At 39.4% G+C, this 72,089-nt stretch overlaps 1 protein-coding gene across 1 annotated transcript; it reads right to left on the bottom strand.

Moving 5' to 3' along the window:
- Positions 1 to 14,833: 14,833 nt before the first annotated feature.
- MMP2 (matrix metallopeptidase 2) lies at positions 14,834 to 47,571 on the bottom strand. Its single transcript, XM_064671183.1, has 13 exons — positions 47,254 to 47,571; positions 43,563 to 43,789; positions 42,048 to 42,196; positions 39,826 to 39,954; positions 38,048 to 38,221; positions 32,230 to 32,403; positions 30,234 to 30,407; positions 29,012 to 29,167; positions 27,114 to 27,267; positions 21,872 to 22,008; positions 19,944 to 20,103; positions 16,563 to 16,672; positions 14,834 to 15,847 (listed from the first exon to the last, which is right to left on the bottom strand). Exons 1-13 carry the CDS (start codon positions 47,395 to 47,397, stop codon positions 15,744 to 15,746), a joined length of 1,992 nt encoding a protein of 663 aa, XP_064527253.1. The 5' UTR covers positions 47,398 to 47,571; the 3' UTR covers positions 14,834 to 15,743.
- Positions 47,572 to 72,089: the final 24,518 nt, after the last annotated feature.

The following is a 72,089-nucleotide window of genomic DNA, read 5'->3' as shown; positions in this document are numbered from 1 at the left end:
GAATTTAGAAGTAATGTTAATCTCAGTGTTGCTACAAAAGTGAATATTAATATCTATATTTTAAATAAAATGTGATTTTGATTTTGGTTTGGGGGCTTAGAACTCCTAGGAATGGGTCTTGGAAAACTGTGCTGTAGCCATGTCAGTTAGAGTTTTTTGACGTATAAATGATAGAAATCTGGAAAGTTTTCTAAACTACATGTACTGTCTTGTTAAATCACAGTGCAGTGTTTCATCTGACCACTGAAGGCCTGTACTGTAAGCAGAGCTAACAGACATGTGCACAGGTGACTTTCTTATTAAAAAACAGACTATTCCTCATTTATTTCTGGTGTTTTTCTAAAGGATTTGTGCTTCCAGATGATTTTATGCCTTTACATTCATTTCTTATTTTGGAAAGGAAGATCTTTTAATAATGTTTAGCATCAACCTCTCCCACCCGTGCAATTTACTGCTGTGGTAAAAGTGCTGTTTCCCTGCAAAAGCTTATAACATGCTATATGAAATGTCAGGAATGATAAAGCAAAACAAAGAACCTCTGAAAATGTGCTGCCATGAATATCTGAAATCTACTGAGCCACTGCTTTATTATACTTAAATTCCAATAAACACTTTTCTTAAGAGCTTGTGTTTCAGTAGGCAGGGAGACATGTTTCCTGTGTAAATAACAGTGTTTGCCTTTTCTTTAAAAACTGTATTCCACCTCAGTGGTAAATCCTTCAAGCAAGCTAAAACACAGCTTAGGCCATGAGATATGTGACAAAATCTCTGAAACCTCTCTCTGTGCTTGTTGGATTGCTAGTTATGGTCTTAGAGCAAGAATGCCTCAGAGAACCACTTTTCACAATGTTTTTACATATGTTCAAGTTTCAAAAATAAGAGAGAAGGGAGGAAGCCAAAACCCACAAAAGGGTGCTAATAAGTTCATTTTGCCTCTTTCTTTTTTTATGTCTTGCCCCAGATTTTGTAGCTTCACTCTTAACAGAGATGGTATGGCACAGGATTTATTTCTGAGCGCTTATCACTCCTTAGTAGAAAGCATTTGTGTTTTTCCATAAGAATGCTTTCTATTCACATCTTCCTCGATAGCATTTTTATCCACTTTACCCTGAGGCATCACTTAGAGCAGTGCTCAGAGGTTGGCAAGGGTTAGTGTAACCACTAGTGCATTGAAGTTGGCTGCTGGAGGTGTTAATGCTTTGCTGGCACTTGTGTTTCAGAGCTGCTATCTCATGTCAAAGGACTTCCTTTCCTAAATGCAAGGCCAGTGCTGTCCTTGTCTGAAGTCTTCCTCAGTAACTCTACGAACTCTCCTAGTCAACATTTTTGATTTCCCAAGAAATGAAGCTCAGAGCCTAGAAAGTTTGAAGATGTATCTGTAACTGTTTTTGTAAATGTTTGTGAATCTAACTGATTTTCCTTGGTGGTTATTTCAACATGTTTCATTCTCATCTCTTGAGGGCCAATTTAGAACCGAGCAGGAAGCAAATAAAAAGTGTATATTGTAACAGGCCCAGTCTGTGACTCCATCCTTTGCAAAACTCTCTTGAATAATATTTTCAGAATGAAAGGCAGAGCCTCCACTTCAGTTTTATATTCTGCTTATGCTTTTGTACTGCTTTCTTCCACATGTCATCTGAGAGCTTTTGTGTAGTTTTGTAGTTGCGTAGTTTTTTAGGCAAGACAACTGTTATCTGCCATGCGGAGCTCTCGCTTTCTCTCCTCCTTCTTTCCAAAGAGGAACATTGTAAATAACATTGTACTGTTATTTACAATAACAGTAGTGCTGCCTGTATTACACTGAGTGATGTGGTGATTGTTTAGTTGTATGTTGACTAGAAAAAGGGTGGAGTTGCAGTGTTCTTGAATCTGCTCATGGCTTATTTGGTGAGGTTGAACTGAGTCTCAAGCTGGTTTAGGAGATCTGTTTCTTTGTGGTTAAAGTTGGCAGTTACAATGCTTATACATGGAGGCCAAGTTTCTTGCACAGGTCTAAGGCACATCTCCCTTGGACATAATGTCATAGAAAGAAGTATTTTAATGAAGGAGGAATGGAAACATTGGAGAATTCTTTGGGGTTTCTTTTGAAATTTTGTCTTCCTGTTCTCTATCTCAAAGGTAAACATTCTATCTTTGCATGAGTAAGCTGAATTGGATGTCAAGACCTCTGAACATGTTTGGATAGCTTAGAACCAACAGGCTATGTCATAGTATGGTTGAGCACAAAGTTTGTGGCTGAGTTTAAAAGCTTCTGAGGGGAGAATAAACATGTTTAAGGAACTTCAAGATAAAAGGCCAGGGATTTTAGCATGCACAGTTGTATAACAGTGCTGCAGCTTGTTGTGCTTCATTACAGAGAAAAAGCAGTGTACAGAATTACCAATGTCCTGTGATGTGACACAGTGGTCTAATCAAATGCCACTGAGCAGATCCTTGGTCCAGCATGGGCTGAAGTCTTACTGAACTAAAGAAAAAGCTAATTGCTGTTGTGGGCCACACTGTTGCACACTGGATTGATTGACTTATGCATTTGGGAATGTTTTTTGTAACATTGAAAACATACTGCCACATGTGCCGAAGTTCCCATCATATTTTCTGGGAAAATATGTAAATAATTGTGTAATTTCTATCAATAAGGCTGAATGCTGGGTACTCTGACCTGGTCTTTCTGAAAGGGAGGCTGTATTCTGTTGTTCCTACACATTCTGCAAAGGCAGTCATGACCCCAGCAAGATTCTTTAGAACTGCTGGATTTTGGGCTAGCACTAGTAGTCTACCACTAGCTGCCCGTAATTGCACCAAAATTAAGAAACTCCATAATTATGAGGAGTACAGTCATGCTTTCTTCTGCTCTGCCCTGCCTGTGGCTTCACTTCCAAGAGGGAAGGATTAGCAGATGCCTGTGGTTGCTCTGCCATCCTTCAGAGAAGGTGACATTCGGGATCTGGTGCCCCTTCCCATGCCAACTCTGACTCCCCAGCTCCACAACAACCTCCCCAGCTTCCACAAGTGCCCCATGGGTTTATTAGTTCATATTTATAACGTGCCTTGATCTAGAGAACGTGTTGTTGTTATTACTTAAAGATCTTGAACTACCTCTTGGTATAGAGATATGAGACTAATAGATTTTAATTACAAAAAGTGTGTATCCTGAGAATAACAATCCTATTGTCTGAGTTCCAGTGACTTTTTCTTTGTGGTTTCCTGTTGCCATCCAGTTGACTTTTAAGAACATATGATTTTTAAGTGTTTTTTAAAAATTTAGAATGGAAGTTGCCTGACATTAAAATATTTAGATTTATTCTGATTTTGTTTTTAATTGCACACGGTGCTGCTTTGATTGAAAATATTTAGGCTGAGGAAACCCGTGCCAGTAGGCTGTATTTGTATTTGTGCTCAGCTCTTCAGGAAATTCCTTGTCTGTCTCTGCTTGGCTATAATGCATTTAATGAAAACAGCTTTTTGTTGGTTTTTTTAGAGTAAATCTGGAAAGAAAATGGTGCTGACTTCCCAAATAATTATAAGAAAAAGAAAGGGGAAATCAATTTCTATGTAAGGTGTATTATTTCTCATTTGTTGTATTGCTTTTTGTCAGAAGCCTTGGATGGGTTAGAAGTAGGTTTTGCTGTGGGCAAATGATATAACTGGTAAAATGAACATGGATTGCTATGGAGTGATTGATAGCCTGTCTGGTTGAAAGTTATGCTTTACCCTGTCTGTCAGTCACATGCAATGCTGTAAGTTGATGAAAACAAGAGCTTCTTTTCCCTTCTTTCTCTAATGAGCAGCCATTTCCTTAACTCTGAGTCTCACTGAGCTTGACAAGTCCAGACCACATATGTGCCTTTGCATGAAAGGATGGGACACAGTAATGTTGTGGAAACACTTATTAAAAAATAAAATTAAATATTAATAGTTGCATTATTTAGTGTAATTTAACTTCTGAAAATGTGAATTTAACCTTCTCAAATGGTTTGTTTCTAGGAAGACCAAGTAGTTACAGCTTCTGCTTAGGGCACCAGGGTTAGCCTGAGTTAGTAAATATTATAAAACAAAGTTGCAATCAACGAATTAAAGTGAAGCATGCTTTAAGAAACACATCTGCAGTCAATAATCCTGAAGTGTAAAGAGTGTTATGGACAAATTTGTTGAAAGCATGTTCTCTATTGGATGTGAAATTCTTGTGCATATGTATAAAGAGTGTAATTCCTGGGCTCTGGAGGTCTGATACAGGGCTTTGGACAGACACTCAGCTACCAGGGTTTGTATGTTTGCACATAGTTCGTAAACAGCATGATTTGGAACCCAGTCATGTCCTGTGGTTTCCTCATATCCTTCATGTTGGATGAAAAATAAGCTGTCATTCATGGCATTGTGGAAACCGAACTACTTAAAAAGACAGTCACTGAATGTGGTAAATTTTCTGTTGTTTATAGCCCTTAAATCAAGGGTTGTTGCCTATCTAAAAGTGACTGTGATCGATGTGGTAATCAGTGGTTTGAAATTTGAGGGGACATTTAAGGAGATCAGGCTAAATTATCACAATGTTCCTTCAAGAGTAAAAGCTGCAAAAGCAATGCTGAGCATATGCACAGTCAGAATTTTATGTACCACATTTATGTTGAAATGAGTATCTACTGTTCTAAAGCACTGGGGGCAGGGGGAGCAGGAGGCCTTCACTTTAACCCTCCCTCTCCCAAACTCAGCATGAATACTGAGTTATTTTAAACTGCCATGCAAATAGGAAGGAAGAAAAGAACATTCCTCCTTTATCCATAATGCAATGTTGTGTTTAATTCCAGGTCGATGTTTTTTTGCCAATAATAATAATATAATCTTGCATTTTGATAAACTGAAAGTGTGTTTATGAATAGCCACCAGTGCTGTGACACAGATAAAACCTGTTCATGTTAATAGTACACACCCATCCCGTCAGGGAAACAGAGAAGTCTTGCCAGTATAGATTAGATTGTGATGGATATTAGACAGTAAACGAGAACAGATTAATCTATATAAACGTGAAGTATTTAGTAGTATTCTTCAGCTCCAGATAATAAAATGCCATCGAGGCACAGTTAAATTTCTGTTTATTGACAGACATCTGCTGCAGTAAAGAGCCTGCCAGGAGCATGGTCTATGTTTTGAATTGATTTTATATCTTGATAACTCTCCATAGTTGTGTGAAACATGCCCAAGTGCTGGAATGGAATTCAGTAGTTCTGTCTCTGGTAATAATTTATCTGTTATCTTGCTTCTGATTATTCTTTTTCTGATGATCCCTTCCGCCTTGAAAATAATAGCAAAAGGCAGACCTATGCTTTGCCCTTCTAATGACCAGGTAGTTTATTGCAGAGTTTTGAGCTGCTGAATATTTATTTTATACTGTCAATACTTTGTTAATGTTTCCATGATGCCTGAAGTTTTTATGTCTGCCTAACTACAGTAGCAGCTGTAACAGCTGTTTGGTCAAGAAGAATAATAATTTTTTGACTCAAAGTGTAACTTTGTGTTGCTGCCCCTCAGGTTTTGACAGTGAGTGGTGAGTGATGATCAGGTAGGATGGCAGGGGGAGATGGGGTCAGGGCTGGCTTCCCAAGGGTGAAACAGAGCCTTAATCTCTGAAGATGAACCACATGGTCACTTATCTCAGATATCCATTTACTCTACCACTTCCCTTGCTCTTTTTCTATGGCCATTCTCACTTGTGTTTTGGTTAATCCTGTGAAGTTACTGGCTGGTAGCTCTGTAGTATCACTATTAATGTGAGACTGGATTGCACTTCCTTTCCTCCTCAGTTGCTCTCTGTAGTTGTGTGTTAGGGGTGTGAGTGTACAGCATCATCACTCCTAATTAGCAAGATTTCTCACTCTATCTCCTGTGTTCTCAAGCACATAAAGATATTCCAGGCTGTATTTCCACTGTGATGCCAGTGTTGTGCCATACCTTTAATTTATAGAGTCAAGGCCTGCCTTGAATTTCCTGCCAGAGAATTTCCAATTCTCTGGGCTGAGAACTTGATGTGCCAAAACCTCTAAAAAAACTTACTTTGCTAAGGGAATTTTACAATTAAATAAAGAGTTTCATGTGTTGAATTGCAGTGAGAATTGCAGTGAGGTGACCTGTTCAAATTACATTCAGGTGGTATCAGTTTAAAGAACAAAGACTTTACCAATGTCTGGAAAAAACATAGATAATGGGTTGGAATATCCATGGTGCATGGCTGAGATAGTGCTGAGACCTGGCCAGAGCAGAGACTCACTGGCAGCACACTGTGCTGCTATAAAGATGGTATTTGCTCTTCAGACTGGCAGGAATTGCTGTGGGGGACTTACCTCCTACAACGAGGAAATGCCTTGAACTCGGCTCAATCCCTCCCCGCCCTGTCCTGGCTGAAGACTGTGCGGCTTTGGATGACTTTTCTCCTTTGGCTTGAGGGGATGGTCACTAAAATGCAGAGCCTGAGGGACATGGAGAGGAGGGAGGGACAGACATACTCAGGGAAAAATCTTCCCATAAGTGAGTACCGAGTATGTGTATATAGCACAGTGTATATGAGAGTTGTGTAACATGGTACAATAGTCCTCTCTCTCTGTAAAAAAATGCTTTTGTAAATGAATTTTCACACTCCCAACAAAATATGCTTTAAATATTTAAATATTTAAATATTTAAATACCCTTATCTTTTTGAATAGCTTGGTATTACCCCAAAATAACTGGCACTAAGAGAACAAAATCCTCCAAGCCTCCTGTTTGGCAGTCTCTTACTGTGCATCGAGGACTCGGAGAGATGCAGCTGTTTTCTGTGCTGCCCTTGGTGCACGGGCTCGTTCCGGGGCCGAGGTTTCGCGGGTGGGTTTGGGCACGGGAGGTCCGTGCAGGGAGTCCCCGCCGCCCGCAGGGGCCGCTGCCGGCCCGGCCACGGCTCCACGGTCCGGCTGTGGGGGAAACGCACCCAGGGGGAGGAATTCCAAAATAACTCCTCAGATGTTTGCCTGTCTGCTGACTTTGGAGCTAAAATCAAACTAGAAGCAATGCTGTGTCAACTGCAATAACTCTCCCTCGGTTTGCTTTAAACCCATCAATTATTGTAAAGCCACTTCTTGGCTCTGCAGAGGCTTTTCTCTCCTTGAACTTGAGGAACACTTCTAGTTTACACCCACATTTCATAAATGCCCTTCTGAATAAGCTGCCTACCTGGGGATTGTATGTAGGGGTTTAGCAAGGATGCAGCCTAGTTCTAAACTTAAGGAGAAAGTAGGACTGTGGAAGGCTGAACTTTCATTGTATTATTTCCACCACTATTTTTGCAGACTCCTTTGGCCTGTTCACAGTGTGCTGTGTGGTGTATCAGTTCATGACATAGTTATTCAGGTCATATTCCATTATTTAAGTATAATTCTTAAGAATTTTATCATTGGCAAGCAAGGAACCATATCTTATACGGAAATACAGGTGTTAAAAATATTAAAGCAGTTTCTAGGAACTTTCTCTGCAGCAGTTAATTTTACTCATGTGTCTCCTCAACAGGAAAATGGAATAGAAATTCTGAATAGTTTGCTAATCAAGACATTCCAGATATACCTGCAAACAACAGTGCATTTCCCATTGGTCCATTTTGGGTGATTTTTCACTTTTGAAAAACTTGAATGAATTTCCGCAAAGAGTGTGAAATCCAAGAGGGCCTATTTTCTCATAAAATTTTGATTAGGAAATGTGGGAAGGTGGGTTCTCCTATGGGGCTGTATTATGCTGTTGAAGGCATATGTAGCTGTGAGTCTGGATTCTTTTATGGTTTTGAGAGATCTTTGCACTTACATAGCAAAATATAGTTAGGATTCATGGTACACTTGCAGACAAAGTCATTATCTTTAATTTTTTAAGTAGAGAAACCAGGGCCAGTTCAACACATGAAAAAAGGTTGAAGCTAATTTCAAAAATGAGCAACTAAATGGATGTTGTAATGTGTGTTTTTAAGCCCTTCAGGTTCCATAGAGTGTAGCCTTTGCCAGCAGTGATTAAAATACTAAAGAGAAAGAATGAAATACTCTGAAGAGAGATGAAGAAGGTGAATTAGGCTTGATGTTTACCTATAAAGTTTAAAAATGTGAGAAAGGACGTGTTCCCTTGACTCCAGGCCACTTCAACTTCATTAAAGAAAAATTACCAATAAATTCAGGACTTTTTGTATGTAATAACTTCTGAATATACAGTTTTCTCACAAATACTTAAAGCTGCCAGTGTGCTGTAGAAGCAGAGTATATGTTAGCAATATTTATTATGATGTTATTTTATTTTTCAGAGACCACATTCAGTTTTGCATGGCCAGAATTTCTGGAGCAGGACTTGTCAAGGGCTAGAATTATTAAAAAAATATTTTCATTTTTCACACCCAGAGGCCTTGTGAGGTGTTAGAATCCACACAGCTTTCAATTGTAGCAACACTCTTTCCTGCGTTTTCAGGTACTTTTCACATTTGTGAATCTAGTTATGGCATTTTCCCCTGATTGAATCCAGGCTTAAATTGTGGAGTCACTTGTTCTGCCCATCAGTGTAAATAAGTTCTCTGAACTCACTTAGTGGGTGCAAATAGTTTTATTGAGTACTATCTGTAGCACTCTGTCTCCAGTGTATTTTGTCACACTTGGGTAAAGCATGCTGGGAAACTTATATTCTTAAGCTTTCCAAGAAGATCACAGGAGAAAAGCTCTCCATTGGGAAACAATTCTTTCAGTATCAGTCAGCAGTCTCACTCACTTGGTATTCCAGGTGCTTTTGGTCAAGCAACAGAATTGATTACACTTTTTTTTTTTTCCTTCAGGTTGCCCATTATGTGGTTCCCTCTTGTCACTGTAGCTCTGTCCATAGTACAGAATTTGCACGCAAAAATGATGAGCGTATACAGAAAAAATACTTGAAATGTTCTTGTTTCCTGGAGTAGTTTTGACCTGATCCTTTACAGGATGACTAACTCCTCTCTGCTGATTTCTTTTGTTTTGATCCAAGTGTCTAGTTCTTTATGTAAGAAACAAAGCTGAAAGAACAAGAGTAAGGAGGTGATAAAAGTGGAATGAAACCAAGACAAAATCTGTAAAGGGCACAAGTGCTTTGATATGTTCTGCACTTCCTCAAAGGACTTGCCTGAAGAAAAAGCCAAAGCAAAACCTGAAAGCAGGTGCCCTACCTTCTGGATTGGATACTTACTCCCTTTTAGCTTCAGGATGTTTGTAGATTGAAAAATACTGCATGAAAGTGAGAGGAAGTGGAATTTACCTGTTTGAGCATAGAATCAAGACAGATTGTATGCACATAACCAGTGATAAAAGACAAGAAATTGAGGACTGAGACAGTGCTGTGCAGTGCTACATGGGAAGGCATCTAAATGTAAGAATGGATGAAAGGCATTATTCACAAAGCCCTACAAATGAGGGTTCTTGAAGCCTTTTTGACAAGATCAGAAACAACAGAAAAAGGATTTCCAGTGTAGGTCCTCCCACTTCATACTTTTGAGCCGTTGAATGACAGAATTGTCAGTGGCCTTGAAAAGAACATTTTCTTAATGGAAAACCATGAAAATGCAAGAATTTAATGAGCCTTGCCAAGTATTCAACTAGTGAGAAATCGCTCCCCCTCCTTAGAGGGCTGGGTTCAGCAGTTAATACATTGACCAGAGAGAAAGCAGAGCACTTGTCTTCCTTTTGCATGCAAGACTTGCCTCTTGTTAAATTGCTTTGACTTGGTTTGCCTTATTCACCAGCCTGCTGCTGTCCTGGGGCAGTGAACTCTGCTGCCATGGGGCTCCCCTGAGTCAGAGCAAGGGAGTTGAAAGGGAGAGCAGTGGGGAGAGGCCATGGCCAGAATTGCCTGTGCAAGCAGAGAAGAAATAACGTCTCCAGGGCTTAACTAACGGAATGATGTGACACTAGATGGGAGACCTGTGGTTGGATTTCCTAATTCCTTGGCTGGTGGTGATTAGAAACTTTGTGCAGTGGAGGTGCTGGGTCTGCGTCATTGCCTGGCACCCAACTGCAGAGCGTGAAGCTGCTTTCTAGGTTCAGCCCTTTTGGCAGCTGTGTTATGCTGTAATAGGCATAGAGAAGGCAGAGTAAAGCTATGAAACAGTCCAAGGTTGAAGCAGTGGTAAAGGCCCACTTGGAGGACTTATAACTTAATATTGTGAATTCCTGTCTTTTAGAAAGGGGAGACCACCTCCAAATAATTCCAGGGACGGACTGCCAAGCTCCAGGGTAATCTAAATTAAAACAATTATCCTCTTACGATTTTAGTTTATTTTGGCAATGCTAGCAAATTCTTAACAGCAGAGCAAGTTATTCTGAGAAGCCCCAGAGGAAAGCACTGGGCAGTAACAGACAGCTGAAAGCTCAACAGATTCTGTTTTGTCACCCTCTGGCTCATTGTGCAGAGCATCTGCACCAGGGTTAGCAAGGGGAATGCAGACCTGTAGTGACATGAGACCTTTTATTCTTGTGTCTCTTTTTCAGCCTAGCTTGTTGCTTGTCTGGTAGAGTCTGAGCATCTGCATGGTGAATCCAGCTGAAGTTGAACTTTAGAAATGTCCTGGGAGTTTGGGGATTTGCAAAATGAGGTGAAAGAATGATCCAGTGATGGCATAGGCAGGCAGTGTGGATACAGCTCTCCCAGCCTTGGTCAGGCTGACCAACGTGGTAGTGGTGGCAGAAGCTGCTGTGACCTGTTGAATGGCCTCTTATTCAGCTATTACAGCTGTGGAGACATTGTTTGAGCAATAAACCAAATTATTGGCTGTTATCTCCAGTAGTGCTGCCAAGGAAGAACACCCCTACAGATTGAATACTTGTACTTTTATCTCCTTGTGTTGTCCTTTGCTCAGACTGTGGCATATTTTATGGAGAAGGGAAGAGCTGGTGTGATGTGTTGAGGTCAATTAGCATTCAGACAGATGGACTAGATGATTGTTGTAGGTCCCTTGAAACTCAAATATTCTATTCTAATATCTATATTAAATCCTTAATATTAGATATTGTAATATAGCCGTGAGCTATTTCTTTGTGTGCATATTTGCATGTACACTTGCAGGCATACATTAATACATAATTTAAAAAGCTATCATGTGTACTTAAAATTATAGAAATTAATTTCATAGCTGAAGGCAGGCCAAGACTAGAAGAAACCATTGGTCCACTTAATCCACTCCCTACTTGGTCCAGTCTAGGAAGTTTCTTTTCCAAATATGCTGTATTAACACCAGAAATAAAATGTCTGATGAAGGATATTTTACAAAAAGGTAGGGAGTTTTGGATGTGAAGACAGAAAAATGCCCTTCACTTCTTTTGGTAGCGTGATATACAGATTTATTGTTTATTGTGTGAATTTTTTCAGGTTCTGTTATCCTCTAGGCTACGGCTCTTGCCAAGTCTTTCTCCCTTAGATTAAGTTCTGAGATAATAACAGGGTTTCTTAATATTTGTCTTGATTAAGAAAAAAACTGATCAGAGATATTACTAAAAAACACTTTTAAACTATGAGAATGAATGTATGTTTTTGAATTGTCTTGTTCACACTGAACATCATATCCCTGGAAGAGCTGAGCCCATATTTTCTGCAGGTTAACACTTGCTGTTGCAGTTGGGATGGGGGAAGCCATGTTCCCACCTTCCTGGCTAGTTGTGTGTGGAATCATGGCTGTTTGTGTGCAAGTATAAATCTCAGAACTGGACAATTTACCTTAAGATGTGATTCTGTGTTAAAAGGCAATGCCAGAAGGAGTTGGATTTCAAACAGCAGGATGTGCCTCTGACAGGCTGGGTGTGCAGAAACCTTGCTGGCAGATTTTGAGATGCCTTCAGTTATGCCCTGACTGTGCTATTTCTCTGACAGAGTCTCAGAGTTGTTGGTTTTGTTGTTTTAGGGAGTTGTTCTGGGTTTGTTTTTGTTCTTACTGGAGTTCCCAATCTGGAAATACCTTAACACTTTTGAGTGTCTTACATAACCCGTCTATAAAAAGTCAGTTTCCCCTTGCACATACAAATGCCTGTGTTTGCAGTGATCCCACAGAGCCCAGTGCCTGCTCATTTGCTGGCTTCAGCTCTTTCAAAAGCAGAAGAATGTTCGTTCACCTAGTCTTTGCTGCTAAAAACATGCATGTCTGACTTCATAAATAGAAATAATTTCTCCAAAATGGGCCCAAAGGACCTACTTCCTCCTGATTTAAAAAACAGCACAGTTACAGTCAATTGCTTAAATTTATGGGTAACTGCTGCTTAGTAAAATCATGACAGAGTAGCAGGAAGAAAATGTATTTTTAACAAATACAGAGTGTTAGTGAGACACAAACTCTTAAGCATGATTCACAGTTCAGGCTGCTCTGTCTATTAAGTGTTTAAGCCATGGCATTTCATTATAGCCTTGGCTGCTTTCTATGTATTGTGACAGAGGGGTTACTAAACCACTGCCCTTTGGTCTATTGACTGCAGCTGCTCTGCTGGGTGCCTGCAGCCTGTCCTGCTCATAACTGGTAGAAAATTTCTTTCAGTTCAAGGAGAAAGTGTATCTGAGCCCTCTCCTTGTTGCAACAAGCCCCTGTGCAGACTCAGGCATGTGAGCGACTCTACCCTGACATCAAAAAGTCCTAAGTGAACCTGACTTCAGTTTAACAAAACTCTAGAAGTAGAACAAGTTACATAAAAATTTGATAGAGTTTTGTGCTGGGTTTTACATGACCTTGAGATAAATAGTTATGCTTCTGGCTTTTGTTTCTTCTTGTGTAAAGAAGGTAGGTAAAAACCTTGCCTCATTCTAAAAATGTCTTGGGACAAGCGTGTTGAGGGCAGGGAAGGCAAGGGCAGCGGCCTCAGTGGCAAGGGCACAGTCTCAAAGTGCCCAAGAGAGGTGAAAAGAGAGGCCTGGAGAGGGTAATCCAGTTTAACTATAAATCTAGAGATCAGAAAAGTCCACAGCATCGGGACAGATGCAAAGTTAAACAGGGAAGCAAGTCATGGGACATGGACAGGTACAGGCAGAGCTGCAGTGCTGCTCAGGAAAGGACTTTCCATCTCATGGTTAACTTATTACAAACAGGAAAGGGAGGGAGGTTTTACAAGTGGCTATCAGTAAGTGAAATTAGACCCAAAGTGTTTTTCAGGATGCATTTTGTGACTTAGTGTTTCACAGGTCAGATGTGAAAGGTTGATGAGAAGGGTCAGTATACTCCTACAGCTTGTCTGACGTGTGTAGGTGATAACCTGGCAAATGTTACAGCTGATGAACAGAAACAGATGTATTTAAAAATGGCCTGTGTTAATCTTTAAAAGTTGCCAGTCTGAAACTGAACTGTGCTTTGGTTTAAGGATAGAAAATTTATTTCTGGTTTTGTGCCAATGATTTAGTCATTGAAGAATGGGTTTACATAAGCCAGAACAAAAGGAGAAACTGAGCAGAATTCCTTAAACCCACCAGATGTGCAGAGTTTTGTAGGATTATGGTGTTATTATTGCAGAACGTAGGATGGTAGATTTGCCAATGTTGCAAAACATGCGTAAGTTGTAGAGGAAAAGGAAACTATTTCAGTCATCAGTAGAAATGTGATTTAGCAAGTTCAGAGCTCAAAGGCCCAGTGCAAATGTTCCTCTAGTATTTCTATGTTTCAAAACCTTTGCATATTAAATACAGATGCTAGAGCATGCACTTTGGGGCAATATTGACACAAGAACATAACAATCTTTAAGGGATGGTTACTGAGGGGTCTTAAGACAGAGCTTAAATTATTGCAACACTCAAAAAGAATGCCTGGCAGTCATTAAAGCTAGACAATATTTTCGACACTGGTACGGGAAGATGTTTATGGTCAGGACAGACCATACGTCCCTGAAATGTCTCAATAGATCCTGCAATCCTGAGAAGGCTGCCAGGTGTTTGTAAAAACTGCAACACTAACATTTTGCAATTACAGCTGCTTAGTTTTGTGCCTTATTTTGTTGACTCTGGTGCAGAACTAATTGGGAAGGCGATTAATGATTTCTGAAGAGAATGAGGATCCTGAGAAGGAGAGAAGCCATCTTTTCTTTTGGCACTAGTAAAAATAGTCCTGGTTCATCCAGGTGAGGATTGTCTGTAGTAACCAACAGCTTCCCAAAGGGGGAGTTACATCTGAATAGGATGCGATGGAAAGATTATTTGGCGAGTGCAGCCACATTAGAAATTGGATCTTTTCAGAGTATCATAGTAAAAAACCCTCTGCTTAGAACAAGAAAGCACTGAGTGTAAACATGAAGTTGTAGAGGACGCGAGAAGAAACAAATGGATCATTGGCTCAGATGTTGGTTCTAGGCAGTTCTGTGAATCATGGACTCAGTGTGAGAGATCTGTTGAGAAGGACCTGGGCTGACCACTTGCCTGATGCAGCCCATGGAGGCTCATGAAGTGTTTCATGTGCATGGAGCTGGATAAGATCCTTGGCCAGATGGTGTCTGCTCTCATGGGCAGGATTAAGGGTTTACATCTCTCTTTCTCAAGCTTACATCCCTATAGGATACACGTACTATCATGTCTGTGTTGTCTCTTCCTGCCTGGGTTGTGCTGAGGCAACCTGCTGATGAGGAGGATAACATGGATAACAGACAGGCATTTGAACTGTTCAGAGAAGGCAGTGGCTCTGTGGAGACAGGGGGCCATATCATCTCTTTTAGGACTAACAGAGAAAACAGCCTGGGTTTCTAAATAAACCCAGGAAGCAGTTTTATACCAAGGTAATGTTCTTTCCTTTGACAGGTATTTTGCTTTAACATGTTACTACATTTCTAATTTCAAATGATACAAGGAAGCCTGGCCATGAGAAGTGTTGACAGTGTAATTTGATTTTATTTGTATTGTTGGCACTTCATGTGTGGGACATTCTTTCCTGGTTTATTTTTTAAATGAGAAACATTCCATCAGATTGTGAAAAGAACATTTTCTGTTGCCCAATGCATAAGCAAAAAAATCTAATTGACCAAAACCCCAACATTATGAAGAACAGAAAAATAAAACAAGTTAAACAATAATACTTGACTTCTATGTATAACGCATTGTCTTCAAAAATCTGAGTCGTTTCCATCCATATAAACAAGTTATATAGTAGTAACAAAGTGCATGAAGCAAATTGCTAAATTTAACTAAGGTATTAAAATAAAAAGTACTTTAAAACAATACTTTAACACAGTTTCTTGCCATGATTCCATCATGCATCAACACAAAGCAGATCCTGAGGCAACCTGTGCCTTTGACAGTCTTTCTGTATTATTATGTAAATAAATGGAAGTAATGATCAAACTCGCAAGAGGGTGAAAAACATCAAGACAAACCATCTATTTATAACAGAGTTGTACTTAAAAAAAAATAAAAATCAAAGTGCACTGCTGGTACATCTCATTTGGGCCTATCTGGTGTGTGTATAACAGAGGGGTGTGATCCAGTCTCCAGAGGTTTCAACGCTTTGTTTAAGCACCAAGGGAATACAGAACGGTGGCTGTTCTGTTAGTAGCACTACTATGACTAGCATGACAAAAATTGTACCAGAATATATACGTAAACATCTTTTGTATACTGAGGAGGCAAACACTCTTAAATTATCTGATGTGTACAGTACTGGTACTTAATGTTTTGGTGCCAGTACCAGACTGGTCCAGTAATTAGCATTCAGATCTATTTCTAATTACAGATAAGGCATATAACAAAAAAGTAAATATTTGGTTATTAATATCTCATAGGGCTCAGCAACCCAACCAGTCAGAACTTATCTTGCCAATTTTAACAATCTTCAAACTCTTGTCTTCCATTTGTAGATAGTACTGATCTTTGAAAAAGTAGGTGTATCCTGTGAAGATAAATAAAAAGGCATGATCAGATTATGGATTCTTGATCAAAGCTTTTTTATCTGTGTGATTTCATGAATCTCAATGAACTGGAAGACTTATTTCTTAAAATATTTGCATGTAATTGTATTTGTATGATTAAAAAAAGATATATTTTTAATCTACATTAAAATTCCCCTCCTGTAGAAGAGGGGTCTTGTTAAATGGAGCCTTAGTCAAGTTACTACTTTGTGAGCCAGAATTTTCTTGGAGAAAATGTTTGTTGGCAAAATAAATGTTGAAAATGTGATTGAACAGAGACTCATGTGATACCAGTTGTGCTTTCAGACATTTATGCATATCTGTGCAAAATATAAGGCCCCTTAAAACCAGGGCCAGGCTCTCAGCTGCAGTTGATAGGAAGTTAAAAACATTACAAAATAAAACCCAGTCATGGCTGTGACCATGGAGATTATCATACTGAGTTCTGACTGTGCTAGAGCAGGGTGGTGCTCAGATGGTGCTGTGACAGTGTGCTGGTATGGAGCTATCAAGGAATTGGGAAATTTCCAAGCCATAGGGAATGGCTTGCTTGTGCTTTCTGGTGTTAGGACATCCTGTGCATCAGGCTCAATTTGGCTCCTACTCATGGACCACAAGAAATTAAGGTCTTCAATAAGTTTCACAGCAGACAAATAAGAGAGCTCGTTAGTGACTTAAATCCAAATCACAGCTTACCACTGTCAGCAAGACCCAGGACAGCATCGAGGTTATCTGGAACACCATTCCATGAGTCAGCAATGAACTTAGGGGATGCAAGCTCCATTTTCTTCTTTTCTTCATTGTACCTGAGGGAAATTATGTCTCTACGTTACAAATCTGTGTTTAATGTTAAAATGCAACATAATTTTTCAGGGAGTCCTCAGCAAATATGGCTCTATAAAACAATCAAACAGAAATATAACATCTGAGATGGCAACGTTGTTTCTATTTCTTTGTTATTATTCCTGGCTCCTTTTTAAAACCCTGTGAAATTTTACATCTTTCCTTTGAAAATGCAATTCTTGCTGAATTGAAAAGAAACTTTTTAAGGAATTTTTTTTTCAGAAATGTAATTTGAAAATTCCAAACATAATTCTAGGAAAGGTAACTTTTTTCAGACAGCATCAACATCTAAAGATAGCAGATTTTAATGGGAAATGACTGTTTTAAAAATTTTATTTGAAATACGCTTGTAGTCCATGCAGTTGATAGATTGGTATTAAATTACTAATTACTTTCCCTAACATTCCATTGAAATCCCCTGTTATTTTCACACAGTCTCTCTCTCAGTGATGATCAACACACAAACACAAAGTTAAAAATATATGCTTTTCTTGAGGGGGACACACACCCTCAAATCCACAATGGCTTTTGCAATGTATGTTTTAAAGGAAAAAACCCTCAGCTGATGTAAATCCTTGTCAGTCCACGGCAGTGAGATGTAACTTGCCATGTGAGGGAGTCTGTCTGTACCCACATCCACAGATGTTGTTTCCTGCAGTCCCTGTGCTTTCCACTGCAGAATGCACAGATAGCTTTGGGCAAAGCCAGTTTTACACTCCCCCTAAAAAGTAATCCAGGATTTTCCCTTTCATATGTAGGGAGTAAGTGTCCCAGGCATGCAAGACCGTTGACAGGGAAGGTGGAAGGAGCAGGGCTGTTGCCTGGTTTCCCCATGTTTCTGGTTCTTAGGTGGGTCAGTGCTAAGCAAGAGTGGAGTTGTCCTGAGGAGCTGTGATGTGGGATATAGTTTGGACCAAGCTTCCAGTGCATGTGAGGCCTCAGTCACCCCAGGAACACCTCTTCAGGAGAAGTGGACTTCAGACAGATCATCTTTGACTAGTACTGCAGGGAGGGAAGCGCTTATGTTCCCGATTTCTATTTATCCATGACTGTGGGTATCTCAAGTTACCTTTCCCTCGCTGCTGTATGGAACTACTTGGATTACATCCAAAGTTACACCAGTACAACTGAGCAGTAGATGGCCAAGATCAATTTAAGTTATTAATTTACATTCCTCACTATTTTATTCCTTGGATGTTTAAAGAAAATCTAGTACCTTGCTGGGTAGTTTTAAAACTTCATCTGTGGAATCTGAGCCAGCTCCTCTTCCCACCCCCCCCCCACCTCACAAAACTTTGCTATGCTTAGCAGTCTTGTTATAATAACACTAAAATAGCTTGTGGCTGGAATGAGGGAGAGAGAAGGTTTCCAAAAAATCCATTTAAAGTAAGTGTGATAATGGCACAGGAAGGGCTATAGTATGTAACTGTTTTGATTCCATGTGACAGAGTCCTTGTATAAAATGTAACAGCCACATACTTAAGGGTTAGAGTGTCTGTTAAACAGAGATGCATTTTTTTCCCCAAAGTATTTGTCAACTGCTTGCTTTCTTCTTTACACAGATAGAAATCACTTAAGCTTATTTTGATTCCTTAACAATAAATTACACATTCTGCAGGGACTGCAACGTATAAGGTACCAAGATAGAAATACTGCCTGTGATTAGAGTGATGAATTACTTGGAGGCCTTGCAGTACAGTTAATCAAAACAATAGCTTGCACAGAGGAGACCAGCAGCTTTGCTAACTCATAGTCTGTAGGTTTTAGCAGGAGCCTGAAGTGTTGCAAATGGCTGTATTAGTACTGCTTGTAAATGCTTAAATGATCTCTACAATACAACAATAAAAAATTAATAACATTCTTTAGCTTTTAAGTTCTTTTTTTTTTTTTCTTTAGCTAATGGAGAAGATTACTGTCCTCAAAGTAATTGAAAGTTATGATCAAGTGGCAATTGTGAAAGGATATTTTATTTACTTACAGGAATCCACAGCCATTAGGATATAATGAAGACAGTCATTCAGTTTGATCATAACATGAAATTATTGTTCACATAAAATGGACTCAATTATACTGAGACCTCCTCTGATATTTTAGATGGAGCATCTCTCAGAAGGAACTCTTATAGCTTGGGGAATCTTTTAGGTTTCTGGTGGTTGTTTCTGATGTTTAACTTGCTTCTCAATTGTCAGTTAATGAATGGGTCCACTTTCAGCTTGTTGTGTAATGTCTGCATTCCTGAAGTAAAGCCCTGTTCCTGGAACAGGCCTCTGACAGTGACCGCAGGGTTAGTGTCTCTCTTTTGTTCTCATGCCATTTTGATAGTCAGCATGGAGGTAACTCACAAAGTTCCTCAGAGCACCAAAGTGCCTCTGCTTTTTAAGGTGATCTTTTGTGCCAGATCTCTCTGCCAATTATGATAATGAGATTCTATTAAATACAATTATACAATTAGTAGACTCTCCAGGTGTAACTGTAGGATACTTTCCTACCACAGTAATAGCCTTGAGACATTTAAAGGACATTCTTTCTTAATCTAAGAAGATAAGAGTGTGGTAGCAGGTCACCTGAGTTTCACAGGAAACATGAAAAGGATTTAGAGACTGTCAAGATGAATTTAAGTTAAAATTTTTCTCAAAGTACTAACAGATACACTTGTGGTTTGTTCAGATTCCCCCTGTGCCAAATATATTAGTAGAGCAAAGGTGTGAGTGACTGGTGGATCAGCTGCTGAAAGGATTTACAGTCAACCCCAGCATGCTTTGCTAGTCACACTGCTGTTTCTTTTCAATACAGTGCCTCCAAGCCTGCTGGCTTACTGAAAGAATTTCAAAGGCAATCTGGTCAGTCTTTGGATTCAAGTGATTGGAGATCAGTGCATTTTTAAGAAATTCCTTTTGTGAGCTGACAGGAAGGACAGCTTGCCCCTCTTAAGAGCTTGAGACCAGCATGGAGCAATTGCTGGTACCTGGGGGCAGAGGGATGGGTTGGTAGTGGTGAGCAGCCTGACAGACAGTCCCAGATATCCACTTCCATTGCACACTGTCTTCTCAAACAGTTTGCTGCTGCTGTACTGAAACCCTTTCCTGCTGTCAACTCTGTTCTGGCAGCCCTCATTTTGTATTCTCAGAGGATGAACCTCTGTGTTTGGTCCCTGCCTCCTGACCCTCAGCGTGCATTCAGCCCTAGAGACAAAACTCTGCCAACAGCATCCTACCACCACTCACTGCATCTTACTTCCAGTATCTGTCTCCAGCAAAGATGTATGTCCTCTTGTTTCTCCCCCAGTTAAAAGCTGCATCGACTCGTTGCACATCAGGGGGCAGTCCCAGGCTGGTGAGTTTCTTTGGATAGCCCCTGTCCAAGTTGCTGGCTGAATAAACCCAGTACTCATTTCCTAAGCAGGGGAGAAAACAAAGCAAACAAACACTGTTTGTTAGTCAGTAACAGAGGTGTATTTCTTCTTTTTTTTTTACTTTGCTATGTGACTTTTTATTGCACTCACTGTATTACTAGTCTTTCTAGTACTTTACCATCTGTGAAGCATTAGGTCACAATGCAGGTGTACTATGATTACAACTGGTTCTGCTACTGAAGTGTTGCTTGCCTCAGAAAAGACATCACCTCAGTGTGCTCTTGCTTCCTCCCTTCTTAGCTGACTCATCTTTGAAGCAGACACTATCTTGGTACACTGGAGTTATGCTAAAATAAATAGTTTATACTGGTAACCTTTTGTATGATTAAGATGGTCTGAAACCAGGCAGAGGCACCTGAGTTTCAGATGCAGCAGCTCATGTTCACCCTCTGTTTTGCTGAGCAGTTCGATTGAGTGATTATCAGGAAGTTTTTGCTCAGAGTTGCTGTTGTCCTTTGTCATGCAACAATTTTTAATGTCTCTCCAAATATGTACTAGTGGAAGATGTAGTAGTGTTCTGTGTTCTTTACATGGAATTACAATTTACTTATTAAATACCCTCACTGGATTCACTGAAAGCCACAGAAAGATTAATTCATGAAAGGACATTTCTTTGATTCTGTGCTAGTGGGAAATAAATAAGTGAAGTATTAATATGAGAAAAGTGTAAAGAGCAGCATTTGAGATCCTCAGAAGTTATTTTGCCATTCAGGAGTAAAGGGTAGGTGTCACTAATAAGTATTTTAAGATAGTTGTATTATTTTCAAACCAATCTTTGTTTTTTGTTAGTTCTTTTTTATTTTTAAAAAAAGCAGTTTAGTTATGTTTGCCTGTGACTTATAAAGAAAGGGAGAGGTTTAGATGGAATAAGGTTAAACACAATATATGCAATATTTAAAGTGTTTTGGCTTGCCTGAAATAAAACATTTTTAAGATTTTTTTTTTCTCCTCCTTGTAAACTAAAGCAAATGGTCTCTGAGACATGTGGAATAGATTATCATTACTTTTTTCCCTCCTGTACTGAAAATGTACAGCAGCTTTAGCCATATGTTTTTTACATGATTGGAGATGTTTAGTCATGTTTTTAGTGGATACTGGAGCCCATTTTTTGCTGGCTCAGTTTTTCATGTTGAAAACAGGCTCAGAGCTCTGCTCATTTGGCCACTCCAGCTGAACCACATGTGGGACATGCAACAGAGCTGTGCTTCCTGTTCTCCTTCTCTCCCATGGAGGCAGCTCACACGGCCACCTGTATCCTCTGCCTGATGAGCCACCAAGGAAGATGCTTGGAAGCCAGAGTGGAAGTCAGTTTTTGGTAAAAGAGGAGGAGACAAGGAAATGCACGAGGAGAAAAAATGTAGTCTTCTCAGGCAACATATGCAGAGACAATAGCTTAAAATGGAAGGAAAGGGCAGAAGAACAGAGCAGTGACTGATGAAACAGAGCTCCCACTGTTGTTGTTGCTTTTCCTTTTAAATAATGACTCTTGTTTAGTCTTGCTTACTGTCCAATGTCTCTTCCTAGGTGCTTATAGCTCCCCTTCTGTTGTACTGGGGGCTGGATGTTGTTCAGAGTCTTTCAGATTCAACCTTTTGTCCTAAATCCTCAGCATGAGAATATGGAGATCTGTCACGCGTACCTGATGGCTCTAATGGCTCTTAGACAGACTGTTCCCTGGCCCAGAGGAAGCTGAGCTGGAATGCCACATTATGCAAATGGCTACTTACATTTTGAAACTTAAAACCAATACCTGAAAAAAATACAGCCTTCTCATCCTGAGGGGCCTCGTAGACAGCATCAATTTTCTCTGGCAAATCAGGCCAGAATGTAGCAACAAGAAGAGGACCTGTGGGTTTTCCTCGGGGGTTTACAGTCCTCCACATGAATCTGAGCAGAACAGAAAGTTGTATGAGATTTACAATGAACTAATTCACCAGCACATCTGTTTCTCATCACTTCTGGCAAAGGCCACATAAGCCTGCGTAGACACACATGTGCACACACACGTTAACAGCAACACACATTGGTGACTCTTTTCCTACAGTGACTGAAAAGTCAACACATTTATTTAGGAGTATGTTGCTTGAAGGGCTGCACCATAAGCTGCATGCTGGACTGCAGGGGAAATTGCTGCACTGATTGCCTTGGGCTTCCTGTTGCTTTCTGCATCAGAGCAACATTTATCCTGTGCTTTGAGTATACAAATAAACTCATTTAACACGGCATTTAAACTGTTGGAGCTCTCCTGCTGCTGTGTCTGGAGCAGATGGATGAATGTTTGACAAAAGCAGAGTTTTGTATTCCACGAATTGCTCTTGCAATTACTATTGTAGTGACTAAAAGTTCAAATCTAATAGCAGTATATCATACTGCTGGGAAGTGAGTTTGGCTATAAAAGAAACTGCTGGCACTAAAAGTGTTCATTAGAGAAATGCAAAGGGTAATTTATTGGCTATTTTATGTATAAGTAGGATCATCATTTGATTTAAGCTTTAAAAAGCTCTAATTATCTCTACATGGCAGAGCTTTGTGCTGAGGACTTTTGGTATTAAAAATGGTACTGCTATTTCCTCCTTCATAAAATGAACGAATTTTTCCCCAACAGAACAAAAGTTTTGACATGGTCATAAAATGAAAAATCAGCAGGCTGGTGGAATGCACCAAGCTGTTAAATTCTGAGGTCAAACAGCTTTTACCAGCAATATGTTTCTGAAGCTCAAGGTGCTACTGGCGTCTTATCTTTTGCAGAGTATAAATTGTCATTACCCATTCCTGCCTAGAATAATTATACCTTTGAGAAACCCAAGATCTGAAATTGAATTTTAGTTTTGCCTGGAACTTGGAGGAACAGTCCTAAATTCATTTAATAAATTGCTGTATTTTTATTAACAGAAGTTTAACTGCAAACATAGCTGGCTAGGACAAATAAAATATTTTGAAATGCATTTGCAAGTGTGATCAGTTGCTGTATACTGAATTATAGTGTTTGTTATGAGGAACAGTACAACTGGCAAGTGCATTGTTTCTTTTCTCTTAATTAAAATTATGTATTAATTTAACCTAAGGTATGGTACTAATAATTAAGATAGTAATATGTTAATGTACTCCCATTTTGCATAGAGATGTATTTTTAACATATGCAAAAATATCTCTGAGCATGATTCATTATAATTTTCATTTACAAAAAAGAGGCAAAGAATAAGTCATATTGCTAATTTCTCTTTCCCTTGACAGTGTCTAAACACATATGAAATGCTGTAAAAGGTAAAACCATTTGTGTCATGAATCTCTTTTTAGACAGAAAAGCAGATCCAATATGATATGGAATGGAAATTCATATCAAAAATCTTTCTAACATTGCATTCATGAAAGTAGCTCCTTTAAAAATCCAAGTTACAGAATTCTAAGTCAAATTTGGCTCTGATTTATGGCTGAATCAGCTCTAATAATTGCTATCTGCATGAATTCCAAACTTTTCAGAGCCAATGGAGACTTGAACACCAGGTTTTTAATAAACCACACATTTCAAGGGTCTTGTTAAAATATTGAGGTTTTCTTGTGGAATGGGAAACTTCGTCAATGCTGAATTTTATTTTGTTTTTGAATGAAGTAGGAGGTATTTTTATTTCTACTCATTGAGGAAATGGTAAAATAAATTATAAAATAAATTTGGCTTTCTCGTTTCACTTTGAACATGATAAAATGTTTTTTACTCCTCTATATTAAATTTTAATACTACATTTATAGACAGATTTATTAATTTTGTCACATTAGATATTTTACATCATACTTTTACATAACCAACATTTGCCATTATCATTATTATTGCATGCAGTTATCTAAAGGGCCTAAATCAGTACATCTTCTTTAATGTGTTGGTAAACTTCAGAAGTTTGAATTTTTTTCAGTCTCAGAACAAAACCATCTGTGTAAATGCTGTTCTCCAGCATTTTGTGCCCAGTGGAAAAGTTCAGCTCTTCTCTACATCCAACAGCATCTTCAGTAATGCAATAATTTCATTTCCTTGATTTGAGGAGGGAGGGAAAACACTTTTTTTGAAAAAATTAATCATACCTGACCTCCTTTTTGCTATTTGCTCTCTTTGCCTGTACCATGTGAGAGTTGGATTCTGTGCTTATTTTCGTGAATCATAAAAGTCACACGACACATGATAGACATTTGTTTCTTGAATTCCAAAAGTGAGTCATAATGCTGTTTGCCTGATACTTGGAAAGCTGCAAGACTGATAGGCAAAGCCATTCCAGAGCAAAACAATTCAATAATTGTCTGCTTTTGCTGCATGTTAGATAAAGCCTGAGCCAGTCTGAACAGATTGTTTTGGTATTTGCATACTTCTTAGACCAACTGTATCTAAATGCAAAATACTTCTGTTTTGTTGGGATTATTTAGAATACTGGATCACTTTGCTGATTTAGGAATAGATTTTACCTTGTTTCTCTGTGTGACTACCAGTTTACAAAAGCAGAAGCAAGGTGGAAGTCTGGCAGAAAACCAAGGCCCACGAGTGAGAAAAAGAGGAGAATGGGATGGGAATACTGTGGAACTTGAAAGGGGTTTTACTGCTGTGAGAATGACTTTGCTTTGAAGGCACTGAGCTGAGGTGAATACTCTGATGCTCTTGGATGGCTGTGTTAGCAAACATGGGCACCAGTTTTGACAGACTTGTTGGGCTGGGGTCGTGGGGCTCTTGGTGGAAGGGCCAAGTACAGCTTTCTGTGGGGCTGATCTCTTGGTACTCTGGGGCCATTTTGTGGCCAAAAAAGGGCTGTTACTTGCCAATAGGCATCACTGGAATCTCAGCCTGCTGCTGACATGGCCAAGAAGAAGAGTTTGAAAGGTATCAGGGGTGTCTCTATAGCCAGATCGAATGAACCCTTTTTGCCCCAAGCAGCTGTCGTACAAATGGAAATATTATGTTCTTCCAGTCAGAAGCTTTAAATCCCATTTCTGCATTGCTAAAATACAAAGCCTATGAAAAAGATTAAGTCAAACTTCAAACCCAAAGCGCCATTATTCTGGGTATCACATAGATTGGGTCTAGAAGCAAATGCACTGAAGGAATTACTGTATACCATAGCCTGTAAAATTACCCAATTGACCATGACTTTTTGTTACAAAATTCTGGTGAATAGAGCTAAACCATGCAGCATAGTAATTAATTTTTCATATCTTCTAGCTGAAAATTTCAATGGGACTCAGGTATATCACCAGGAAATAGAAATAAGTGTTAAATTGCTGTTTTGTGAGGCAGACTTGTTTGTTGGTTCTTGCTTTCTTTTAAATTTCCACTGACATCTGGCAAGGAGCAATGAACAGGTGAGTTGCAATACTTCCCTCGCCTTCAGATGCTCTGTATGTTTTCATATGACAGGAGGCAGTGTTTGATTTAGGCAAGCTCAGTGAATGTATGTGGGCTCAAATCTTCAATGGTGTTGGGAGAGTGTTCGGGGTAACTGAGCATAAATGATTTCAAATTGGGCATTGATTTATGGCAGGGAAAAAGGAGCTTTAGTGTCTCTCACCATGGTGCTGCCAAGTCCCATACTCCTTAGGAGATGCTCTTCATTGCTGAGCAGCTGGGTAATACAGGCCCTGGCAAAAGCAGTGGGAGCTGCAGCTGTGCAGCCACCACGTTTTATCAGGAATGTCTCTGCTTTTGCATCAAAAATGTCTTTGGTATCTTCAGTCTTGGAGGCTTTGCACACACAGAGCCTGTCTCAATCACCAGTGTCCTGGATGTGTTATTACAGCAGCCATGAGTCGTGTAACACTGTTATTTAATGATTTTGGACTCAACCTGAATTAAAAACAAATCAAGAACAAAACTTTGCTCATGGATTTCCATGATTTTTTTTCTTTATGAACGTGGGAAAGGAACAGATCCTTTTTGGACTAGCCTGTCATAATGAAAGTTATGCTAAAACCCAAGATTTGCTAAAACAGTTTCTCCATTGTAAAAGAGTCATTTGAGAATGTTGCCACTAGCTTTGGGTGAACTACTTTTTTTTTAGGAGTATTTTTAGAAGTTGAGATGGAAAATTTTTCTGTAATCAGATATGAAACCTCTGTCCAGAGTACAAACTGTATGAAATGAAATCAGAAATAATAATGCCTCCAGAGCTCTACTCCCCTGAAAATGATGGGATTTCCATTGCTGAATTACAATCCATTTCGAAGTTTGCATGTGTCTCACAACTACTTCACTGTTTTGAGCAGCCTTCATGTGACTTCACAGGCCAGCAGAGCTGGCACCAGGGTTAATTTTTGCTCTCCAATTTGTATAATTAAGCAGAAAATGAGAAAATGGGTCTTTTTTTGTTGTTGCTGTTTTCTTTTGTTTGGTTTTTTTGTTGTTTTTTTTTTTTTTGAGGTTTGTGGCATTTCCTTGTCCTGACTTTAACTAGAACTATCACCAGCCCAGTTACCACAAGATTTTGATGTGCACGGTCCCAGTGTAAGGCAGAAAACAGAAATTAAAAGTGTCAAAAAGCTGCCTAAAATAATGACTGAAGTTGAAAATTCCAGACTCTCAAATAAGTTTGAGAGTATCTCTAAGGAAAGATGAACTTATGACATAATTATCTCACCTATGAAGTGACAGGAACCTCATGCAGATCAGCAACAGCGAGTTTGAGGTCCTGTACCTGGGGAGGAGCAACCCCAGTACACACTGGGGGCCAACAGGCTGGAATAGCAGCTTTGTGAAAATGGACCTAGAGGTCCTGGTCAAAACCAAGTTGACCCTGAGCCAGCAGTGTACCCTTGTGGCAAAGAAGGTGGAATAATTTACCCATAAAACCAGAATTTGCCATCTGCTTCCCTTAGGAGTTGGTTAGGACACTTTGCCATCTCTGAACACACAAAACAAAGAGCAGATATTGTATCTGATAACAAATTTCTAGATTGTGATGAGTATGTCTCACAGAGTCCTTTACTTGAGACCCCATTGGTAAGCAATTTATCTCACTTACCTGTCTTTGAAGAAAAATATTTCTCCTCTAATTTGTGCGACTCCATCAAATACAATGTCGTGCTTGCAGAGCTCTGGAGTGACAGGTCCAAGGGTTGGACGTGGGCCTGGTCCTGGCCCTGGCCCTGGCCCGGGTTCAACATCAGGTGACACTTCTGTGGTGGGGGACAGAGATATTCTGTTACACTGAGACAGTGCTGCATCAAGAACACAAGCTACCGTGATTTCTAGAAGGGGAGTCATTTGGAGGCAGTGCTTGAAGGAGAAAAACTTATAATAAAATCTTTTCAGAAGGAGGGTGGTTGAGTAGAGCTGAGGAAACCTTAGCTTCCAGTCCTGCATTAATCTGCTGCGTGGCCTCGTTGGAGATGTTGTGCCTGTGTGTGTCTGTGCTGAGCTGCCTGTTTAACCTGAGAGATATTCAGAAGTGACTGTACTGGGTTCAGAAGTTAACATTACAATTTTTGTTTTGCTGGCTTCTAAAAGGAAGAGAAACGCATTTCAAAGTCCTTCTACTCAGAATTATCAGCAACTCTGCTGAGAGAGTAGTCAAAGAGGATTTTTCTTTTTTTAAGGAAGTGCCAATATTTCCCTAGTTACAAAGATGAATTTTGAGCCATTAGCATGATCTTTCTGCCCTCACCAATAGTTAGAATGTGTTTTTCAGAACATGAACTTTTCCATCTGGTTTATTTTGTTTTATTATTTGGCTTCTGCTCTATTGCCATATGACTCTTAGACATCAGGTTGGCTTACTGTATGAAAAAAATGGAGTGTAGATGATTTGTGATAATACTAATAAGGGGAGAAAACAAATATTTTTTTAAATTATTGGTTTATATAGAAAGCAGTTTGTAAAGGGTTATATCAGTTATAAAGAAGAAAAAAAGGTAGTTTTGTCTCAGGTCTGGAATTATGCCTTGAGACAACTGGGTTAAATTCTGAACTCTTATCAAAGATACACGGCATGAGCTTAGAAAACTCACTTAACCTTGCCCATGTCTCAATTCCCATTCCTAATTAAAGCAGCTAAGAACAAGGAAAAATGAAGATTCAAATCGGATTTTTGTGTCATGTGATAATCATTTTGGTATACTCTTATTAAAATTTCCAAAGTGTTGAATACTGTAGAATATAGTTCCACTTAGGAAGATCTCTCAGTAGAAAAATGAAAAACACAGAAAGAGAAAGAGTATATAGAAATGACTGTAGTATACTTGTGCCTCTGCAAGGTGGAAAATATATACATGCAAGGAATTTTAATCATAATAATACTTATGCATTTTACTAACACTATTGGTGGAGAAAATAACAAATTTTAAAGATGTAGCAATGTAAAAATACTTAAATCCACTTTTTCTCCAGGAGCTTGCCAAATACATTTACATTGAAGTTTCAGCTCCCACAAACTTTCTGCACATTATTGTGATGGTACAGCTTGAATTGCTGCAGGAAGATAACATGAACTGCTTCCAAGCTGGGACACAGGAAACAATGTCCTTCCCCTCCTACCAGGAGCTGCTGTCTGGGAAGCTCAGGGTGCTATGGAAAGTAACATCCAACCCCAACCACATCAGGTGTTTCACGCTAGAGACAAACATGGCATTCCATTGACCCAGTAAAGGTATTAGAAATTTTCATATAAAGGTTTGGTTATGGGGCATTTTGGAGCTCCTTCTCATTCAGTAAATTTAGTGAGCCCCCATCCTTAAATTATGATATTTGATTGAAGTAGAAGCCCTGCTATTAACATGAAAAAAGCAGGGAGAAAGGAACAGAGGGTGTTTCTGGCATTGATGGGTTTGTGCAGTTTGCAATTTACTGCAAGTTCTGAGTCCCAAATTTCAACCTGTGCTGCATGCTTTTCTCATGAGTTTTGCTGATGAGGGAGGACTTTACCATATAGTTCCTGGATCCCTTTAATATCATCCTGGGAAAGTCGAAAGTTCTTGGTGTAGGTGTAGATAGGGGCCATAAGAGCTCCTGGATCCTCAGAGTGCTCTAATCCCATGGCATGGCCAAATTCATGGGCAGCAACCAAGAAGAGACTGTATCCTGAATAACACAGTAAGATAATGTTAGCTGTTTTCCTGTAAATAGAATTGTGCCACACAGGTTGTTCACAGTCTTACAATTTTACTTTCCTTGCTGCCCATCAAAAAAAATCTCTCAATAGTAAACACAATAATTAGCATTTACAGCCTGCAGTGGTGAATGTCACACATATTGCCAGTAATGACATTCCATTGGAGAGATTCTAAAACCTCTTTTGTAGATGATGTTTGCTGCTTTCTCCCATGCAAGTGACTCTGACTGCAGTCTTAATACTTCTGTGAAAAAAAGGAAGTGTAGCAAATAACATCAAACATCCTTTTTAAGCACAGAAAAATTAAACTTGCAATCTAAATATCAAATCTTCCTTTTCACCCTGAAATGGCTTGTAAGTGATAAGCAGATGTGTAAGTCTGAATCAGTACTGGTGTAGCAAATATTGTTAGGTTAAAAATCATAAAATGATCTTTTATTAATTATGCCCAAACGGTACCTGAAATTTGGCATTTTTTTTCTTCCTAAAAGAAAAACCTGAATCTTACATTTATTTGTAAATGTGAAAAAAGCCTTTTGCTGCACTTAATTTGCCCATGTTAGAAATAAGGACAAATATTAACCAAAATAATTTTAAATATCCTTATTCACCATATGAACTTTATACTGTCTCACTTTTTAAACATGTTTTTCATCCTTAGTGGTATGAGTCACAAATGTATTGGTTTTTTTACATTTAGCATTTGTTTCTATTTTGGCCAATATCAGTGTACTACATACTAGTGAAATAGTATAGTACTTGTGGCTTTTAGCTTTGGAGGGGAAAACTGTTGGGGAGAAAAACATCAATTTATTTGTTTATTTGGTTGGTTTACATTTTGGAAGGATACTTCATAATTATAAACTTAGAAAATCTGTTTATTTCATGCGGATGAGCTCTGGGACTGGCTCTTTAGCTGTAGTCTCACATTTAAATGCGGGGATTTGTCTCGGATTTTGGGCTGGGGAGAAGGTGTGATGCCACCACTGTGGTCACTGCTCAGTTGCTGTTTGTTGCTCTGACAAACTGCGTTACCTTGATCCGGACAAAAGCCCCACTTGCGGTCGTCGTCGTAGCTGCTGGTGGACGCACACCAGAGCTTGCCATCGTTGCGCCCTGCACTCGTACAGGAATCATATTTATTCCCAAGGAAGATGAAGGGGAATACACAAGGAGCTCCCTCTGAATTTCCACCAACTGTTGACATGGCTGTGGAAAATGAGGGGAAAATGCAGTGAGAAGGGGGATCCCTTTTGCGTCGTCTCCTACACTACACACTGAAACCAGAGAGCGAGGAGAAAAACTGCAGTCTTTTAAAGAATATGAAGAGCGAGATTAAAAGTAATATTTGAAAATTGTCTGACAGAGAATAAAAGAGTCTAAGCATTGCCATTGCAATGAACTAGCCAATAGTTTTGATTGGGAGTAAGAGTGAGCCCCAGACTCACGTTCACAGCTCTGAGACAGCAGCAGTTAACAGTGTTTAGTGGAAGGTGATTGCCTGGCAGGTATCTTTTGGTGATCTTTCCTGGGGATATTTTAAAACTGTCTCAAATAGATGGAAGGTAGGATTAGTGTCAGAAAGGTTAAAGAACTGTTGAGTATCCACCTGGCTAGTGGGTGTCCCACTGAACCTTTTTATACCCTGACAGCAGGGTGCATTTTAAACCCATATGATTTTAAAACATTTTCTAGAGAAAAGAATATATTAAATGTGAATAACTTTTTTTTTTAACAAGTTTTTCTAGAGGTAAGACGGTGTAATTTTATGTAAATAACAGTTTAAAGTAGGTATCATGAAGAGGATATGACAAGAGTATAAAGCTATTTAAAATTCATTTACACAACTACCTGGCAATTACATTTCCTTTCAAATTACGGTCTATATTCTGGGAAGGTTCATGAGAGCAATACAGAGACAAAGCTGGTTGTGACCCTAATTATTTAATAGTATTTATTTATCATTCATTATTACTTATTAGTAAGCCATAAATTAAAAAAAAAAAAAAATCACAGTTACCTCAAGCAATAGCCTTTTATGCTGAAAAAAAGTAGCTTAAACTAATGTATTTCTTGGTTTCAGTGATAGAGACTGTTACCTAGGACTTTGAATACATTGATTCCAGATATACTGGTTCTTTTGTCTGTTGAACAATCCTTTAGAATTTTCTCTTTCTAACTGTGCAGCAAGTTATACTTAAATTGATCCTTTCTTTTATTATGATTTTAATCATCTGATATGTAAAATTGAAGTGCTACACCTGGTTATCAAAAGTAACAGGAAGCCAAATACCAGTTCATCAAATCTCTCCTGAAAATGGTTAGGCCATTTTCAAAAGATTCCAAAAAATCAAAAGGCAGGATGCATATAGGTTGAAATGTATCTACAGGGTGACTGTAGTTTCCCCTTGGCTCTGTTAAAAGCCAGAGACTTTAGAACTGCCATAGCTAACTTAGACAGTCTCAGTGCTTGTGGCTCTAATCTGTATCCTAAAATTGAACACCTGCCAAGCATTACAAGGCTATAAATTATTTTTTGCTCCTTTATGTGGTAAAACTCAAAAAGTACAAAAAATTGTGAAGAAAGCTGAAATCTATTTTTGTGGCTAAATCATTTCACTTAATTCTGAATTGCTGAAAAGATCTATTAACACAAGCTTGACATACTAAACAGGATTTCTTTTTTTCAAGTGTAAATGTATTAAGCTAAAATATTATTCACGCTTTCTTCTGTCATATGAGACTTCTCTTCCAGGGCCATTAACAAATTGTAATCTGCCTGTAATTATCCCACAGTGATAGCCATGTAGCCAGTTCAATGACATTTGTGTATCCCTGATAAACCTGGTGTGCTATGGCATACAATGTTTACACAGATTGCTCCTGTTCCAGTGACTTCCTTGGCCACCTCTGTTGAAATTGGGTCTAACTCACCAACTTTTGTGTGCTCCGGTGAAGGTGTGCAAAATGAGACTTGTTACTTAAAACAATGACAAATTAGACTGTGTTATGCAAGCAACATTCCTCTTACCAGTCTCTGGACAGAATCCGTACTTCTTATCCCTATCATAGTCTTCAGTGGTTCCACACCATCGATATCCATCTGTTCTGCCTTCTGTTGTGCACTGGTCATAGGATTGGCCTTGAAATTTGAAGGGGAATTTGCATGGCTGCCCATCACCATTGCCACCCATCGTAAAAAGTGCTGTAGGGAGAACAAGAGAGGAAAACGTCAACACACAAGGCTCAGCATCAACAAGGAATCACAGCGTGCCAGAGGCAATGTGTGAAGGTCTGGACAGAGTTAGACAGTCATCATATGTGGTGCAGTTCACACTTAGAACCTCTATTTTACACCAACACTGAAGTGCAAGATAGATCAGGGATGTTACAGTCTCACAAGAGTAGAGAAAAGAATGACTGATTGATCTCTATAAGTGAGTTGGGAATGAAGAAAATTCTACCAAGCTGTTTGAATGTGATTTTGTGTATATCCTTTATAGCCTGCCTCATAACACAATATTGATACTCCTTCTTAAAACAACATTTAGAAAGAGGATTCCGAGAAAATCACTCACGGTCCTTAATCCTCTGCTGACTCATTTACCTTGTGTCAAAGATGTTAGCTAGAATGGCAGACTTTGGCCAGAGTTTCTCTAAAATGCTGGCATACAATGAAGTTGGATAATAACCTGTAGGCTCTTCCTCTAGGTTTGCATCCCAATTCTGAGAATCCCCAGAGCTGGGCACAAGCACTCAATACATGAGCAAGAGAGCACAAATAGGCTGCTCCAATAAAGCTGAACACTGGAGGCTTCTCCTGTCTTTTGCTTGGTCAGTGTTCCTGAAGGTTGTGTATTAGTCTTGTGTTGTCTGTCCACATGCACAAACACAGCCCTGTGGCTCAACTCTGAGAATCAGAAATCTCTCTTGTGGGTGAAGGAGTGCAGACTAAATTGACTCAAGGGTTCTGGGATCTCTTTTAGGATTTTAGTAAACTTTTTGGAATATCTAGAGGAAGACAGATAAAATCTCATTAAAAAAATGTATGTCCAAATTGAATTCCATGGAAATGCAGGTGGCTTGGAGCACCTGACACCTTGTGAATCTGCCAGTGTCTTCTCTGGCTGCTCTATCTGTGGGAATCCTCAATGGCAGGACAGTGAGTGCCATGTGCTGGTGAGGAGAAACTGTGAAGGAAACAAACTGCTCTAGGCCTTGCACTGAACAGAGACAAAAAATCCTTCATGCAGCTGTGTGCTAATTCCCCTGGAGATTTAAGAATATTTGAATTCCCAGTGTAAAACATGCACGATTTGGACTTTTTCTGAGGTGCCCAAGGGCAATTTGTCCCTCTCTCTCACTCAGTTAAAGCTGCAAATATGTATGTGGGAAGGCATACAGGTCAGTTCTAACTTTGCTGTTGTTGTTTTTGATGACTAACCAGCCATTACAGCCTCGGTGTCTTTGTGTAGGATTCGAGAGGGTTTACCTTTGCTTCAGATACATCAGTGGGAAGTGATGTTACTTATGGGTGTGCTTCCCTTCTTAGAGTAGCAGTAACTAAACCCACCAGACTTTCTGTGCCCTAAGGGTGACTGGGAAGGGTTCTAACAATGGAGTATTGTGACACAGATGGTTCAGTTTGCCTTTTCCACTTAAACTAGTAACTGGCCACAGCATCAGGGACATGAACCGGCAAGTTACAGAAGTAAGTTCCAGTCCCACTAATGAGAGGGCTTGGAGTTTTGCAGTCCTGGCTCACATATGAGCTCACTGAACTTCTGATCTGCCTGAGAGAGTGCTTCTATCCTTCTGCATCCTGGGCATAGAAACAGCTGCACAAAGATCCTGTCTCTAGGCAGAGGGAACTGCAACACACACTGTGCCTCCCCGAAAGAGCAAGTGGCAAATACTTGATTTTGTCTCAGATGTTGTACTAAGTTCAAAAAGGTGCATTAACTAGGACTGTGGTTGTTGTGATTGGAGAAAGACTTTATTTTTTTAATAAAGAAATTATAGAATTGGAGGGGAAAATTAAACTGAGTTGTTTAGATGACTCATTTACCACATGAGCTGCTTCCAGCTCTGGGTCTGGCAAACTCTGCATTTTAATAGCCTTTTTTTATGTTGGTTTACATGTGGCTAAGTTGCAAAAACCATATGGAAAGTCGGTCTCTTACTGCTTTGCATGCAGCCTTTCTGAGTCACAGTCAAAATGCAGCTTTTCATTTTGCTTGAGGCAACATCATGTGATAGTAACAACGGTTTATTAAGTTTTCAATCCCCCTGCCCTCCTGCCTTAACTATAAAATTGCTATAATGTAAATGAAATTTAAAGACAGAGACTGGGTCAGTTTCCCCAAAACAAAAGCCTCATTTATGTGTAAGGGGATCTTAAAGGGCCTGACTCTTGTTCTGCCTCATGGCAAGCTCAGCAATTTAAAACTTGATGAAGACACATTGATGTGAGAGCAGATTCGGACTGGGCATTACCAGTCTGTGAGCTTCACTGTTAGCTCTTCCTAGAAAAGTCCACCAGTTGTGATGTCAGGAAACCTCAGTCTGGAAGGCTGCTAAAACCCCTGTGGCACAGATCCAAGGTGGAGGTAGTGCAGCTTCATGAGGGTTCTGCCTGGGAGAGCAGGCGGGCAGCAGCCTGTGAGAACCGTGGCTGATGTGAGGGGGGTACAGGCAGAGAACAGATTTCAGCAATGTTATATTTTGGAGAATCAAAGTCAGGAGCCTAAACTGCTTTTAGTGTCAGTGGAGTTGAGTAAAGAGAGAGATTCAAGATCCCTTGATCCCATATGGCAAAGGGGAGGTTTGGCACATCTGCACAGGATTTGTGTAGTAACTTTCTGCTCTACTTTCTTCTGCTTTGACAAAGGATATTTGAATCAGTTTACAAAATTAAGGTACTGATCTAGGATTTACTTTAGAAAAACCTGATGCAGTACCATAGCTTTAAAAATGTTTCCATGTATGCACCATGGCTATACTGAGAAGAATTGAAACTCACTTCAGTGAGTTAAACATGACAGAAACAAAGACCAGCAACTAGGAATGCTGCCCCCAACACAGACTCTGATGTAAATCCTCCTCTATCTGAATTTATTTGCTGTGGTTTAGCAAATGGTAACTTGGAATAATGAGTGAACAATGCCACTCTGGATTTAATAAGAACCATCTGTGAATAACTGTTCGTGGATCTTGCAAAACAATTACATCAGAAACAAAAGGCTGTTCCTTCTGTTCTGTTTCAGAAACCTTGACACAAGCATATCCAGGAACTTCACTTTCAGAATGAACTCTCCCTGACAGTGCTTCACTGCTTATTTATTCAGCCTTGTATGACTTTAGGATTTTACAAAGGTATAATTTAGGGTACATGGATCTCCATTTTTCCAGTTACCTATAATTTGGGCTTTGCTCTGACTGTATCTAAGTATTTGGAGTATTTTAAAGAAATAAGCCATATTTTTCTCTTTTCTGGCTGAAAGGATTAATCTGAGGGATATAAGATTTGGGGAAAGCGGGAAATGAAGGAGGTAGCAAAGTTTCAGGACAAAAAGATTGTGCAGGTAAGTGCATGTGCATACATATAGTCTGCTGAAGGAAATCGTAGGCTAAAGAAGCTACTTCTGAAAGTCATGCAACTAAATGATAACTTTTTTTTTTTTTATTAGCTGAAGTCTGTTAAAAGTTCACACTCCCGCTTGTTCATCCTCTGTGGTTGTATAAATAGCTGCCATTGTGGTATATCCCAGCTCTAGATGTGATCTGTACCAGGCAGTTAGGGGTTTGGAAATTCAAGAATAATTTTTTACCACCTCAGGGCTAGAAGGCTGACATGTTCTACAACAGATTATCTTTGGAAACCACTAGCATCCCGATGCAGAAAATCTGTAATCTTGTATTGGAAACTGTAGGGTCTTGCAAGCAAGCTTGAAAAAGCCCCAAAGTCTGTCAAGCAGGAGTCCACTTAGTGCTTGGCTGCAATAGGATACTGGAGAAGTTTGGGAGACAGAGCACCTGAACTTTTTCTACCTACACATACCTCGTGTGTTCTTAGCAGACACGAGCACATTAACACACGTACATGTGTTATAATACTTGTGAGGCTTCTGGGACATGCTGGGCTGTGCTTGTGCCTTCTTGGGCTCACAAACCCCTGAAGATGTTTTGTTAGCTCTGCATCTTAAGCACCACTAATTATCTTCCAGCAATCTCCATTCTCTTTCCTTGTACAAATTGCATGTAGCCATAATATTATAGGTAAATTTAGTACTAGTGTTTTAAGTAGGATTAAAAAAATCAGGAGTCTGAAAAAAGCACCATTGCCTTCTGGTTTGTTCTCTTTTGTAACTCTCTTATTATTTGTTATGACCCAGCAGTAGTAGGCAGGAGTTTTAGAGACCCTGTGGATCCATTGCTTGATATGTAAGGTAAGAGATGAAGCACTCCCTGCTAATATCTACCCAAAGCTAATAGCAGTACAAAGGGAAATAAATGAATGTGGGAAACTGCAGTTCTGGGAATGTCTGTTAATATATGTGCCAGGAACTGGCAAAGAGGAGATGGAACAAGGGGCTAAAAGCAGCTTACCTCCTCTACTCTTCTCACTGCTGATTAGCTTGCTCGGTAGGCTACAGCCAATTATACTTAATTGCTTCTCTAAAGGTTTCCTGCTGTGTGATGTACAGGAGATGAAATTCACACTTGTACTAATAAAATCTCTAAAATGTTGTATCCTCGAGATGTAAAGACTCATCAAGATTTTCAAGCACAGAAAAATGTGCTCCTGTTGTTTAGCAGGAAACATATTGTCATAATTTCGTTTGAAAGATAATAAACTTGTGTATACTTTTAAAAAGTGTTGGCTACATAAAGGCATTATACACTTTGTCCAATCTTTAAATGAGTGTTTCCAAATGTGAAATCATTTGCTTGTGAAACAGAGGATTCTGTTCACATTCCAAAAAGTTAGAAATTAAGTGCAGTCATAGCTTTCCTAGACCCTCCAACAGTTTTGTATGGATACTGATGCAGTGTTGTGGTTTCTGAAAGACATTAATTCCCATATCTAAAGTGGGCTGTTGTCCCTGCTTCATGAGGAGGAGTCCTAAGGCATGCATTAAAAATAAATCCCTAAATTCTAAAAATGCAAGTGGTCTCCTGGCTAGCAATTTGCAATGTATCAACATATAAATAAATTTGGCACAGATATTAGCTTGAAAGTTGGTAATTTTCATTTTGAAAAGCAGTATGAGATCGTTTAAAGGATGATTTGTGACAATAATAGTGTCACGTTGCTCTGCAAGGGCTCCTATACAACCTGGGCCACCAGTTGGTAAAATTGGTAAGCAAAGCTATGGAGGTTTGACTTAATGGGTTTCATCCTTAATAACTCATTTTTCTCAGCTACTGTTTTTGCAGAAGATGCAATTTCAATTGTTTGTGGAATGGTCTGCAATTTAGGGAGGCATTTCTGTCATTTAGTGTCTTCCATCTCCAAATTTGGCCCAATCCTTACTCTCAAAGGTCTTTCCTTGACTGTAAAACTCAACCTGGAGTGTCTTTGATGTATATATGGGGCTGACATTGCTTCAGGCACACGTTTAATGTTTGTGTGTTTAGAGAAAGACCTTGGCCTGGCTCTTCATCAGTTACAAACTCTTCTAAACCAAGGGAGAGTGTAATGGGTTTTATCTGCTTAGAGATAACGAGGAGCTGTAAATCTAAATCTGCCAGAAAGGAAGCGGGAAAAGTACAAGGAGAAGTGGATGAGCAACTAAGAAGGGAAAAGTCTACCAGGAAAAAAACAGTAGAAACATTGATTTACTCACATTCATGGGGACAAAAGCCATATTTGCCATCTGCATCGAAGTCTTTGGTTGTGGAACACCAGAGGAATCCATCATTGCGTCCTGCATCTGTGCAGCTGTTGTATTCCTTGCCATTGAACCAGAAGGGAAATTTGCAGTATTCACCATCTGCATTTCCATACTTCACTCTAACCACTACAAAGAGAACAAATGCAGTGGTGAAATTAGCCACCAACTGATATAAAAAATACAGTTTCTGGACATCTTCTTTTCCTGGAAGATACTGATATAGAAATGCAGTCTGAATTTCCACTTTGAAATTCAATATGCTGCTGGTCTCTCTACTGGCATGATGATCAGAGCTGAAATAATAACTGGCAATTTTAAAAGAATTACATGGATATTACTCACAGTAAAGTGCTAGAATCAGCCCAGAAAAATATATATGTTGTTACCATGGCAAGGCAAAGTTATAAACATGCTGTTAATACATTTAGTAATTTAATTTTATTGGTAATATGGTCTGAAATGTTCAGTATAGTTCCAAAGGTTCCAGGCAGCAGCTGAACATGAGCTGAACATGCCTCGTGCCTCATAAACCACTTGGTTATTTCCAGTGTGACTTGAATGAGATCTGCTGGGCACAGGGGGACAGGGTGGAAATGTAGGCACACCCAGATCCTGGGATTTATTACAGTTTATCACATGTGGTCTTATGGCTACAGTATTGGTGCTGTAATATATATATACATATATATTAATATAGATAATTCACTTATCCATAGCATTTCTTTTAATGTCAGTAACTAACTGGTTGCTTGTGTAGTATTTTCACTTATATGGAAAACATTTTCCTTCTGTCTCTGGGGCAGAGATCCAGTCCAGGTAGTACAGTTACTAGTCAGTGACTCTACTGAAGGTAAAAGACAGCCCAACAGAAGGAAGATGACTACTTTGGTATTAAAGTTCAATTATTTTTTTCATGGGAGGACAGATGAGAAAACTAGAACATGAAATGAAAGACAAACATGACTTTTTGTTCTTATTCTAAGTGTTCCAAATTATTTTACAGTACAAGAGTTATAATTAGTACTATATGGTTGTGGAAAAGTTCAAACAGAAAAAGAGGTTCCGAACTACTAATACTTAGTCTTGTTTGTCTATGTCAGGTGATATTATCTGAATTTCACTTGTTTCTTCTAAAAAGTGTAAGAACTGCCTGTTAAAGATTCTTGGAGGTGTTCTTAATCCACTGTTTGATGTCAATTTTGTTTCGCTTATCAGCATGAGTGATTTATATTCCAGTTGTTTTTTGATACTGTGAGTATATAAAAACTTGCTCAGGTGGATGGCTCTACTTTTAACAACTGGAGCCACAGCTTAAATAATATTAAAAAGGGTATGTCAGCAGAAAAACATTGACCAGTTGGCCTCTTACAAATGAACTAAAAGGTGGTGTAGTTTGAATGCCTGAGAACTGAAGCATTCAAAAATGTAGTCATGGCTTTGTACTTTTACCACAATTTGTGAAGGTTGTGCAGCATCAGGCCTATTGTTAATTCAGTTTTTCATGAGGCAGCAGTAGAGGAACAGAAAGGGAAATCCTTTGTGACATTTATTAAGGAATTACATAAAATTGTTGTAGAGAACAATTTAAATCATAAAAATCATATAAATGAGTATTCACCTCCTAAGATTTACTGACAGTCAATGAAAACATTTAGTGCAGTGCCCTGAAACAGCATTAAAATACAGCAGCCAGCAGGCTATATGTTCTGAAACATTAAAAAGTCTGGTACCTTGTCCCTCTCCAAGAGTCCACAGTTCATCATCATCAAAATGGGAATCTCCTCCAATTCCTGGCCCTGGTGCAAAGGCATGAGCCAAGAGACCGTCTTTGCCATCAAAGGGATAGCCATCACCATGTTCTGCAGGAGGAAGCAGACAAAACAGAGCAGTTTCTAATGACCTCAGCTCTGTCAGACTCTCTACATGAATGATGATTATCATGTGCACTTCCCTATTCAAGACAGCAGCAGAATACTCTAGTGAGGGAGTTTATTGGTTCGGGTTGTGCTGGCAAGACTGAACCAGAAGAGAAGCAGCCAGTTCTTAAAAAGAACATTAAGTGTCAGTACTGCAGTTGTCACAGCATGTTATTTTATATCTCATAAGTATTGTGGAAAGGAATCAAAGATTGTGAAGAACAGTGAAGTATTGTGCATTAGATGTATGACTGCTACTTCTCAATGGAGACTGATAGGGAGCTGTAAAATAAATATTGCAGACGAGGGATACTTTCAGGTAATTTGTATCAGTCTCCAACACAGAAATTGGAAAGTAAAGTCAGATTTCATTTTGCAGGCTACTCTTTTCTTTATGCAGGATTCTCACTACTTCAGGCAGGAAAGCAAAGCTGAGTGTCTCAGCAGTGAGCCTCGAGAAAACTTGATCTTACTTGCTGCTCTGAGTGCTGAAGGAGCCTATTCCTCCTCCACATCAACGACCCTGAGGCTCAGGCAGCTCACAGGGCAGCAGCAGGTTAAGTAGCTCTCCTGTTATTACACTGTAGGCTTTTCTTGGAAGTCCACCACATGTGGGTAAGGCAGGCTGGCACGGGCATAGCCCTGGTATTCATAGCCTTCCCACCACACTGACCTGTGCATCAAAGCTGGCTGCCAGCATCTCTAATTGCATCATTTCTGGCCTTTTGGTCTGATGTCTTGCCATTTAACAGAAGCCCTAAATACACAGGCCTGATTCTCTACTCTGCTACACTGATTTCGGGCTGGTGTCACTCTCTTAATACTAGTTCAGTTCATTCATTGCAGGAGAGTAGTGTCAGTTGTCAAGGAGAAGATTTTAACATACGTTAGATGCTTTACTCCCATTTATTTCAAAGCAGATTCTTTGCTTAAGAGAAAGGTTAAAAAGGAAACAAACTTGGGGATGTCTCAGCTCCTGTGGATGTGACATTCAGCAAAGTGATAAGAATGACTGAATGTGCAAGGAGCTCTTTGCCCACAGTTTCTGAGCTGACTATAACCAGCAAGTTCTAAAACCAGCAGAAACACTTATGCTTTTATAAGACTTCTTTTTTTTTTTTTGTGAACCGAGCTGGCCTGGATGAGGATCTGAAAATCTGAGTGTACAGAATCTCTGAAGCTTTTGAGGTCAACTCATCAGTAGCTAAAGCAAAGAAAACCAGCTTGAAATGAAGGCTTTTACAAAGAGCTCAGTTATTCTTTGAACTGTTCACTTCATTTCCAAAGTCTACCTCCCAAGTGATTGGCTGTACAAGTATCTTCATTAGTATTAAAAATTCTGTGACTGTCCAGAAGTCAAAATTCCCTGTGTTTACAAGGAAAAGCTATAAACATTCTTTCAGAGGAAACCAAAATTAATTGAGAAGGCATGTACAATGAAAATGAATCAAGTCACCTATAATTAGCTGCACTCAAATCATAATTCAGTTTATGATCCATGTTTTTAAATTCCTCAAGACCAAAGAACACATTGAAAGCCTTCATTCTGCTATGCTAAAGAGTGGAAGCCAGCTATGGAGTCAAAATTGAAATCCATTTTTAAGCTCCAATATGTTACAGCCTTCACCCCATCAATGGAAAACAACGTACAGAGCTATAAATAAATGGTATGATGGCATTCCATTCTCTTCCGTGGCAGGAAGCCAGCTCACATCATCTGCAGATCTGTACCAATATTTCTCAGTTTCATTTCTGATTTGTAAATTTAAAAATAAAATTTTGCCCCTAGCAATTCTCTTTTGGAAAGATAAATATAGTAGAAGGATATTGTAGAAATACTTCTCTCTCTCTCATATATAAGTAAGGAAAAAAAACCTTGTGAAATTAGATTTTAGCTTGTATAAGCCAAGTGCAAATAAGGACAAGATTTGCCAGAAAGGCTCATGGGTGCTACTTATTGAGGGTGGATCATTCCAATACTGGGGATTAATGAAAGGAAGAAAACCAAAAACATATGTAAAAACAGAAAAATATACCCCATCGGCCAAAATTAATCATAATGTCTGCTTCTCCATCGTTTATTCGGTTAAATCTCAGCGGCGTGACATCACTCCAGACTTGAAAGGCTCGAGCAAAGGCATCATCTACTGTCTCAGGATCCAAATCCGGGGTATAGCCTATAATCCTTAGAGGTAAAAGCAAGAGTTAATTACTCACACACCTACTCCCTGTGTTAGTTGTTTACATGCTGAGTAGGTTCAGAGGTGAACCAGTTCAGAGGTAACACTGCTGCACATGAGATCTAAACACCTTCCTTTGGATTAGAGATGTGTTTAGGTGTGGCTCTTGTTATTTATTTTATTTTGGAATTGATGCAGCAGCAAGAAGAAAATTATATATCCAGAGGCTGTAAAGCCTGCTTGGCACTGAGCCTTACACAAAATATTCTGGGTTTTGCATCAGCACTGAGATCAGAAAAGGAGCTCAGTAACATTCTGAAAGTTTCAAGTGTGGATGGTTTTGCTCAGAAAAGCAGCCCTTCTCCCTCCTCTGCTGTCTGTTGTTTCATCCTGTTGAATGCTAATTCTTTACTAGTGTGTAGGTTTTGTGGGAAATAGGAGAAAAAAGCACATAAGACAGAGACACAGGCCTGACGTGAGAAAGGGACAAACTCTGAAGTGCGTTGCTTTCTTCTTCATATGTTTTAATTGGACTTCCTTGTGCCTTATTTCATAGCCCACTGTCCTCTGTATAAAGACCAGTTTCCAATTAATTTCTGCTGGGGCTGTGCACAGTGAGGGAAACTACTTTGTGCCTAAGGAGGATGAGGAAGGATCAGAGGAAGCACATAAGCAAGTGGGAGCTGCGAGGGCTACCATGGTTTTTTTCAGTGTTTATTAGGTTAGTCACAGCCTGAGGGATGCTTTGAGTCAAAACTTGTGAGGGAGCAGCAGACTAAGTCAAGCAGCTAAGACAAATCTGCTGCTTGTTCTCGTTGGTGCTAAAAGTTTCTTCTTGGGCCACCTCAAGGTAATGATTTTTTTGCTATTGACTGTAATTAAAGCTGTATTGGTCCCTCACTCTCTAGCTGAAGATGAAGAAATTGAAATGTGCCAAACTTATTGCAGGAGACTTGCTTTAACTCATGTCTGTATATATTTGAAATATGATTGATTTTGAAACTTATTTGATGATCCATTCTTAGGACTGCTGAATGCAGATGAGTTTGGCCTCTGCAATCAATAAGTACTGTGAGATACTCCTGCTACAGCTCCCTCAGGATGCTTGCTGCAGAGCAAAGAGTAAACCCCAAATCTCTTTAGTTTCAACCAGAACCATAGAGTTGATCTTGAGATGATTATTCCTGAAATATTACAGTGACAGAGGTATTTGTTAAAGCATCTGGTGGTTATCCAAACACAAGGGGATTCTCATTCAAGGAATCCTGTTTAGCCCTCTAAGCACCTACTCCAGTGCTCAGTGGTTTGTCTGATTGGTTCTTGAGAGCACTGTGGTTATTGTGAGCAGAACCCACCATCACCAGTCAGTACCTGTATGTTATATGATTCTTTTCCCATTTTGGCTTTCTTGGAAAGAAGTTGTAATTGGCTACATCGGGGTTACCACAGCGGGGTTTCTTCATTGTCTCAATAGTATTCTGATCCAAGTCTCCTGTTTCAGGCAGCCCAAAAAATTTCTGCATTTTCTTCAGGGTATCTTTCAGGACAAATAAATTGCAATTGTCTTTTGGGCACCCATAGTATTTATTCAGGTATTGCTTTGAAAAAAAAAAAGCAGAGAACAAAGACTTTAACATTCATAAAAGAAACAGTTAAACATCACAAATAAATTCTGTAATTTGGCGTTACCTTTCCATCTGTAATTTGCAAGTTTTCTTTTCAAAATTAGTAACTGAGGCAGCAGCAGAATCTCCTTAATTGACACAAAACATCCTTGATCACGCAACATTGCTAATTAAGCAATCATTTCCATTATTAGCGATCACCTTTACTTAATGAATTGCTTTTAGCAAGTAGAGCATAGAACTTTAATGTAGAACTACAGAGTAAAAATGGGTTTGTCTTTTTTTTTTTGTTTGTTTCTTTATGACGTTTAAACCTGCTTACAGTTTTAGATTCTGTGTAATGTTTTCTTGGAAGAATCTGGATTATTGAGAAACTTGTCAAAGTATCAAAGCAACCTCACAAATGAGACTGCATTATTTTCAAAGAAAAAACCCCATTTTTTATTCAGACTGCACAGAGCTGTTTGAATGTTTTGTGTGTTCGCTTTGGAGTCAAACATTGCTAAGACCTGAGGAAGAAGGTCTTTGGTATCATCTCAGTTGCTTGGACACTGCAGGCAATCAAGATCTGAGTACATAAAACTCCACTGAATGCTCCAGCACATTATGGCCAGACTGATGTTTCTGATACAATCGTGGTGGCAGTCCACAAAATTATCTCTCATTATAAAAATAATAGTCATAAGAGGCCAAAAAGACGGGACAAATCCCATTATTTTCTTCTCTTCCCTCAAGTCTCCTCTCTTTCTCTCAAGTATGGGTTTATGATATTTGATGATATTTGATGCAGAGCTGTCAAAGAAATGCTACAGCCAAGTCAAAGGGCAGCTGTTCCCAAACTGCTGTGCAGGCCACCCAAATGGCAGCTCAGCACAGAGCTGAGAGGTGCCCTCGCCCATGGTGCTGTTAGACAAGAAGACTGCAGGTTGGTGATCTTTCTGGTAAAAATGGTCTGTAGCAGAGGAAGGATCATCCTTCAGGTATTGTATCAAAAATATTAACTACAGGTAGGAAAACAACTAAATAAGGTAAAGCTGCCAAAAATATATCAGAAGTATCAGGGAGAACTTATTCAAACTGAGGATTACAAGAAGCCTGACAAAATGACTGAACACTTAAGTTCTTGTGCCAGAGAGTATTCTCAAGGGAAAGCTTGCTTTATGTGTCTAATTAATTGCTGAAGTTCACCCAGGAGACTGGGGATAAGACCACAACATCAGCAAAATAAAGCGAAGGATATTTGATGACTGTAGTTGGTCAACCCTGAATTTCGCCACCCTCCTCACGAAGTCCAGGGGAACCTCATCTGCCCTGCGTAGGAAATGGTTCAGGGCTTACTCAGAAAAGGATTTAATCAAAATGTTACGCCATTTCCTTCAGAAGGTTCTCCATCCACTGTGATTAAGCACAGAGTGGGCCTAGTTTTTGTGATTTCTGTAACTTCTGATGTGGTATTTCTCCAGCAGAGACTGTGGCACTGGCAGGTAAAGGGCATAGAGTGGTTTCACCTTTGCTTCCACTTAGCTGCTGTCTACACATCGTTAATGGGGCCTGGTGGAGATTATGTGAAATACCTTAAGAACATAATCAAACAAGCCAGTTTGGAGGCTCTGTTCTTATCCCAATTTTCTCTTTGATGTAGTTTGATAGATTTTCTGATGCTTCTGCTTGCATCTCCCAATGAGGTACCATGATATCATATAGACTGTACATCAGAACTGAAGTTTAGTCAAGAATCAGGCCTCTGCTCTTGCTAGTTTAGGTTTGGGAGAGAGATGTATGACCAAATATAAAATGAGGCATGCTAAATAATTTTACTTGCTAGGATTTTAAATAAAAAAGCTAACTCCTTTCAATGTTTTCTAATATGGAAATTTTACTGAAGATGAGAAATGAACATGACCAGCTGTTCTATTAAAACAGAATTTTGAAGAAAATGTAATGTCTATGTAAACCACATCTTGGCCAAGGCTGTGAAATGCAGTTTCCCCAGAGTCAGCAGGGAGCTGTGGTGATCTGGAATTTTGATCCAACCCATTAATGAAACAGGGTCCAGCTGCAGCATAGCAATTTGTGTTCTGATGCTGAGTGTTGGGGCTGTTCTGATGGAGGGTGTGAGGAAAGGCAGTCAGTTAGCATTACCCAAGAATACTCCAAGAAAGACAAAGAAGAACTACAGACTTAAACCAGCTTGTAATTTTCCTCTGAGTACACATAATAAATAGATTGTTGGAAAGAAACAGATGAGGGGAGATGTGGATTGCTGTTATTGAATAAAAGCCTGGCTGTGTCTAAGAAAAGAGATTATCTGAGAGTGGTTAAATTACTTAGACATGTGGGACCCCACTCTACTGTCCCAAATGCACTGGCCCCTTCCACCCCCCCATCCCCTGGCTGCTGTGCTGCTAAGGCAAAACCTTGGGTGAATTTGTTTTGTTAAAGACTGAGGAGTGCCCTTTTTGGGTCAGTTTGTCTGTTTTTCCTAAACTCTCCAACACAGCTGCCATCTGGAAATTCTCTCTCTACCCTCCCCCAGACCTTCTTTAACCTGGCAAGATTTCCCAAGATGCACACAAACTCCTAGGGAAAAGTGACCAACTTTCAAATCTCTATGCCCTAAAATAAGAATAATTTATCTCAATCTTCCTTAAAATGGATTTACTGCTGAAGAAGAGAAATGTCTATAATTTACATGCTAAAATAAGGATAATCCATCTCAATCTCCCTTTAAATGGACTTCTCTTTAATGTCATTTTTATGAAGGTCCACAGGGCTAAAATAAGGTTAGAATAAAATGCTGTAGAGTTATAGCTATAATTTGCTAATATCACAGAAATCCAGACTCCTTTTTCTGTTCCAGATAGGATTTGGGAAAAAATATTTCTTTAAACCCTTGATGAGATTTTTTTTCAAAGTCAAAACTAGTCACAATGGCTTCTGAAATTCAAGCCTGCTTTCAATTGTAATGTCCTTTAAAGCTGTGTTTATGCAACACACGGTAAACACTCTGGAAAATACACTTCTGAAAGCTGTGCTACATGCATTAAGGGAGTCTCAACAGCCTTCACTTCTATTTGATTAAAGTAAGAAAACTAGATGTCTCTTATTTGCCCTTCTCCCCTCTTACTATTGCAATCTTTTGATCATTGTCTCGATGATTTAATGAAAATATTTTGTATGTTCAGACTTAAGGAAAACAAAACAAAACAAAACAAATCACTTTCTTTGCTGGCTTTAAAAATTTTAAGAGAGGAAACATTACTTGGCTCCAGTTGTGACTTTTGAAAGCTGATACCTTTGCTTAGCTAGCTAGCAGTTCCAGAGACTCCAGGGAGAGAATGCTACAGTAATTCCTTAGCCTCAGCTGAAACAAGAAAGAAACATCTGCTTATGAAACAACAATATAAATCTGAAGCAAAGATGAATCCAACACTTACCACTGCTAGTTCTTTGTCTGTTTTGGGAGTGCTGTCTCCAGGAAACTTAATGATTGGTGATGGTGCAGCTATAGTTTTGTTAAAAAGATATATTTGGATGAATAGTACTTGAAAAACGAAGCCACAGCCAATGTGAGTCTTCATTCTGCCTAAACTTGTGCTCTCCTCTTTGGAAAAAGCTTTTCCCCACCGTCTCTCTGTTACTTTAGCTGCACGGTGCACCAGTTGCTTATCTGCACATCTTAAGTCTCGGCACCGTTTTCCCTTTTGCTTGCTCTAGCAATTCCTTTGTATGTTTAAAACATCCAGATGCGCAGTCTCAAGCTACCACAAGAGGAAGTCTGAAAACTAGTGGAAACATGAGAAAAGGGCAGTTACCAGATGTGATTGCTGTGATTTTAAGGTAGCAACAGGCAGATACTTATTATTGCTGAAAGAGGACACATTTTCTCCTCATTTGCATACATGAAAGTGTTTGCTTATGCCAGAGTGCAGGAAAAAAATAAAATCTGGCTTTCTCTTGAATGTGGAGTCCCATTTATACTTTAAATTAAAAAAAAAAGGAGAAAGAAATTACTAAACATTATTTTCCTGGCTAAGAATTTTTATTTTTTTTGTTTTATTTTTAGCCTATTTTTATGTCACAGACATAATGACATGCTTTAGTCATGTGCAGTCACGCTCCTACACAGTGCCTTACAGCAAACATTTTGATTATGGATTTTGGGCAGACCCTGCACAGACTCCTTGTCCCATTCCTGCTGAGGCTACACAGGCTGTGTACACAGGGCTCACCCACACTTGGTGTGAGCCTTGCTCCCCCCTGCTCTGTGCAAAACGTGCAGAGCTCTGAACAAGATTCTTGTGGCTTGTTGGGTTTAGAGCCAGCTGGAGGCTTTGCCACCAACAGGCACAGTGTATCACCTTAATCTACGGGGTAAGAGATAATTAGGCAGATTCAGAAATAGAAATTAACTTCAGTAACTGATATCAGGGGAACTGTACAAAATTCAGGATTTGCTTATAATGGGGGATAGATCTGCTAGTGCAGCTGCCTTAGTCTGAAATTTGCGTGTAAATATGGACATTGTCATGGACAGTCTATTTATTTTGTCATTCATAATATTGCCAGCTTTGAGATGTTATTACAAGTGGAATTTTTTTTTTAGCTGAATACCCCTAATCTAGGGGTTTGGCTCATGACTTTTCAAGATGGGAGGTAGTTTTCAAGATTCAGGCAATTCTACATGAATGCAAACTGTGTTCTGACCAGCCAAGTGTCTACAGTTTCTACTGAACATGAGTCCAGCCATGACAGTTCCTCTGGGTTTTATGTCACCATAAAGGTTGTCACAGCTTAACTGAACGTTAAGCGAAAGTTTTCCAGATATGACTCCTATTAACATAGGACTGTTAATGAAAAGGAGATACTTGTCTGGTATTTTGTGTTTACTGGTAATATTTGATTGTAAATAGTAAATATTGACAGTTCTTTGATTTATGCTAATATCAAGCTATTTTGCTAACTGCACCCCATCATCCATGAACTGAATAGTCTTACATAAAGGCGAGGGTTTCAAAGAGTGAGCTGAGGGGCTCAGGGAGAAAGCATTTGCAGGAGCTTTTGTTGCCCATACAGTTCCACTGACAACCCAACACAGCAGCTGTATGCAAGGCTGTGGGGGGAATCAGCCATGGGAAATGACACTTAACACTCAAGAGAGAAAAGGGAGCTACGGGAACTTTGTGCATGAATGGAGCTTTCTTTGTAAGCAAGCAGCTTTGTCTTTATATCCACTCATCCTTCCAGGAGTGTAGCCAGTGTGGCTTGACTTACAGTGAACAACTTTCCTCCAATGGTTCAGCTTTGAAATTACAGCTTCTTTGTCAGCTTTTCCCCACCAGCAAAACTCCATGGTCACTTAAAGAGTTGCCTTAATAAACAGCAGTTCTGAAAATATGATCCAGTTTTTCCAGAGCCCAGTACATATTTGTGGAGAATGACTCTTCTGCTTTGTTTGTGATGACAGCTCATATTTGTATCTGGCCATGTGACACTGTAAGAGAACAAAGGCTAAGAAAACCTTCACTAGATGTGCCAAGTTGTTCTTAGCTCTCCTTAATTAAGCAAGTAAAAATACTATGTATCACGTTGCAAGATTCTGCAGTTATCTCTGTGCTCTGTGTTAGGTCAAGGGCTGCCACGAATCTTAAAGAATAAGAACCATGCCATTTTCATAAGAATTTTAATGTAATTTATGATAGCTTAGTAGCTTTCATTTAGAACAGTACTGTGGTGAAGTCATTTAAAGCCAAATGTGTCCTGGCACATTCCTGTTGCACTCATAAGCCTCATTGAAAACTAATGAATGCTCTGTTCTCAGTGTGTCCTAATGAACTTCGGGTCAAAAATGGATGAGGAAACTTTTGAATGGACTGTGAGGTCTGTGAGGTTTGAAAATCTCCCTGTATTTTGTTTATTGTCTTTGCTCACAGTGAGAGTAGGTTGAGGTCACCTTCTAAATGCACTTCCTAAAAGGAATTGTCAAAGCAATAGAAACCATGCAGTGATGCATTGTTTCTCGCTTTTGTTTGCATTTTGCTGGTAAATTGCTTTGTTGATAGTACTTCAGTGAGGGAACAATTAAGCAACTTATGTTCAATTAGGAAACATAATACATAATGGAATACTGGATTTACAGGTGAACCAATAGATTGAGTTTCTGAGCAGTCAGTGAAAGGCATTCGATTCCATTAGCACCTGAGATCAGCAGCAGCTTATGATGTCCTGGCTGAGCTGCCCTCTTTCACACAGGCAAAGCAAAATAAATGGTGGTAACAGTTATTTTTAAGAGTAGAAGTCCTATTTTACTGCGAATGAATTTGGAGTGAAATGTTTCTTATCTCCTTATATTTGTCCTTAAGCTCTATGGGATCATCCTGTCCCTAGTATGCTACAGAGGTGCTGCATTTACAGGCTAGGAGTGCAGTAGTGCTAAATCCTGGAAGTAGGGACATTGTGCTGCTGGCTGTCCTCTGCTTTGAGCCAGAGGTTGGGCTGAATGACTTCCTGAGATCTGTTCCAGCCTGAATTACTCCATCATCTACCACTCTTGCTGAATTTGAAAAAAACATGGTATGATGTGTTTTCTCTTCTTGGACTAGATAAGCTTAAAATCAGGGAGACAGACTCTGAAGCATTTGAACAGATGCATTTTGACAGTGACAGATTGACAGTTTAAGTGCTGTTAGTGTTTAGTGCATAAACATTCCTCAGCACTCCATACTCTGAAGAGATTGCCTCTGACATTAATTAGTGACCTCTGTATGGATTCCCTGAAAGTAAAAAATTAAGGAAAGAAGCAATATAAAACAAAGGGAAAGAAGAAAAAGCCCCCCTGAGGAGAACATAAGGCCATTTACCAACTATGGAAGAGCTGAAACAGTAACCTATATCTCCTTTCTCTTACCTTAGTGCTCTATAAGATATTTTGTCTACATACACAGACACTACCTCTGGATCAGCTACAGGAAAAGGAACACAGTTATAACTCCTTCTACAACCTTGATGTATTTGTGGGAAAAAAATTATTTCCATGTTGCATAGAGTTTCTATATTCAATTATTTATTTGATATATGCATTGGTTCATCTCTCCTGAGTCATAAAAAGCTCCTCTCTAGTTCTGTGTTTGTTTCAGGTTAGAACCACTCCATACTGAAAATTTTAAACCATCTACTTTATGAGTCAGATGCCAGATTTACTTTTTAAGTGCCTACTTTCATGCATTGATAGTTACTGTATGGCAGAAACCACACAGTCTGAGATGACAAATGCCTCTTTTGAGGACATACTTCAGTAATAACAGTAAAAAGGGAATCATGATATCTTTTGAGCTGTAAGCTACATATCTCAGAAGATCTGACTGTGATAGGAGACACATGAGAGTGCACTAACATGCTGTTTTTATCAAAGGATTTTTCTGTTTTGGAAAATTATTTTTGAAATTATTCGGGAGCACTCAGCAGTTTCAGGATTAGACGTCAGATGGTGTCCTTGGTAACTTGCTGACAGAGTAGTCATCCCTCCAGAAGTGCACTGTAGCAATTCCTACTCTCACTAATTCCAAAATTTTATCAAAAGCTGATGATTTCCTGGTGGTTCCAGAGGAGTATGTTAGGCAGAGTGTCAGTGAGCACAGGCCGTGGGACGATGATGGATTTATTCCTAGTGGGGTTTCATGTTTTAATATGAAACCTGTTGCTAGGCTGAAGAAATAAATAATCATCAGGACAATTAAGATCTTAAGAAAGCAGCTGATCCTCTGATTACCGACTCAGCTGGCTGGAACTGGGTGCAGTGGGATGTGTGTCCGCAAGTAAACTGTTGTGGTACATGTAATATAACCTCTTCTGGTATTTCTCACTTCTAGGTTATGTGCTGCCAGTTTATAGCTTCTAGTTCAGGAAGCAAAACAGAAGTTTGATTAATGTAGATGGACTTTCATTGATTGTAGCAGGATTTGTGAAAAAAAGAAATGACCAATTAAAATTGTCAGAACCAATGTGGTGTTTTCAGGGTGTTTCAATTAGAACTTCTAAGGAACTGGAAAACCTGAAGCTCAGATGACGGAAAAGTTTGCCTGAGCTTCAGGAAAGGTGCCAATGCAACTAACCCAAGGTCCAGTTTATCCAGGCCTTTGGCTCCTTCATGGTTTTCCAGGGTTGGTTTGTGACTCATTCTCTTTGCAGAGATCCCATTCTGTAATTTCTCCTGGATCATCATTCCAGAGCCTTCTTTCTTCCTGTCTAAGGAAGAGAAGTTTCTAAGTACAAGGAAACCAAAGAGTTTACAGAAGAAAGCATAGGACTGGACTATGCTAAAGGAGGAATTTTGATACCTTTTGCCACATGTCTGACTTGTAGGGCACTGTGGTGGAAAGGCAACCAGCATGGTGCCAGACTGAGGCCCCACTGAAACTGAGGTGCATAGGAATCATTTATCTACTCACTGCTTGCTTAGTGGTACCTCTGCTGAAGATGAACCATCTCTCCAAGTAACAGTATTGATATACTAAGGAACTACTTTCTTTCTGTTTGGCACTGGCAATTCACTGAACTCCAAAGTGCTGTTCAGTGCTTACAGCAGAAATAGTGGCTGTCTCCTGCAGTTGATTGATGGAGATGTGTGTCCCTGTAGGAACAGAGGAAGGCATGATATTAGCAGTTTATCTGTTTTAGCAAAGTTGTCTCCAGGAAGCAGTGGTTAGTCAGAGCAGTCCCCACAGGAGTTTAAAAGGATTAATAACTTCAGTGAGAACTCATTTATATTGCAGGCAAGTGAGCTCATCTAAGCCCTGTATGTTGAAGGGCTGATCCCAACAGAACATAAGCGTTAAACATCCCCATCCTGCACTGTGGGGATGTGCTCTCTGCCTGCTCAGCATCTGGCTCAGACTCCAGTGATCTAATTCACCATATCTGACCACCACATGAGGGAGTCTTTAAACTGTTGGAAATCAGTGTGTGTGTGCACAAGGGGGTTAGAGCAGGACAGTGTTGTTGACAAAGGGTCAATAGTTGGTACCAGATGTGATTTTCGGAATTTAAGGTAGCAATTATATTTTAGCTTTTGTTTCTCTCAACCCTTCTGTTTTGGGAAGTTAAGTCCTAAGGATGTGAAGTTCCGTTGACACATGGATTTAATTTGTTAGCTTGCTACTAAATTAGAAATGAATTTTAAGCAAATCTGTTACTCTCAACAAAGCATTTTCCATTGCATTTGTTCATTATGCTTCTGCCTGAACCAGAAATTCCTGCTTGTGTCTTCAGCTGGTGTTAATTGGCATTGCAAAGCTTCTGTTGGGCAAATTAGTTCAGCAGAAATACACTGAACTACTTAGGGCAAAACCCCAGGCCAAGTCTGCATGTGCCACCAGGACAAACTTTGAGCCTTCTTAATGCTGCCAGGTGGTCTAGAGAAGGCTTAAAATTCAGACTCCTTTTATAAATTTATCTCTTCTCCCTACACATTTTCCCAGTCTCTTCCTGACCTCTTTTTAACTGTTTTTAATTTTGATTTCAAGGATCTGGAAGGATAAAGTGACATCTGATGAGTTCCTGTAGCTTGAATTTGTTGTGTTCTGATTGCCCATTTCTTGTGAGCATTCTGCTAGAGAGCTAGTTCAGAAATTATAAAACCTTTGTGAATTTAGTTAGAAATAATTTAAAATATTTTTGTTTGAAGTTGTTCATGGCCTGCTTGTCATCTCTGAATTTCAGACAAACACTAGATATAATAAAAAAATGGATATTTTTGGTATGTCCATTTAGAGACTTATTATAGTATGCAAGATATGCCTGAACTGCTAACTGTTAAGGTTACTAATTGGAATGTGTCTTCAGTGAAAATTATGCCAGTAAAATATCAAATCTAATGCTTTCAGTAAAAATGACATAGTTTAATACTCCAAGGGATGGGAGTGGGGAGATACTCCTAAATGAGCATAAATGGAACAAATATAAGGCAATTCCTTATGGTGGAACTGTGAAAAGAGAGAAATAATTTCTATACAAGACCAATAAATTAAAAATAGAGGTCACAAATTGGACAACTAGTTCAGAATATTGTGAAAGTGTGTATTGAGAATGTTTTTCAAAATGAGTCTGAAGAACTCACTTCTAGTTTATGGGCCTGTTGAATTTAAAGGAAATCAGCATGGTCTATTGGTCAAGACAATCTGCCTGAGGAAAGAAAAATTCAAGATGGCTCTGACTTCCTCAAGGGCCTCATTTGTTGGCTCCAGGGGCATGGGCTGCCCACACACCAGTGGTCTGGGGAGAGAAAACTGAGTTCAAGATGCTCCTCAGCACTGAGGGGAGAAAAAGCTGCAGAGGAGTAAGAGGAAACCTTTATTTTGGAAAGTGAGTTGAGCTGATTTCGTGTAAGGATCTTTCAGCTTTGAGTTATCAATATTCTCTGAGGACCATGTATCTGTAAAGGGCCTAGAAAACCTAAGTTGTTTCTGATGCAAACCCAAGCACCTGGCTTAAAACTGAAAGAAATGTATCAGTTTATATTATTTTAAAGAAGAACGTAATGACTATTTGTATCTGACATGATATTTCCTCTTTTTCTCCCTTTTCACATACTGGCTCTTCCTCGTATTTTCAAGCATCCTATTCCACGGCAATTTGCAAATTCCACTTACCATGGGATTTGCCCAGCTGGTTGCAATGTCTGAAACCCACCGAGCTGTTTTATGTTCTTTTGTACTGCATTTGTAAGGTGTCTAAAAAAACCCAACTGGTGCTACTTGTAGGGAAGGGAGGAATGTCTGGTCAATGGCTTATCTATTTGAAAAATAACTGGACCTTGTATATACAAGATGCAGAACTAATTTGTCTGTAAAGGAAATTCCACACACTGCTGGCTCGGCAGAAGAATGAAATCTCGGTGCTGCTGTATCTGGTTAAGCTTGCTAAAGTCAGCAGGATCATTAGTATCTGAGGACAGATCCTGCCATCCACATTGGTGTGGCCTCATGTCATATATTGTCAGTGTTGACCTCTATGAGGCACCTTGCAGTGTAACATGTGAGTAAAGATGATGGGGTCTAGCCCTGAGCTGGTAAGGTGGCCACTACTACCCACATGGTAAGAGCAAGAGCTAAACTGATGTGATTGCATGATCAGCTCCTAAGCCCCACAGTACAGAGCTGTGGCACTTGTGCCTTTCAAATTTCAGAGCCAAACCCCAAGGAATACTGCACTGAGCGACCCATTTCTCCAACTCTGGGAAGAGGCACATTACTTACAAACAGTGCCACGCCAAAGACTGGCTATTCCCCACCGCTGTTCTGTTTGTATTCATGGGAGATCTCTTTGCCCTAACAAGCAGCAAGTGCAATCCTGAACTTGTCAGAATAATAGTTCTGCTTGCTTTGCTGCTGCTGCCGGGCAGCCGCTTGTTGATAGGCACGGTACATCTCACTTGTCATTGTGGTGTTAGCATTCAGACACCGAGGGGCCTTAATTAATGACTTTGAAGATATGGTCTTTTATAATTCATGGCAGAACTTTAATTAAAATCAAATATATAGCAGTTGAATTAGCAAAGGATTTAAAGTGCACAATCTTTGACGAAGACAGTGATTCCCTCTGACCACTGGTGATGGATGCTGAATGCAGATTCCATTTCATCACAGCAGACTCAGAGAACAGAATGGGCTTTTTTTTTTTTTTTTTTTTGAAACAGAGAGGTCCCTGTAATGGTAAGGTCAAGGGGCCTGCAGTCATTTGCTTCCCCCTGCTAATCCCACTTCCTCATGTATTTTGAATGTCTGTATTGGTAGGGAAAAAAAAGGACATGTTTTTGTATGATGCTTGTATACTCATTTATTATTTGTAGAGCTGATGTGGAAAGATGCTGTGTATGGTTCAGGTATTCCCTCCAGGACTCTTGCCAAGGCAGTAAGAGAATTCTTATTTCACATAAAGGGAAACTGAGGCAGTGCTTTCATTTGGACAATGTAGGAGAAGTTCATGGAGTCTTGAAGAGTTCAGCCTGGTGCATTGATCAAGTGCATGTCCTTCTGGCCTGTGTCAGGGTAACTGGACTTAAGCAAACATGTAGAAGAATTTATTGCTGTAGATTAAATCTGTTGTGCCAGAGAGCATAGTTTTCTTATGACAGTTGATTTTATTTCAGTTTATTTGATCTTACTGTATGTCTTGATTCACCTAAATTTCTTATAAGATATGTTTTTTGTCTAGGGGACTTATACTGCTATCCCACTAATGCAGTGACTTCCATGAAGCTCATGGAATGGACTTCATGATCTTGCTGGTTATTCTACCTACTAAGGGTAAAGATTTAGAGGATATTTGTGGCTTTGATTTTACAGTTGTGGATTGTATTTTAAGTTTTATCATGTCATCTGGTTTGCTAAGGGATGGGTCTTTCTTTCTGTGGGACTAGTTGATTGTTTGGGGTTGCCAAATTTCCCTGCCATGTGTGTGGAGGCCAATCTATGATCTTACCATCATAAACAAACAAATAAACTAACCAACAAGAATAACTACTTGCTACACTTACAAAAGCTAATAAATTAAACAAAATTTACAATGTAATATAGCTAAGGGAAATCAGTCAATAAGTCACATCAAGGTCTTTCAAAAAAATTGCCTTGAGAGGGAGATGAATAATGGAAAAAATTGCATTTGAATAAATTAGCGGCTGCAAGCTGGCAAAAATTCAGAAATGTCTTATTTAGTAGCTATAGAAATGTTTTAACAGCAAGAAAATACAATTCACAATTTTTCAGCAGTTTCTGAAAAATGTTTTTGGTAAATACTGAACATCATTCAACCATCTGTAGTTACCATGTTTACCTTTACAGTGGCGATAATGTCTTAGTTATAAAAATAGAAATATATCTTATAAATATGAAATAGCTTCCCTAGAAAGGAGGCATTACTTGATTTCTTCAGCGGTTGCTGTTAGTAATGTTGCAAAAAATTCATCAGTTTTATATTAATAACTTTTCAAGTAGTACTTCAACCAAGTGCTAAAACTACAATTTTTTAACTGTTAAAATGGAATTCCTGGGCACAGTCATGGAGGATTTTTACCTGGAATTTTCTTCTTTTGTTTTTATAGCCAATTTGCTGAAGCAAATTGTTACTCACATTTGATTATCTAAGGCTGTTTGGCTGGCAGATATATTTGTATATGAATCTTAATAGCACTGGGCTGTTTCTGCAGGCCCAACCGTTGCAAGGGCAGCTGAGGCTGGGCTTTCAGAATGCTGAACCAAAGTAAATGCCATCTAGTTACAGGCTCTCCTCTGGCTGAGCAGTATTTCATGGCATCACACTAGAGAAGCTTTGGCTTATTCTCAAGCTCCAGTATGCAGAAGTTAGCTCAGGGTCTACACCAAGGCTGCTCAGACACTTCGTGGCTCTGCACGGGGGGCAGGAGCTGTTTGAGGAGGCTGTTCAGGAAACCAGCTCGTGACTTCCTTGCTGGTATAATTAGGTATCAAGGTCAGCTTCTTTCCTTTAACAAGTCGTACCAGGCGTCGCTTCATCACGGAGATCTCAGGAACAGAATCACGGCCTCAGAGATGCCAAAAAGGAGAAAAATCGAAGGGGACCATGGGAATCCCAAGGGGGAGAAGTGAGGAAAGCCTGCCGGCCTGCAGTGCTTCAGTGGGAGGTATCGAGTTCAAAGGGAAACCTCCATTAGTGTGGGAAGCTGAAGGAGCAGCACCCCCTTCCTGTCCTTCAGAGGGCTCTGCTGGCTCTTAATGGGAAGGGCTGGATAAAGGCAGCATTTTAATGGGCACAGGGAATGTTTCTGTAAAGGGATTAAATTCCAGCTTTTTGTCTTTCAGCATTTTTATTACTCTTCCTATGCTTTTTATGAGCCGTTAATTTCTTTCATACTTGACCATTATTAATACAGGGCAAATAAATGGCTGAACTGCTTCCAGAGGCAGCTTGATTGACCGTACAGCATGTCTACATTTTCCTGTCAGGAAGACTGATTCTAGGGGCATTTGCACAAGTTCATACTGGGTTTTATTCCTGATTTTAAGATGATATTAAGCAATATGACTACTGCTGCACACAAAGTCTGGATCATGTAGTTTTTTCTCGGTTTCAAAGAATAAAGTGCTTAAGGTTTTACTCTGAAATTTAAATGAAAATTTACTTTGGTTTCATTTCTTTATTTCCTAGCCTCCCCCCACCTCCCCAGTCTGCTGTAATGTAATAGATTTGGATTGGGAATAATGATCATAAGCAAATCAATAAATGTTTACTGTTGATAGTAAAATAAGCAGTGGGAACTTTGTTTATGGTGATGGATTAACAGGCATTTCTGAAAACATGCCATTTTCTATGGTGCAAAGTTTCTCCCTTCCCCCCCCCTTTTTTGTTGTTGTTGTTGTTGTTGTTTTTTAGCATTACAATCTGTGATGGAGTCATCTTCCTATTCCAGGAAGGGATATATTTTAAAATGCATCGAGTTGTCTTGCTTTCAGCTGTTCATATTGAGTGTCTTTGCAACCTCAACAGTTGTAGCTGATTATTTTTTTCTGTTTGATCTCCTGAGTAGCTTTGGGAATGGCAGTCACATGTCACCTGAGATGAGACATGATGCTTTACCCAGAACAGTGATTTCATTCTGGATGCTGCTTTACTGAGCCTTTGTTCACTTCTCTGGTGCTTGTACCTGCAGTCTACAAATCTCTCTCAGGTAATTCACTGAGCAGAAATCTGTAACCTTAAAAAATTCAACTTTCTGAGTTCCCAAGGGGGAGGTAGGACATTTAGGCTTCTTTGGGGAATGAAATAAGTGATTTACCATTTATTTTGGTGTACTGAGAGCTCATAAATTAAGACAAGGAGCTTTTCCATACTCTTGGTCCAGGATCCAGTCCTACCTCTCCAGCATCCGTTTCTGAGCATAGTGACACTCAGCATTTGCTGCTGCCAATTTTAAGTTAATCTTAACCCTATTTCTGCAAGAACTGATCAAATACCTTTCCTGATGACAGAATTTAACTTTTGCTTACCTTAATAATACCTAAGTTTGAGGGAAGGAGGACCCTTCAGGTGTCCCAGCTTTATTAGGTTTTGCATCGCATGCCCATTGGAGATTTTTACATATTAGCTCTTCCAGTTTTCTGCCTAGATTTGCCTCTCAGAATTCACCATTTCAAGAAGTGTTTGCAAGTATGTTGCTCATTAATTCAATCTTGCTATGTGCCAGGCTCTTTCATGGGTATGTTAGCTCATATGAACAGAAACTTCCATTTTCATTTCACTGAAGTTCATCAAGTCTGTCTTCTCAACAAAGCTGACGAGATCATTCCAAGAATCTCCCCAATACTGTATGCAAAAGGGAAGATAATCTTCTGCCTCTGAAGTCAGATGAAATCCTAACAATCTGTAATGTTGCAGATTACAAACTGATTGTCACAGTGAGATTGTGACCTAATACAACATCTCAAGAAAACCAGTGTAGGTGAGCTCTGTTTATGTTACTTTCTGGTTTATTGCAGATAGGCATGAGAACTGATTCATAGCAGCCGTTTGTTATTAATGTGAATATACAGATTGGAATCAATGAAATATGCATGGATACACTGCATGTTCTCTAGAGGAATTCATGAGTTATAGCTCAGAGGCTGCACACATCTCCTTTTACTCTGGATCAACGTTTTGACTGTGTAAGGAATATAACTACTACTGAAGTGAAAAACAAGAAGACAGCAGAAATGGTTAGAGACATTGTTGGTATTTTAGATTCTTGTAGTTGTAGGAAAGGTACCACACCTGATAAAACTGCAAAAACAAACCCAGTCCCTGTGAGGATGATGAAGGGAAGAATCTTCCTCTTCCCTCAAATTTTCTAGACCTATAATTAGTGTTCCTTTCCCCTCCAGAGTTAGAACAAGGTGTAACAGGGAATACTGCAGTTCTAGAGGAACAATCAAAACTATGATGGGAAATTATTTTTTTCTTATTTGGGTTTTTTTAACCTGTGTGTAAAGATGCCACACCTCATAAATTTGGGTGGGATAGCAACAAAAGTATTGACAGTTTCTCCAAGATTTGGAGGAGAACTTTTTTCAAATTAAAGACTTCAACTGCCAATTGCTGCTTATTCTTGCAAAAACTGTTATGTCCTCAATTTGACAGAGCACCTGAGCACTTGTTTTTACTCAATAGTCATGTGAAACAAAAGAGATTAGTCTTATGCTTAAATGCTGGATTGGAATGTATTTGCTTGAAGAAAATTAAATGCATTTATCATTGCAAAGAATGTAAATTCTATATTGTCAAATTCTAATAGGCTGAAGTTCAGTCAAAGAATAGCACTACTCATACACAGTATGAAGAGGAAAGCAGGCATAACAGCAAGAAGAATATTTAATATTTCCAAAGCACCTTTCACCCAATGAGTTCACATTGCTCTGTGCATAAAAATGATCAACATTTCAACACCTCTGTGAACTAAGCTGAATATCTCTTTTCTCAGATGGGAAAGTCAAAGCACAAAGACTTTGAATGATTTATCTGCATGAATTGGTAGCAGAGCTAAGAATCAAATCTTGGCTTGCCTCAGTCTGCCATGGTATTATTGCTCATACCAACTATTCAGTCATTTATACTACATAGAAGTGACAAGCTCTGTCATTCAACTGGATAAAAATAATTTGAAAATATGATTTCAGTACAGCTCTTATTTGCCATTCTCCAAGATCTTTTTATAAGAAGTTTGCCTTTTACTCTCCCATGACACCAGTCCTTGGATTTAAAGTTTACTGCATTCATTCCGCTTTTCACTTCCGCCAAACAAAAAGTTTGGGCTGGCCAAGTCACCTTGACCAGTGTTAGGACACTGCTATAATCAAAGTGGGAAAAGGCAAGGATGTGTGGAAAAGTCATTTCCCTCTTACTGGCATATCATACTAGATGTGGAGTTTGTTCCTTGCTTCTCACTGGGACAGCTATGCGGCAATGTGTATTTAGATGTGTGATGTGCTCTCCTGAAGCATGGGAAGAACCTTTTCTCATACAACCCAGTGATACTTCTCTCTCTCCCAGCCCCTGTGGGCTAAAGTTGCTCCCTCTCCTCTCACTGAGTTGTGAGTCATGAAAATGGGTCATTTACAGTCCTTTTTGTGTCGAACGTGATGCTAAAAATAATTCTGTTCTCATTATGTAGCAAACTGGAATTTCTAGATCCTAGGGAAAATTGCCTAAGAAACTTAACATTATGAGTTCTTTACAACCTACGTGTTTTGACCAAGAACTTTTCAAGTGCAGTAAAACAAATAGCTTGTGCTTTACTCCTGGAAGTTTTGATGGTGGATTCTTCCTCTCATAGACCTTGGAATGTTGGTCATATTCTTCCCTGGGGAACAGGACAGAGTTTCCTACTTTAAAGACCTTTAATTGCGTTAAGGTTTAACATTTCTATTGTATAGAAGCCAGATGCTTTTCTTAGTTCATCTGTCTCTCACACAATGCCCACATGCACGTCTTCTAGTTTACATGCTGCAAATAACTTTTTCTTAAATGCCATTACAGTGAGGGAAATGACTCTAAAACAATGGCACTTGCCCCCCAGACCTGCTCCCCATATGTCTGACATATCCGCTTACTTAATGGAATCGAGCTTTTGCTATTGCCAGCAACTAAGAGACAATATAATTGTGGGAAAGTGAGCTGGTTTCTGCTCTGTCTGGCACATTAACAGCATCACTCTCAGGTAAATTTCAGTTACTAGATTTTTATTATTGGTGATGATATTTGAGCCCTTACCATCAGACTTCTCATTCCAGGTTGCGTTTGCAGAGCTGGAAGCATGGGGAAAGAATGAAAGAGAGAGAAAAGAAAATCCTTTGCCTCATAAGTGGAGTAGACGTAGCCTGGAAGATATTGAGAGACACTAATTGTTCATTAAAGCACATTTTCCTTATTCTTAATTTGAAACAAAGTTGGAGGGGGAGCAAAGACAGTTGTTAATGGTGCTTGTAGAAAAAAAAGTGTCAAAGTATTGAGATATCATGATGGATTGTGGGTCTTTCTTTTTAAAAGGTGTGACATGGTCTTACTCTGTTGCCTGTTTTATGATGTGTTTCTCCTCTAGGACTTCACCTTCATCCCACCATCTGGCTGCACACACAAGCTCCTCTTTCTGCCCCTCCAGCACACTCTCCAGAGTCACAGCTCACTCGTATAAAACTTCCTGCAATGGCATTTCTGAGTACCAGAATGGTCATGCTGTCTCTACTTCTGGTTCAAGAGAACTCTACGACTAGCACTTTGTTAAAATTAATTATTTCTTTATTGTCGATGAGGTTCATAGTACAAGATAATTCAGATATTAATTAGTTGTTTCTGCATAATTAGTTATTTCTGCAGATTTGGTCTGAAGGTTTAGCAGCAGCTGAAATAATGAAATCAAAGCTGTTGTGGTTTAACTGCTGGGTTGTTGGTGATTTGGGTCAAAACCACTTGCTAAATGGTTGTTAATGTGAGTCAGGGGCCTCCCATCCCAGGGTTTAGCCACATCCCAGACTTTCATTTCCCCACTAGGGAGTACCTAGTGGTACTGGAAGGACTGTACCATGTAGGTTTACTCATTAGTGTGTTCAGTTCCTTTGCAATGGACAGTGTTACGAGCAAAACATGAACTCTTAAGTGTCTTCTCACTAATCCATGTTATTCAGGAAAAAATAGAGAACTCTGTTAGTCAGCCTGGTGTCTGTAGCAGCTTTGGGTATAAAGCAGTTGGAGAAAGGTCACTTGATACAATAACAGATGATTTCCTGTGGACTTTCAACTCTTTGCTAAGTATCAAAATTCTTCCTTTAATGAGACATGAGATTACTGACTGTATGACTTGGTTTGTTATCAGAATTAGAATACCATCATGCTTCATTTATGATTATTTGCATAAATCAACACATCTCCTTCTTTAATAGGATGTACAATGCTAAGATCTTTACTTAGGCTAGAGTTGCTTCTTTCCTCATATTTTATGGAGCACATGGACTTGATTTTTAAATTTTTAATTCTAACACATCTTATTAAACGTGCAGGCATAGAGAAGCACCACCAGTCAAAGACATCATTATTATATGCATGGAGGGTTATCTTCTGCTTTTCTACCCTCATCATTCATTAATGATGCACAGAGGCTTGTCATTTGTCTTTTCAATTCTTTGACTTTATTTTATTGCTCATATTTTATGACACATGGAGAACTCTGTAGCAAGAATTCATCATCAGCCTTACATGTCTATGGAAATATCATCTCTGTTAGGCCAGGAAAAAGTACCTTTTGTTCTCTTTGTATTTTCCTTATGAACTTAGTCTAACATCACTTTCTTATTGATGCTGTTTCTTGCAGTCTTTAATTTTCTAGGAAAACTACTAACACAGCTCTGCTGTGTGCTGAAAAAGCAGCTAACCCACATAGCCTCACCTTTATCTGATTTCATAGCTGCTCCTATGAAACCCCACTCACATCAGGTACATTCATTGGAACCTCAGCTGTAACTCCAGTTTGGCATTTAGATAGTGACCTTAGATATGATTAAGATGCTGCTTACTCTTTGTAAAACTGCCAGATAGAAATCTCTCCTGCCAACTCTGTTGGGTGTGTGTCTTTGCAAAGCAAGCTGTGGTCCACACAGTGGAACAGTGAGGAGACTATTAAAGCAGTCCTGACTTCTACGTGTCGCTTTGGTAAGCCCCCCAAGATACTCTGATCAGAGTCTTTGGAGTGTTTTAAGTTTTTCAAGTTCAGTTTAAAGAGCTTAATCAAACTTTCTGACACAACTGGCACACATTAACATTTTTCAGCTGTAAACACACAAACCCAGGAATTTCTAATTGCCAGTAATTAAAGTGTGTGGTTGGTTTTGAAATGCTTTCCTATTTTGAAGAAGTCTGAAGTGGTACAGCTCCCCAGTGATGTTCCCAAGGAGACAGAGGCCTGCCTGAGGCTGCCTTGATGCCTCTCAAAAGGTAGTAGGGAAAAAACTGGGCTGTGTACTCATCTTGCATAAACATTTGAGCTGGGGCTACTCTTGTGTGTTCATAGAAAAAAAAAATTAGTTGGATAACTTCTTTTTATTAAGAAATTAATTAGTTCACCATGCCAAATATCACTTACTGCCTGATATGACATTTAAAAGGATTCTGGTGTGCATCAGTTTTTTGCTGAAGTGGTTCAAGAGCTCAGAAACACAAACCCATACTGTCCCAGCAGGATGTGGGTGGCTTCCATTGCTTTATTGAAAACATTTACGAATGAAATGTTCTTTGGACTGCAGTTAACTCTGAATTACTCTGAAAAGATCCAGAGTCCTACCAGTTCAGGGCCAAGTTACATGCATTCTGTCTGTGGAGCACAGAGAGAGGCAGTCCTGCCCTGGTGCTCCAGTGCTTTGTCCAAACACTGACTATGAGAAACAGGGGTGAGGGGGGAAGGTCTCCTGGGGAATATGATATACTAGAACTGTCTCAGCCTCTTCTGGAACATCTGGGGCTAATGACTGCTAAGAGGAATTTGATAGGAGGCATAGCCTAATCTAATATGGTAATTCCTAGATTTTCCTGATAGCTTGATGCTTGACAAAAGCCACTGCTGGTTTTTCCTTCCATGCGCTTGCAGAAGATTCTTGCATAATCTATCTTAAAAAAAAGAGCAGAGCTGCTGAGCCAGGGCTTGGCAGCCTATCCTCTAGGGATGCACTTTTCAAGTATTTTTGCTTCTCAGAGTGGTATTTCTGGTGGCCACATCACAATTCAGTTTTCAAGTGCTTGTCTTTTATTATCTCTCGCAGGGTTTCTTGATCTTCCTGTCTCTCCTAGTCAGTTCAAAAATACGGTAAGAGCAGCCTTTATTGTGGTGTTCTGGCCCTTCTGTTTTCAGTTTCAGCTGTAGTGAGGAAGCCCAGAAGGAAAAAGGCATTTTTTTTTTTTTTTTGTGGAGGATGGTTAACCATTTGAAGCCTGAATTGGTTGAGCAAGTGCAGAACGGGGTGATGTTTCTTACTCTGAAGATTCAAATTGAAAAAAATTAGAGATCATCTAAACTTTCTGCATTCAAAACAATGTGAAATAAATTAAAAAGATTTAGTATGTAGGTCATTGCAATGTGTTCCACTGGAGTCCCAGCAATCCAGTAGCAGGAGCAGTAACACTTCTTTTACAGGTTGACCTGTCGGTAAGTGCACCCTCCTCTGGATTGCTCTCTTGCACATGTGGAGAATGGGTGAGACCACAACAAAATGTCAGGCAGGGGGCATTATGGAGCCATCTGAATTTGATTCCTTATTTGCCATCTTTTATCTCTGCTTCTGCTCCAGGGGAAAGGGTTTTGATACAGCAGAAGTGCTGTAGTTAACATGCACTAGGACTGTGATTGTTTCTGCTGTTATATTGCTTCTACTGCATATGTCTTTTTTCCTGTGGATAAATATATGTGCCAATGAAATAAGTAAATATATTAAAAACTAATCTGACGTCCTGAAACTGGAAGAGAGAGTAGTTTACTGAGAAGATTAGGTTTATAACTAAGTACTTAGAGAGAAAGTGTGTTGGAGGATTAAACCTGTTAAATTCGAATCACTTAATTATTCTAAGTCATTCCATAAATGTGTGTTCTCCAGAGTGTCCATCTCCTGCACAGTCACCTCATCAACAGGAAAGACAAACTGAGCACGTTTCCATAGGACACAGATTGGGAAAGAACAAGAATCAGAAGCTTAACAAAGCATTTTTTACCTTGTAAGAAGAATGATGCACAACTTTTTTTTATTGATTTGTATTTTATTTTGCATCCTTCAGACAAGAAAGCAGGAGTTGGGAGGTTTTTGACAAAACAGGATCAGCTCTACTCTGCTAGCAGAGGACATGGATTCTGCAGTACTTTGGGCATGGTGATAAAATGACTCAGGTGTTAGCAATTCTGCTACTTCCCTTAGAAGAGGGTTTCACAGCTGAATAAACATCACCAGAGGAGTTCTTCCTGCTGTGATTTCATTCAGAGGAGAAGTGAAAAGGATTGTGGTCCCCCTCATTCAGTAGGGCAGAAACATGCTGGGTTCTTTGGGAAGCAACATGAAGGTGTTTGGAGGGGAAAAGGAGAAAGCCTAAATGTGTGGGAGAGAAAACGTGTGCTGAGGATTTATGCTTTTAAAATGAAAGCAAAGCAGGAGAGTAAAAGTAAAATGTCCATTCTCATGAAGGCATCTGCAGAATATCAAACAGCTTGGCAATTATGGGATGGTGATGTTTTCATTTATACTTCAACTTGTAGATCCCACTTGCAGGCAGAATCCATTGAGTGGCAACACCAAATACTCAGCTTGTAGTCAAGCAGATTGCTTTTTAAACAAGGAAATATTGGAAGACCAGAACTCTAAATGTCCTGCTTAGACCCTTCCCATAACATTTTTCATATTCCAACTCTGACACTTGGAAGCCCAGACCACCTGCCTTCAGAAATCCACGGAGTAATTTTACAGGGATTTACTCAGGAAGCGGCCATGGATCTGTCTCAGCTCTGCATGGACAGGTTATAGCTTCAGGGCTGGAGGGAAGTCCCTGAAAGTCTGAGCAAATTACTAGAAATGCAGGATTACATGGTTTTTATAAAAGTAGCTTGCAACCAGGATCCAGGGGGTGCCTGTCCTGCTTTCTCTTATATCCCAGGGTAATGAAAATTTTCCACTCTAAGTATTTTAATGAGGATAATTACACACACTTGCTGTATTTAGTTTGTAATGCTCTGACTTCTGAACTCATGTTTGCAAAGTTACAAATCAGAATGCTATTTTTAGATGGAGACACCGTCTTGTATTCATGCTGAGTATAAATATTTCTAAGAATAAGGGGCCCAAATAATTCAAGAATGTTAAATTCATCTAAATACTTCCAGCACATGGGTGAAGTTTGTTGGCAAGTAAAAAAGGTTATCTCTGTTATCTTACAACAGGATTTGCTGAAGTTACAGTTAATATATATTTTCCAGGCTTGTATTTACTCAAAGATCATCTAAAAATGGCAGAAAAAGTGACATTTTACAGATTTAGCATTATAATCTATTTTGAGTCTTCTGTGTCAACCCATGCCAGACAGTTCACTCTCTGCAGGCAACAAGTGATAATAAAGGCATCAAAATTGTCTGAAGGGATACTAATATCTATCAAAGTTTGTTAGAGCCAGTGAGTGACCTTCAGGCACTGAGCAGAGCACATCACCTGGAACCGTGGGTAACAATATCATCAATGCTTCCACTCTGGAGGTACCTGTGTCAGGCTTTCTTCGGAGAAGTTGCCTTGCTGAAGAGTCAGGAGAAAGGAACCATGCTAAGTGTTAGACCCAGTAAATGTGCATGGGATTGTGACACTGAAATAGGGTGAAAGAAGGAAATTGCAATTTCTTCTCCTTGTTCCAAGCTTAAAATTAATCCAGACAAACAAGACCTTTACTCCACTTAAACTGACAGCAGAAGTACTTGTGGGAGTCCATACAGAAGTGAAGGGAGCACATCACACTGCTAGGGCTGTCCCTTCCTCTGGCTGTGTATGGTGAGTGTGCTAAATGCCACATCACTGAGCCACCAGACGAAGGTCTGAGAATGATGGCTGTTTATAACTGCCAAGGAGGGTCTGTTTTCTCAGGTGCTTGAGTTGCTCATTAAGAGCACATGTGGTGATGAAAACTCTTATGCCACAGGTCTGTGAACTCTTATGAGCAAGAAAGATTATGAATAACAATGTCAAAATAACAAAATAACAAAATAACAATGTCAAAGTGACCTGGATAAATATATATTGTTCACTTGAATTAAGCAGTGAAATACAACCTCTGCAGTTGGTGTTCACAGCCCACAGATGAGGTAGGAAATGTTAATGTCAATTAATATACATACAGTCATGTTGAATAATGCCAGATCTGATCCTAACTCTACTACTAAGCTTATTGAGTTCATACTAATCTTAACGGGTTCAGAGATCAATCCACTGCTGTCAAAGTGGTCTAAAGGCATCCTCCAGCTCTGGAGCCACTGACTCTGAGAAGCTGGTAAAGTTTATACAAGGAAAAATCATGCTATGAGCTTATTGTCTCTTATGTTCTTCCCTTGACATGTACTCTTGACCCCAGGGACAGCCCTAATAGTGCTGGACGGGACATTTTCTTTGAACTATTATGGCCTTTCTTGTGTTCTTAAGCTAAAGGCACCCACTAATCTTAACTTTTGGTCCATGAAGGATTATGAATACTAGGGCTGAGAAACAGGAAATGCCTCTTGGCATGAACTTCAGAACTTTTTTTATGTGTGTCACAGAGAATGTAATTGGGAGTGACACCACTTTGGAGAGGGATTCAGTTTCTCAGACTTAGCAGAAACCCACCACACAAGTCTTTTCAGATCAAGACCATTTGCTGTTGTACCAATCAGTAAATTGGAAGCAGACCTGACAGGATAGGTATCCTGTGCTGTATTGGAGCATGAGAAGCATTCTGCACTAACTAGGCCCCTTCAGGCTGGCTTACAAGGTTGGCCTTACACAGGCCCCTCTGAGATTTCCAGTCTGTGTGGCTTCCTCAAGCACCCTGAGCGAGGGTGTTGTTGTACTGCATCCATATCCAGCTCTGCTGCATTCACCAGCTCAGGTCAGAGGGGCAACAGAAGAGATCAGCTCTTACTTTTTGGACACACTGACAGTTGCTAAGAAGGATCTTTTTGTTTCAGGGAAACGTGAAGGATAGACCAACACTGTCCTGAACAGTTGCCCAAAATCTAATGTTTGGATTGTGAGCTCCTCAAAACATGCATTTTATGTCTGTATTTATCTGAAAAATGCCTTCCAGCACCCTATTAAAAAACGCAAACATTTATAACCTCTAGCCATTCCATTTGTGCTTGTCTAACCATGACCAAAACATTCCTTCCTCATTCTCATCCTTATCCTTTCTTAACTTCTCATTCAGACATGAAGGAGGGATGGTCTTTTCAAGCATTCTGTGGTAGGAAGTGCTCTTTCTCACTCTTCTATTCTGCTGTATAAGATCAGCAAAATTGATGGACAGCATGGGTTAGAAGTGAGTGAAACAAAGGCTTGGCTTGCTGCTTGTGAGAGAAAAGCAAGCAGAGGAACTCTAGGTAAGCAGTGGAATGATGATCCCACTAGGTATTCTGCTGTCGGGTACTATTTGGGATGCAACATCAAAGAGAAAAGGAGCAGTCACCACAAACAGATAATTATAAAGTTGTTTTACAACTGCCTGGAATAGCTTTTAGCAAATTAGTGAGAGATACTTGTCTTTAATGCTTGGTGACACATGCACAAAACCCCGAGCACATCTCATTTCTAAGGCTTCAAATGACGACATGTGTTTCTCTGCCATCCAGAATATAAACAAATATGAAAATACCTCTTTATCTAATACTGATTATAGTCTCAGTTCTGAGCAATATGGAGGAGATTAAAGCCTGATGCTTCTGTGTACAGCCTAAGGCACTCTCACAGTGGGAGGATGGCAGTCCCCTTGTTCAGTGTACTGTTCCAAATTCCATAAATGTCTCTGTCGCTGCTGTCACCTGCTCCCATGTAAGATCAGCCTGGTTCTCCATGTCAACTTTGTTAAGTGCTTGTTCTTATTAGCCTGAACAGTGACAATTTGTTATTGTGGGCTGCTCTGGGACATTTCCCTCTCCAGTAGTACATTGTTTGCCAAATCTACATGTTATTGCATTTGTCTGTGTAGTGCAGACTGCCTGGGAGGATAAAGCTAGATTTTTCAACTTGAACACTTTGTAGCTGTAGGCCAAATTCTGTTCTCAGTTACATCTGATCAGATCAAGGCTAGCATTTGGTCATGTCATGCAAATACCCCCACTCCTTCATTTACATCAGGATAATTGCAGGCAGAATGGATCCCCCAGTCTTGGATATCCTTTGTTTATTGAAATGTAACAAAATATCTTTTGTGTTGGTTTTATTTGTAGAGTTTCGTATTAAGATGTAAACCATCTAGATGTTTTGAACATCATTAAAGTCACTTAAGAAAACAAGATAGTTAATTTCTGGGTAAGGGATAGCAGGGTCATTTGATGGAGCAAACACTTCCAGAGTCACTTTTATCAGTGGAAGCCTAGGGCAGCCGCATTCCTAGCAAAGAATTTTGGCAAGGTGCATGAAACCAGACCAGGGAAGCTCCTACAGGCAAACAGAGTTTTGTATCTCCTAGAACACTCTGTTGTGGTGTCTGCAATGCATCCTTAGCATTCAATGGGGAGGGAGATGTGCTTAAAATTTCTATGCCTTCTTTTTCTACCTTGTTCTCTGGAGAAATGGAACAATTCTCTTACAAGGCAACAAAGCACTGATTTTTAAGCAAGCAAGACATTTGCAAAGCAAATGTGAGCAGGAACCCAGCTGCACAGATTACTTCAGTTCCTGGCCATCCCTATGGTCACTGATAGGCTTCTGACTCACAGCTGTTCATCCTCCCAGACAGACCCCATCCTTCCCTAAATGATTTGCTGCATTAGGTCTCCATAAGTAAATACATCTACAGGAATGTCCTCAGCTGGTCTAACTCAAAATGAGATCCCTAAAGTCAAAGGGAATTGAAATCACTTGTGCTACCTAGATTTGCAGCAGCTGAAAATCTAAGGGATCTAAGTTTTTTTTCCCCCACTCCCTAAAGGTTGCTTTCACTTAGGAGGAGTTAGTCTCTATGAATGCTGGAGTGCATCTGCATCTTTGTTGAAGGCATTATCTGCTACAAAGTAAGTTTTACTCAATAACGGATATTTTTCAGTATCAATTTTTTCTGTGTGTTTCAAAGACAATGTGAGTAATGTAGAATCCCTGAGTGGCTTTACTCTCCTTAATCTGTTCTCCCATTAGGAAAGAAAATACTTTTACAAGCCTCTTATTATGAAGTTGAAAAAAATCCCTATTTTCTGCTTTAAATACATAGCTAGGCCTGTTCAGTTGCTAATTGAAGAAAGGTTTGTTTATATTTGGGAATAATTAGTGTCAATATCATGTAGTGAAAAAAGCTACGAAAATGAAGCTACTTAACATACCTTCACTGAAATCAGCAGCCCTGTGCTACTTTGTGTTTAAAGTTTCAAATGTGTAGGAAGCACAGAAAGTAAGTAACTAGACATATTTCATTAAATGGGATGCAATAAGTTTTGTGGATCAATGTTAAAAAACTAGTGAATAGTTAATTGCAAGTTTCAGACTACTGAATAAGAAACTATGTTTGGAGTCAAAGGAACTTCGTGGCAATATTCTGTCTCAAAAAGGAGCGAATATTTTATGGATCAGGTTTGTAGGTATCTTGTACCTTTCTCTTAGAAGGTCGCAGATAAAGCTGAAATACAAGAGGAGAGAGGATTAACTGCACATTTCTGGGCCTTGAGATGTCTTGGGTGATAAACTGATCTGACCATTTGGTGACCTTAAACAAACTCCAGAAAATAAAGCCAAACTTTGTGCAGGGTTTTTCATTAGATTAATTGAATCTTTTGAGGTGTGTAACTCTGATTAAGGATAAATCGTGATTGTGGCTTTTTGGTTTTTTTAATGCACTTATAATTGAGCCTGGGCTGATTATTACTATGTGTTGCAGTTCTGCCAAGAGGCCTTGGAGGTACTGCAGACAATTTATCTGGCCTTCTCAGCTTTTGAGAAGAAAAAACAAATGCGTGGGATGGAATGTTTCCTAATGAAATATAGTGTCTCAAGGATTTTGTTCCTGTTTAAAAGTTGTATTTTGTAGTGGGGATTGATGTAATCTCAACATAAAGAAGTTCAGATTTTAGTCAAAGCAGCTGATTTGGAACCCATGTGTTTGGAGTAGCAAATATTCCTCATTTCCTCTCAGTGGTTTATTTGGGTTGCTTCTAATAATGAAGAGTATCAATGCTAGGCTGCTTATGTGGGCAATATAGAAGATACTATAATAAGGAACTTTTAAAACTTGGGGGTTTTTTTAATTGCCTCAAACCTAAGTGTAGACTGCTCTGCCTTCAGCCTGTTTGTCCTTTAGGAGACAGCTTGGCTTTCCAGACTCAGGTTTCTGTTGAGAGAAGGTAATAAATTACTTCAGAATTTTGGGAAGCATAAATGTAACATAAGGGAATAAATTCTCAAAATTAAATGGGCTTTGCTGGGCAAGCAAAACAGAATTCCTGCCTGTATTTTTAGCTTTAGTGTATACACATAAGGCAGGCCATGTGCATTTGTGAAGCCAACTTTACCACTGTCAGTGACTA

The sequence above is a fragment of the Pseudopipra pipra genome, chromosome 14 (assembly GCF_036250125.1).
Source record: "Pseudopipra pipra isolate bDixPip1 chromosome 14, bDixPip1.hap1, whole genome shotgun sequence".
In the NCBI taxonomy this organism is placed as follows: Eukaryota; Metazoa; Chordata; class Aves; order Passeriformes; family Pipridae; genus Pseudopipra; species Pseudopipra pipra.
This window is presented reverse-complemented; position numbering and strand designations above follow the sequence as displayed.

Excerpts from the sequence above, each read along its gene's own strand:
- MMP2 (XM_064671183.1), bottom strand. The coding sequence starts at position 47,397 with ATGAAGACTCACATTGGCTGTGGCTTCGTTTTTCAAGTACTATTCATC. Across the intron at positions 38,222-39,825 it reads GACTCTTGGAGAGGGACAAG|TGGTTAGAGTGAAGTATGGA; the intron begins GTACCAGACTTT and ends TTCTCTTTGTAG. Across the intron at positions 22,009-27,113 it reads ATATTTTTCTTCAAAGACAG|ATTCATGTGGAGGACTGTAA; the intron begins GTAAGTGAGATA and ends TGTTCTGCTCAG.